Source organism: Leptonotus elevatus, chromosome 12, assembly GCF_054856555.1.
Source record: "Leptonotus elevatus isolate MCC_2025b chromosome 12, RoL_Lele_1.0, whole genome shotgun sequence".
Classification (NCBI taxonomy): Eukaryota; Metazoa; Chordata; class Actinopteri; order Syngnathiformes; family Syngnathidae; genus Leptonotus; species Leptonotus elevatus.
In genome coordinates, this window is record NC_141250.1 from 6,325,799 (window position 1) to 6,397,887 (window position 72,089).

Genomic DNA, 72,089 nt, shown 5'->3' on the forward strand with positions numbered 1-72,089 from the left:
ACCCATCATCCCTTGAGGCTCTCCTGATGCATCCCTCGGAATGTGGACAGTGGAGCATATGGGGACCTATCCAATCCAAGTCTATGTTCACAATTTTCTCAGCGGAGATGTTGAGTTTGTTATCGTTTGTCCAAAGAGTCTAAAAAAAAAAAAGTGACAAAATAAACAAGTGCTCTGCTCACTTGTCAATGCGTCAAGCCTTTAAAAATAATCCATTTCCCGAGAGGCTTTTGCATGAGAAATTAACTATATGGGATCAAGCATCTTTATGGTTTTCTGGCTTGAAATGGTAAAACTCATCCCTTAAAGCAACACTTAGGAACTTCCAGTTTATGTTGATTATGGCGGCGCCTTATGGCAGTAAAGTAAAGCAGTAATGTTATGCCTAAAGGGAGTCCCATGAGGACAAGGACAAGCACATTGCGTCGTTTTTTTTTTTATAGCTCAAATTGACTTCCATCTTTCTAATAAATGGTTAAAGGGAGAAGTGACGTATGCCAAAAAGCAGTCAGCACATTTGTAATTTTTGGTGTGGCAGTGTTCCTACCATCCTCCTCAAAATTGCCTAGTGCCAGTAAAAATGATGCAAAACCCCTCAGGCCATGGCAAAGGTACCATTTAACTAGTTTGAAGTTGTTTCATCAGAACAGTTGTGAAAATATTTTATTAAGGTTGAAAAGTTCCTTAGTCCTACTTTAATGGTTAGCTGGGTGTCAACCATAAACATTTCTTGACAATAATATGTTATATGTGACGTCACTAGTCTAAACATGACATTCTGATTAATATTACATTTGTAGAATATGAGTTACGCAACAAAATCTACCCAATTTGTATCCATCTCATGGGGCGGCCATTTTGCCATTTGCTGTTGACTGAAGATGACATCACAGTTGATGTTGTTGCTCAGTCAATGACCAATCACAGCTCATCTGTTTTTTTAAGCTGAGCTGTAATTGGTTGTTACCTGAGACCTGAGCAAATGTGATGTCATTTTTACTCGACAGCAAGTGGCAAAATGGCCGCCTTCTGATATTGATAAAAACGGCTGGATTTTGCTGCTGAATACCGTATCTAGAATAGTGGGGCTGCATAGAAGATATTGTTGTCAAGAATTTTTGGGGGGTTGACTTCTCTTTTAACCATCAACCCCAGTGCATCCCATAGAAAGTTGAGCATTTAATGGATGAAAGCACAGAATTTGCTCAAGTGTGATGCCATGAATTCTGAAAAACCAAATTAACACACAAGTAATCCAGTGTTTGGCAACATGAAGAACCTTCAAGTAGAAGAACTTTTTCTGATGTGGTCGCTGCAGAAGAACTGAGCAAAATGGGATAAAGAATATTCTTGTTTTTTTGTCGATTTAACAACTCCGGTATTACCCATCAACAGAGGTAAGCAATTTGTGCGTCATTCGCTAACGGTCAACCCACCAGTCCGTCATCAATAGTCCACCATAATTTCAGGCCGGCCCAGTTCGTCATTGTTATTTTCAGAGGTGGGTACTTCCGCATCTCCGTCGCACGTCGTAGACAGATGCCCACATTTTCGTACTGACCCAGAACAATGGACAAAAACCTGCTTCAGTCGGTGCTTAGTCCTCGTATTTTTTCAAGGCTTTGCGTTATAAAAGCTCTTACGGAAATTTGTGGATATTTGTCAATGTATGAAAGTCACCTCACTTCCATCATCACTAAATTACACTTTGCCATTGCTAATTTAGGACTGTCAGTAAAAAAAAAAAAAAAAACAGTTTACAAAGGTAACAGCAAACAATTGTATTCATTTAGAGATCGTCTGGACCAACTTACACAAAAATTATAAACTCTTTTAATTTTACTGTTCCTCCTCCTGCTTCTACTTCCCACACTGTCCCTCATCTTTGCTTTTCAGGTGTGTGACAGTTCAGGTTACAGGGTTAGGCTTAGGGTTACGTTAATTCGTCAGTGTTTCAAAGTTTACGTCAGTCGCCAGTCTGCCAGTGAAATGGATGTCCGTCAATGACAGACTGACGGACCTTCTGTCTGTTCTGACGGACTACCCACCACTGCCCATCAACCTCCTGATGCATCCCTCGCAATATGGACCGTGGAGCCAGACAGCCAACCAATGCAAGCGAAAATTCGGGATTCCCTCAGTTAAGACGTCACGTTTGAAATCATTTGTTCATAGAATTCTGAAAAAACAACAAATCAGCTCATCCCTCAACCTGCCCGTCTACTTCCTTTTCATAATATTTTGGGCTGGCGGGGGGGATGGAAAAGACAACAGCAGATGATGAACAACATTCATCACCTCTCGCAGCCCCGTGACTCGTGTTTGGGTTGCCGTTGCCCTCTTGAACCATGTTTGGAATTTCTGATTGCAACGTCAACATGAGCCTGTTTTCCTATTTTTGCTGCATCCTGAGTGGGGGGGAAACTTGTTGCTCGTCAGGTCCTGTAGAGTGTGACAAGCTCTCGCATTGTGCATAAATTCGGTGCATTTACAGGAAGTGGATTTATGGCGTTGGTGTCCCCCTTTTGAGGCTATAACAGCCTCCACTCTTCTGGGAAGACGTTCTACATGTTTTTTTAATTTGTTTTTTATTATTATTATTTTTCTGGTTCCAGGTTAAAGCCAAACATTTTTATTTTGTGTATTCTAAGTTACTAGGATTAATCAATTGAAAGGCTGACTAATAATAAAACAAAAAAACTAAAAAAAACTTTCTTTTATTGAAAAGGCTTTTCAGGGACGTCTGTTTTTATTTAAAAAAAAATTATAATCACAAAACAGAAATCGTCAACAAAAAAGAAGTCCAAAATCTTCACAAAATCATTAAGTTACTCTAATAGAACTACAATCTATTGAACTAACCCTTAACCTTTACTTAAATTGACCTAAATGAACCCTTTAATATTAACCCTTGGCCCTTTTGGCTCACAAGAGGAGCTTGAATTTTGTGTTGCTTTAAAAAGTTTAATTACAAATTATGTGTAAAATAAATTGCTAAATTAAAACTAGGTTATATTGAATATGCATGCTCATATAAAATACTCAGAATACAAAAAAAACAAAACTTTTAACTCAAATTTATCGATAAATCATTTTTTTTTTAAATGCATCTGTAAAAAACAGAATGAATATGCATTTTTGTACAGCATTTTTCTTTTCTAATGTGGTAGCATCCCACCACATATTCAGTTGGGCCAATGGCAGGTGGGAGTTTCGTTGAATCCGGGATGGATCTTGGCCGGCAAGTACACTCGCGTTCCATCCGGCGTTTGGCCATCTCTTGCAACGTAGCTCAGCGGCAGTGTGCGCTGCATCCGGCTGTTTTCATTTTCTTGCCTAAGCAGAGCCCAGAATGTGGAAAACAAGCATGCGCCAGGATGATTTTTGTGGCGCATGGACACATCGCCACAAACTTATTCTTAGGCTTTGACATGATAGGGCTCCGCCCACTGCTTCAAAGGGTTCTTTTGGTCTGGAAGTTTGTCCATCTTAATTGCTAAATTCTGGAGAAATTCTGTGTGGGGTGGTTATTAACTTATTACACATTTGATTGGCAAGCAGACGCTTTAGACATTTGGATTCAAACATCACTAATTATAAACTCAAGGAATGCGGTTAACTTCTATCACAATCAGATCAGTCAAATCAACTCCACATTGGGATTCAGCTGCTGTTCAGTGCAGGGGTGGATCTAGTTTAGTGCAATGCAGGCTGTGGGCCAGCCCAAATGGTCATATTTAGAGCAGGGGTGTCCAAACTATTTTGTTTGAGGGCAGCATACACAAAAATGGAAGGATAGAATATGTAACCAATATGTATAATGTATAATGTAATACATATAACCAAGATGATCATTGAATATGCTTGTGATAAAAACACTTATGAATAGGCTTTTTCATAATGTAACCAAAAAATAATGTATGACTCATTTTTCATTTCTACTAATTTGGTGGCTATTGCCAACTCATTTCTAATGCTAAAGAATTGAGTCTGCTGTTTTCAGTGTAATTGTATCGGGAAATATGACGGCAGAAAAATGTTGAGAAATAACAAGACATTTTAGCATACAGTTGTCACAACTGTAATGATAATCGTAAGCCTGTCGACTATGTGAATTTTAAAAGCATTTAGTGACTCACTGTAAAGTGCTTCATTTTCATATAGATTAAAATGTGGTGTAATACATCAGGGGAATTTGGTGAGTAATGGCGCATTACTTTTGCTTCCTGTAGATAGCTTGATAGTAGCAACTTCAGCTACACAAGAGGCTCAAAATATTAGATACAGCTGTCACTATGCTCTCTGAGATTGGGGATTCAAATCCAGGCTCTGGACTTCTTCTATGAAGTTCTTGTTTGGAGTTTCTCCCCAACCGAAAAACACATGCATTCTTAGGTTAATTGTTGACTTTAAATAGTTCCTAAGGGTGAGTGGTTGTTTGTCCTTATGTGCCTTGCAATTGGCTCGCCACCATTTCAGGTGGTACCTGCCTCTCAACCAAAGTCAGCTGGGATAAACTCGAGTGTCAATAAGTGTTGCAGAAAATGGGATGGATGGATGGATGGATGGATGCGTTCGAGGATCCTATTCAAATAGATTTATCCCTTTATAAGGGCCTGAGAACATGGTATAAAGACCTCTTGAAATTTGCAAACTATTTTGAGGGCTTCCTATTTAAAATACTTAAAGTCAATTCTCAATATAATGCATCCATCCATCCATCATTTTAACTGCTTATCCTCACGAGTGTCATGGACTTACAGGTGTGCCGGAGGTCGCAGGGAGAACATGAAAACTCACGCAGAAAGGCTGGAGCCCCGATTTAATCTCACAACCTCAACACTGCGTGCTAACCAGTCCGCCACCCTCATTATAATCCCTAAAGGGGACACTTACTCACTATCTGCTGTATATTTTGCACCAGAGAACAAGATGACACACATGCAGACAGAGTGAAAGCGGCTCGTAAATCCGTAGATGTTTTTTTTGCTCCAGGTCCATCTCGATTGTATCGCAGGAAGCAGACTAGAATCTCTCTAAAAAGTGCTTGCGGAAGCCCCACAAATATGTATCAAGAACACGATATCCACATCTACTGTTTTTCTCTGAATTGGCCATTTTCACTCCAGAGGTCCTTTGAAAAGAGATTTTGATAGATTGACAACCTTACAGGCTTCCGTAGCTAAGACGTAAAGAGGTCTTAAAGTGTGTTGGATTGCTATCAAGATTGAATCATATATGATAGAGATATGATATGATCATCTCTATATTGCAAGTATAGTTTGATCATAATGATCAATTGTAATGGTAGCATCTTATGTTGTCCAAAGTACTTTAACAAGCCTCTTTTCCACTTTTTTGAAAACATATCGAAGTGTACATATACGGCCAACGTACTAACACAGCAGTGCTAATTTTATCCGCCATTTTAAAAATGTGTCTCAGTTTTAGACCAGTTTCAATCATACTTATTAGTTTTTATCATAGTTAGTCAACCTTATCCCGTTTTTATTTAGTCAATTTTTAGTCGACTATAAATCTAACATTTAAGTCTTTATTTTAGTCCAAGAAAACATATTTTTATTCGTCTCGTTTTAGTAAACAAAACTGTCCACGTTTTAGTCTAGTTTTAGTCAGGACAATTATTTAATCCCTGAATATTGTTTTTGTCAGCAGATTATGTTGAAAATTTCGTATCTAAAACTATTTCACACAAAATTTTCTCTCATCTTTTTAGTGAAAAACAACTTCACACACAATTGACCTTAGCATTGTACGCCCCTCCCCGCCCACTACTGTAAAGGCGATGAGCAGCCCCCTCCGACATTTACCGGTCAAGATGCAGCCACAGTAATAGCAAAGTTGTCAGATCTTTCTTGTGATTTCTCCGTCAGGTATTTTCAGGACGCCGATATTTCTCTTCAAAGCAAGCAGAGGGTAACCTTGACAGCCAGATGAATTCTCACGGTATTTGTGAGTTTACAAACTCCGGAGAATACATCTTGTGCCGCTCCCGCTGATACGTTTGCAGCCCGCCTTTTTTAGGTCGGACCAATCAGGCGTTGTTTAGGCAGGACGAAACCAATAAGCGCCGATGGCGGGAAAAAACAAACAAACCTAACAGACGAATGGATGCTGCAATTAATTATGTACTTGCAGAATTACTCACCGTTTCCTGAACAGCGAGGCCTTTTTGTGCATTTTTGTCTAGTAAAGATGTTTGTGCTCTCTCTCTTTTTGGTTGGTTTATTGAACATATAAACATAGAAAAACATAAAACACATTACAAGTATAAAATACAAGTTGAAGTAAAAAAGAAAAACAAGAATAGGAAGAAAGAAGAGTTTACATGTTCAAAAAGGAGTAGGAAGAAATTAAAAACGTATCTAGTCAGTCCTACCCCTTATGTTTTGACTTATTTTAATAGATACAATAATAGGTTCATATATTGCTTTGTTTGTCCGCAGCAAAACTCACGTGCTGACGCAGACATAATATCTTGCGTCTTGATTGGTTTACTAGGTCATGCGGGCGTGGTTTACGGTAAGGTCAATTACAGTATATCAACAAGTGTATGGCTCCATGCTATGAGCTAGTAAATTAGCCAGCATTAGTTAGCGGTCGGATTAACATTATTGCTGGAACGTTACATCGGTTTATTTAATGTTACGTTGTAACTGTAATTTACTGTTGTTGTTGTTTTAAACATTTCACTGTGAATCCACCAGTCTGTCTGTCCCATGTTTGTGCATGTTGCATTCGCTAGGTGCAGATTTGAAAGGGGGTGTGTGTGTGATTTTACAAAATCATATAATTTTCATCTCGTTTTTGTTTATGAACTAAAATGTCCATGGATTTTAGTCCAGCTTTTATTAAGTGAAGTACATTTTCGTCTCGTCTTCATTAGTCGACGAAAATGCATACTGATTTAGTTTAGTTTTCGTTGACAAAATTAACACTATAACACAGCCGCGTCATCCTACAGAATGGTTAGCATTTTTAGTTCAAAATAACTTACTTTAAACTCCAGGATCGCTCGCTGTACTTATTTGTCCCCTGATGGGTTTTTTTTTTAGTTCTTCTTTGCCCTCTTTTGGTTCAATCAGGGTATGTCGTTAATATTTGTCAACTGTGGGCATGTAAAGCCCTTTGGGACTCTTTTGTGATTAAGGGCTATATAAATAAACTTGACTTAACAGTAGCCAATGAATGTTTTTCCGCTTCTGGTAAAGTTTAAAATCCATCCATGTCATGTCTGTCGTAACAGATAAGCTAACCCTTCTTAGGGTTAGCTGTCCGTCACCTATGGACGCCCATTTAGCTGACGAGAAATGAGAAACTTTGAAAAAATGATAGACTAAAGCACTGACTGTAATGTAATAGGTTTATGAACCTTACAGGCTTCTGTAGCTAAGACGTAAAGAGGTCCTAAAGTGTGTTGGTGTCGTTCTTATGCCATGACTGCCCTGAGACACATTTGCTAATAAAAAGCATGCTCAAGGAGCACTCGGTCATCACGCCTCGCTAATATAACATGATGTCAGAAGAAGAAGTGGAAGAAGAGTAACGTTTTGGCGCAGTTTCAACATCCACCGAGCCTGAGTCTGCAAGGCAATCTTGCTGAGAATTGGCGGAGTTGGATCCAGCGTTTTGAGCTCTTCTGCACTGCCAGCGGCATCAAGGAGAAAAGCCAGAAAAGGTGAAGTGCGCTACATTTCTTTCCGTCGCAGGAGAGGAAGCCATTAAAGTATGTAATACTTTCAATTTTGGAGAGGACGAGAAGGACAAAATAAATGTGCTAAAGGAAAAGTTTCAGGACGAGCTGTGACCCTCGAGAAAACGTACCATACATACGGCACATGTTCTTCACAAGAGCCCAAAAGCACGAGTCAATTGATTCGTATGTAACGGATTTAAAAAACTAGGCCAAGGACTGTGAATTTGGACTGTTGCGTGACTCCGTAGTACATGACAGAATAGTGTGTGGCATTACTAATGACCAAGTGAGAATCAGACTTTTGTATTCAAGGATCGTTTGTCGCTGTCTCTTCCGGGTGGATCATCTTAACGATTAGTTCCCTATCCCGTCAATTAATCTGCCGTAACGACATTGTGCGTGCTCATTCTTAGCTGCGCACGCATGCGCACTTCATGTTTGTAGCATGTGGGCTCTGAGCTTCTGACTCAGCCATTCATCGTTGTAGTTCCACCGATCCCACCGCATACTTTGAAAATGACTGAGAGCCGCAAGAGGACATATATAAATATATATATATATATATATATATATAAATGAAAATAAAAACAACACCCAAAAAAATATACATACATAAATAAATACATTTGTATTTCATTTTTTTATTATATTTTTTATTTTTATTTTCACTTTTAGCCATTTATTTATTCATTTAAACTGCATTTATTTTGGCAGTTTTGGTCCATACTGCCATGTCAAAATGTTATTTAAATGAGAGGGCGGTCCTAAGCGTGTCTTGGGTTGAACTACCTTTCAATGGTCGAGTGAGCGGCCGGCGAACAAGGAACTCTCGCCGGCTTGCATTGGAGAGCTCCAGCAATGGACGACTATCTGGTCTACTGTAACCTCGATTTGTTGTCGAGCAACTCAAGTCGCAAGTTGTTGTGACAAGCAAAAGCAAACTTGTTGCATTCTTTGGACAGAAGATGGCACCGCTAGGCACAAGGCCATTGACATGTGAACACAAGGGCCACAAGCATTGACTTTGAAATCAGCCAACAAGAAGTTCCAGCTATACTAGGAGGTGACACCTGTGTGGTATTTGGGTTGGTGAAAAGGATGCATCAAGTTGGAAAAGAGAATGTCATCTTGGAAGAATATGCTGATATTTTCAACGGATTAGGATGTTTACCAGGAAAGCATCACGTCCAGATAGGCCACAATGTTAGGGAATGAGAGTGGTAGCAAGGCAGTTAGAGACAACAGAATGGGTAAACAGCTAGGTGACTGTGGTCTCACCCAAGAAAATCTGTATCTGTATGGACCCAAAAGTTTTAAACAAAGCCATTAAATGGGAGTTGTGTCCCGTATGTTGAATGCAAAAAACGTCTCTGTGCTGGACACCAATCAAGGTTTTTGGCAGATTGAGCTTGATGAGGAGAGCTCAAAGTTCTATACATTCAATACCCCCATTGGGAGGTTTAGGTTCCTGTGTTTACCGTTTGGAATTTCATCAGCACCAGAGGTGTTCCGGAGGGCTATTGCACAGATGATCGAAGGTCTCAAGGGTGTGGTAAACATCATTGATGATCAGCTTGTATGGGGAGAGATCCTGGAAGAGCATGATCACAGCGTGAAGTTGTTGCTGGAGGGAGTAAGAAAGAATCATGTGAAACTGAACAAAAACAAATGTGTGTTCAGGACAACAGAAATGAAATACATTGGACACATACTCAGCGCTAATGGACTGAGACCTAATGAGGAAAAAGTGAGAGTGGTGACACAGATCCCAGCGCCACAGAACAAACAGGAACTTCAGAAATTCATGGGGATGATCCAATACCTCGCAAAGTTCATACCAAATCTGTCAGAAATCAGTGCACCTGTAAGGAAGTTGCTTGAACGCAAAATAGATAGGCACTGGGAGGAAACCCCAAAAAGGAATTTTGAGCATCTTAAACAGCTAGTCACCAACGCTCCAACTTTGAAGTTTTATGATGTGAACAAATTTGTGACTTTGTCAGTTGATGCTAGCTCAGAAGGCATAGTAGCAGTGATACTGCAAGATAGACAACCAGTAGCTTACAGGTCAAGATCACTTACTGAATGCCAGAGAGGATATGCTCAAATTGAAAAAGAGCTACTTGCCATTGTCTACGGCTGTGAAAAATTCCATCAATACATGCATGGAAAAGACATCCTGGTGGAGAGTGACCACAAGCCTCTGGAAAGCATTTTTAAGAAACCATTACACCAAGCCCCCATGAGGCTTCAGAGGATGCCGCTTAGGCTGCAAAGGTACAGTCTTAACGTCACCAATAGGCCTGGCAGAGAACTACATGTTGCAGATGCTTTGAGTCGAGCATTCCTCAATGAGCAGAAAAAAAGATCTGCTGGGAAAAGAATTGGAGGTGAATCTGATTACACAGTTGCCCCTGTCTAAGGAAAAGTTACACAAGTTCAAGGTGGCCACAGCAGAGGACCCGAAAATGCAGTTATTGAAAGACATAACTGTGCAAGGTTGGCCACATGAAAGAAGTGCAGTACCACAAGAAATTCAGCCGTATTGGACTAACCTCGCCAGCCAGATTGATAAATGTGATCCACTCGAGGGAGTTCTTTACATTATCAATCTGGTACTTCACTAGGCAGACCCGTTCGGGAAAGGCGGGGCTTGCAGTTTAATTCTTTGAGATGATTGGACGATCTTTGCACATATTGTTTTGACCAGTAAAGGCAACACATCTCGTCTTCCGTCTCATAAAAATGCACGAAACTCCTCTCGCTGTTCAAATTCAACAAGGAAACGGTGAGTAACATAATTAATTGCAGCATCCATTTGTCTGTTAGGTTTGTTTGCCCCCCCAGCGCCATCACGCGCTTATTGGTTTCGTCCTGCCTAAACAATGCCTAATTTGTCCAATTGAAAAAATATCGGCTGCAAACGTATCAGCAGGAGCAGTACAAGATGTATTCTCCAGAATTTGTGAACTCACAAATACCGCGAGAATTCATCTTGCTGGCAAGGTTAGTATTGGACATTCCGTGATGAAATCACTCATTCATCTGGGTTGATGCTCAAAGCAGCAAAGCTTATTGCGCCATGACAGCTGAGACAAGAGATGCTACAAACGATCCATGGGTCACAGTGGGGAATTGTCAAGTGCAAAGACAGAGCAAGCGATGTTTTGTATTGGCCGCTCATGTCTAAACACATTGAGGAGGTAGTGTCACGGTGTGCTAGCAACCCAAGAGAGCCACTACTGCCACATCCAGTACCAGGAAGACCCTGGGAGAAGGTAGGGACTGATCTGTTACACTTGTATGTGGATTTATTTTCCAAATTTCCCGAAATTGCAAAGCTGAGCAACACCACCAGTGGTAGCGTCCTCGTCGCACTCAAATCAATGTTTGCCAGGCATGGTGTTCCTGATGTTGTTGTCTCGGATAATGGACCGCAGTATGCAAGTGTTGAGTTCAAGGACTTTGCAGAAAAGTCGGAATTTAAGCACATCACATCCAGTCCTGGTCATGCCCAGTCAAATGGTCAAGTGGAAAGAACAGTAGACTATTAAAAACTTGCTGAAAAAGACGGTGAGCGATGGCGCCCCCTACATTTCGGTGCTGGAATATATATATTTTTAATGACATCGCAGTGGAGGGAGCCCCAAGCGATTTCAACCAACATTCAACAGTTTGCTAACCTGTGGACAGCCAACGTGCCATTTATGTTTCTTGTACGTCCTGGCTTGAAAGTGACGGATGAAATTCTTCCCCGTTTTCGTGATGACTACTTCAGGAGTAGGACGACTACTTGAAATTATATTCATCTTTTCCTCAAAAGTTCTCCGGGACAACGGCACTCATTGTGACTCGGCGATGAATTGAACCACTGACTGTTTACCACAGAACAAGCCAAGTACCGGTAAGCCAATTATGCGGATACGTCTTGTCAATGCTACTTTACTGCCAGCTTTTTTGCCATTCAAAAGACGCACGTACAGAAACAACCTCTCAGAAATAACACAACTTGATTTCTCATTGCGCATGCGCGAAACAAGCTGTCGGCTTTTCAGCTCTCCGAAAGAACTGGACAAATTACACAGGAATTTAAGACCAAAACAGTAGAACTAAGGTATTGTATAATAGAGGACACATTATTTGATTTAAGGGATTGGGCATGCACTGCATTAATAGTTTATCATGACCGCTCGCCACTGGGCTATAGGATTATCGCCAGCACAGCTGCTGATGGGACGACGGCTGAAAGGAAGACTGCCAACCTCGAATTCCCTGCTTACACCTGATGGAGCTGCCCAGATACAGAGTCAGTTGCAAAGGAGGCAAGAAAAGCAAAAACTGTATTTTGACAGGCAAACCGAGAGACTCTCTGAATTGCAGGCAGGTGCAAACGTCAGGATGCAAACAGGAGAGACCTGGCAGCTGGCAGTGGTGTTACACAAACATAAGCAACCGAGATCTTTCCAGATGGGAGGTTGTACAGGAGGAACAGGAAAGAAAAACTTTCATTTTACCAGTGACTTTGAGATCAAACACAGATTCAGAGGCACAAATTGGTTACACTTTGGTCTCACATAAGTTCACCAGAGCACACAACTGATACAGAGCAGCATGGTATGCTTACTGGACAATCAGATACGCCTTATCGCACCAGATATGGTAGACTAGTGAAATTACCTGCTTGATATAGGGATAAGTAGATGCATGAAAAAAATGTGTTTTCTTCTGGTAATTCGGATGTTATGATTACTATGTTGTTGATTTTCATGTTCTTTACAATGTGAATTATCTGTGTTAGTAGTTTGCAGCAATTGCATTTGATAAAAAATAAAGATTTTTTGTTGTGTGGTGAAAAATGTCATCCACAAAAAAAGGGGGGATTTAATGTAATAGGTTTGTGAACCTTACAGGCTTCCGTAGCTAAGACGTAAAGAGGTCGTAAAGTGTGTTGGTGTCGTTATTATGCCATGACTGCCCTGAGGCACGTTTGCTAATAAAAAGCATGTTCAAGGAACACTCGGTCGTCAGGCCTCGTCAATATAACACTGACGGAAGTGGGTTTTCGTCCATCAGTGTAATCGTCACTAACCCCGGCAAAATGCCAACGAATTTCTGTTAGTCACTGACGGATGTCCGTTTTGTTGACGAATGACAGACTGACGGAATGCCCACCATCTGCCGGTCCTAAAATAGTGGTGACAAAGGGATTACGAATGGTTACAATAAAATGACAAACTGACGATTACAGTTTGGTTCAGCTTGGAAAAATGATAGAGTGGCTATGATGGAAGGGCGCTGACGAATTATGAATGACGGACCACCAAAAGTTTATATATTGCCCACCTCTGATTATTGTGTGAATGCTGAACGGCCACATATGCTGTTTCTAACCTTTATTATTTCAGACACTTTTTTGCCATGCAATAACTCCCAGATAATATTTCTGATTTACAATGTTCAAATTTCAACTTGCTTAAAAAATTCACGCCCCGGGGTATATATCATCTGATTCCACATTACTTACAGTATTTGCATGATTTAAAGTTAAATATCAACTTTTCCCCATTCATTTTCAAACATACAACCGTTTATGATTACCACCTGTTTAATACTGCTCAGTGGCGCAGTTGGTAACGTGCATTGACCAGTACGTCGCAGGTTCAAATCCCACCTCTGACTGTACATTGCAAATGTACCCATGGGCATTGTTAAGTGATTGATTACATGTTAACCAGCTGGCTATCATGTCAGGAAATGAATTATAATTTCGCTGAAATTATCAAATGCATGTTAGCTTTTCAAAAATAAATACACCATGATTTCAAACTAGTCAAGTTAGCTCCATGGTTAGAGCAATTGCCTTCCACCACAGAGTGCCTGGGTTCAAACCCCACTTGGACCAGATTTGAGTATTTTAGTAATTTATCTTTCAATTTACTTCATAAGTACATCCATTCAAATCTTAGCATTCGGCTAATAGCATTCAGCTTTTCAGCATTCCAACGCAATTTCTGCAGAAATTGCACTTTGTCTAGTTATTATTGTTATTTCAATTCTTATTACCCAACAATTTTATCCTGCGCTAGTGGTGAGCAAATCCGGCTCACTCTTTCTTCGTATATGTTTGGGTTTTCTGCTGTTACTCTGGTTTTCTCCCACATTCTAAAGCATTGCATACTAAGCTCATTCAAGACTCTAAATTCTCCATAGTTGTGAACGTTAGTGTGAATGGTTGTTTGTCTATATGTGGCCGTGTGATTGACATTACCCCGCCTCTCATCCAAAGTCAGCTGGCATAGGCTCCAGTGAAACTCTCATGAGATCAAGCGCTATAGAAAATGAATGGGTGGATGTGTATCCGGGCAGAAATGTGCATATGTATTTTAGCGGCCCTGAACACGACCCTCTAAATCAGTGGTGTCCATCCTACGGCCCGGGGCCATTTGCGGCCCGCGGCATATACTTTATATAAAAATGACATCTGACACGGCCCGAAAGATTAGTTAAAAAAGTACAAATAAAATAAGGTGGAGGTAGGCAGAGTGACAAGGGAAGGTGTGAAAGAAAAAAAAAGGTGCCACAAATAATTAATTTGTGTAGAGATATTCTAAATATGCAAAGATAGAAATAAATAATTTACGACTAACACAATTACTCTTCAAAACACTGGTGGATAAATGTAATCCAATTTTACAGTAGAAGCTTACAACAGATTGCTCTTGCTTTGGTTCTGAATGTGGAGATGGGATTTGGCTGCTGTTCAGTGCAGAGGTGGACCTAGTTTAGTGTAATACAGGGCTGTGGGCCACCCAAAATTCCATTTTTGTGTATGCGGCCCTCAAACAACATCTGCTCTAAGTCAAGCCACAAGTGTGTCCAACTTACATAAAACTTAACATGCATGTTCATCACAGCAGTGCGCACAGAAAATGAACTTATACTCTGAGACTCAGAGGTAGTCGGCCATTTTGGTGTCCAAGTCCTACTCCAAGGGAATTCACCTGATCACCACCAAAATTGAGCCTGCTATGCTACTTAGCTACATATGGCCGACGGGCTGTCCGTTGAGCGTTTTCAAAATATAGAGCAATTTTTAACACACATTAGCCACATGCAGTTAGCATTAAGCTAAAATTTCCTCAAGTGAGCCGTGTTACTTCCTCAAAAGAGGAGGAGAGAGAGAGAGAGAGAGAGAGAGTGAAAAAGAGAGAGAGTGCGAGAGGGAGGGAGAGGGAGGGAGAGGGAGGGAGGACGGCATGAGGAGAGACTCTGAGAGACAGGCAGATGGAGAAGCATGCGAGCCGAGCAGCAGAGAGACAAAAGCGCGTGGAGGAAGTGCGACGCGGCGTGCCATGTGCTCAGGTAGCGCTCACTCTTTACACAATAACAACACAACATGCATTTCTTTTCACTGCTTTTCTTTCTGTCTAATTGCATTCCTTCTTCTGCGACAAAAAAATAACATCACAAGGTAGGACGGCCTCTTCTTGCTTGTCAAGCATTTGTAAGCGTTTGTGTTTAAGTTGCATGCTAAACTTTTACTGTTCATTCAAGATGAATGACACAAATGTGCTTTTATCCCACATGTTGTTCTTTTCTATCTATCGTTGTGAGCATGACCCTTAACATCCCACATTTTGTTGTGGGGACGTTTTGACTTTTCGCTGGTCCGTAAAACAAAAATGTGTGACTGTTAATGTGTTGGTTCTCTTGTTATATTTGTCTGGCACAATCCATGATATCGTCTTTTACGGTGAAGACATTTCTCACCATGGGAACATTTTGGCAGAAAAAGAGGTGTAGGCTTCTTTCACCCTGTGTGTGTGCGTGTGTGTGTGCGTGTGTGTGAGTTGCAGCAGCAGCGATGGTGCTTGGTAGAATATTGGCAAGCCTGAGGAATGTGTGAGACTTCGCCCCAGATCTCTTTGTTCCTTCGCACTCATTCTACCTCTTCTCTCTTCTTCTGGGTCCAGGGTTGCACAACATACCAACACACGCGCGCGCACACACACACACACACACACACGCACACACACACACGGCAAACAACTTTTGCAGAAAACCAGTCGCAACTTCCCACTGGCGGGAGAGATATGTACGGAATGTGATTATCATGTATTTGTGTTTATTTTATCGCTGGCAAAAAATACAAAATCGAGGAAACCAGATGAGGTGTAAGCCCGGTGTGAAAAGTGTGCATGTGTGCGTGTTTGAGTGGGTGTGTGTGTGGTGGGTGATGTGGGAAGGGGATGCGGTGGGTGGCTCAAGAGCGAGCGCTGTTTGGCAGTGCACGTGAGTGTGTGGGTGGCTGTGTGGATGAGTGGGTGCAGAGCTCTCGTTGAGCCAGAGCACATATTTAAAGTGTGTGTGAGTGTGTGTGTGCGCAAATGTGTAAGTGTTGAATTTGCACAAGGGCCAAAAGCATGCATGTGCAAAAAAAGTGAAAATTCACCTTTAATTTCTTAGCCTTCTTTTATCGTTGTTTGTTTTTAAAATGTTTATTGCATGCAGTTGAGGCGTCTGTCAAATCAAAAGTGCATTCCGGCGCGTTCACACACCCACAAACACACGCACACACACACACAGTCGGAATAGTGGTATGAATGCAGGGAAACTTCAGCTGAAACGTGAGGACAAAAGGCAAAGGGGGGCATTTAAGAGGCTTTAACTCAGAAGCCTGGGAATGAGGGAGGAAACACACACACACGCATATATGTACACACAGACCAATGTACAGCTGTGGCTCCAAGAGGGGAATTCCCAGTGAAGGAGACGGTGAAAACACCTTCCTGGGATTGGGAGCAAGTTGGCAATTCAGTCGTCAGTGGAAGACATTTCACCAATTTTGTTTTCGTACCTTCAAGGTTTGGGGCAAAAAAACATGTTCGCCCAGTTTTTTATTTGTTGTTGTCGGTAGCTTGAAAGGCGACTGCCATGTCAGGTTCGACGTTCACATGTTTGTCCGGGGTCGAGTTCAGTGCACACTGATGACCCGAGACTGCCCGCCACTCTTTGCTGATGATTTGTGTCAACCCGGAATCCATATGCATTACACTGCTGTGTATCAACAAAACTAAATAAAAACACTTTTTAAAAAAAAGTTGATTCTGACACTAAAACATCCCCGCATCCTCAGTTTGAGAGTTTTAATCACATCATAATCAATAAAAAAAAATTGTATGTATTCATTCTCATAGCGTTTTGCTGTGTAATTCTAACAACTCTAAAAAATTAACAATATATTATATTATCTAATATACTGTAAATATATAAAACCAACTTTGTTTGTTTTTTCCTGTTTGTATTTTTAGTAACACTCATGGCATTTGTTTTTGTTTTTTTGTTGTATTTTTCAATCAACGATCATATCATTCAAGCCTTACTTGTATTATTTTTTATTAAGTATCAAATAATTAGGTTCATCCTTTTATTTTGTTTTGTACTCATTATAAAATAATCATATCTATGTTTGTATTTGTTCCAATCCACTCTGTATCTCACATCATCCTTTCCTTTAGACTGTTTTCTTGCTAAAAGTTTCGTATCGCCACTTTTTTTCCTTTTTATATATTTAAATACGTCGGCATATGTGATGCTTTTATATTGTTTTATTAAGCAAAGTCTCATATGATTCAATCTCTTCATTTAGGTGTCAAACCGTCCTAACTCAGTTTTGATTTATTTTTGAAAAAAAAAATCACATCCATTCCATCTTTCCCGGTCCTTTTTTTTTTTTTGTCTTTGATTGTGTTGTGTTCTAACTTAATTCTCACAACCACCCATCTTCGTTTTTTTAATAAACGTGTCAGCCAGTGATGTCAGTCTTTAACCTAAAAGTATTATCTGAATGCTTTTTTTCATCCTGCCATCCAATGTATGCAATTTACATTTCCATTTTTGGCTTCATTCATTTGGCAGCATTTTCTACCTTTTTTTTCTCTCTCTGTCTTATCATTTCATACTTGTTTTAATTGTCTCATATCATCATCTGACGTTTTCCTATGGGATCTTGAGTTTTTGATGAGTCTTATTTGTTCTTATCTAATCCTACATGTACTTTATCCTTTTGATGTGTTATTTGCTGCATGCCTTATGACATCTTCCTTTCTCTGCATTTAACTATTGATTTCATTTGATTCCTCAATGTGAAACATGCATGAGGGCTGAATGACACCTTTTCCCACTTGATGGGATTTCTTCAGCAAATCAGATTCAATCTTCTTTACTGAGGGGAAACTAAGTGTGCATGTGGTTTTCAGTTAAAAATCATAACAAGGATGAGCTGAATTGAAACTCTCAGTGTAAGATTGAGAATAGTACATTAAGAATATGTTGCTCGGGTGGGAATGTTGTTGAGAAAACACCTAAAGCTCCCCTGCACTCATAGCCAGACAAGAGTGGGCTACCTCAAAACGTATTCAGGGAATTTCACATCCTGTGGCGACAGCGTTGCCTGGCTTTCTCCGCTGCTCTCCGGCTTCTGGCAGCCGCGCGGCGAGATGCATGCTAATGCTGGCCAATCATAGTGAAAATGACGAGGCGCTTGAAAGGGAAGTCACGACTTTTTGCTGTGGAGCGACGGTAAAGTCCCACAACAGGTGTATTTCCCCTTTTGACGACATCACCGCAGGCCACTATGATTGTTCACTTTCACTTTGAATGAACTACTACGCAGATGATGGTGTAACATATACGCCAGGCGTCATCCGTTTACAGTTAAACAGGTCCGCTCCAGGAAAATTTGAATATGAGAATGCATGTTAGTGTTGCCACTAAGAAAAGATAAAAGTCTGTAATAAAATTCCAACAACATACAGTATATTGTTGTTTTTCCACTCTAATTACACAAAATATTGTAAAAGTAGTAGCAAACAAATAAATAAAAGAGGTGCATCTTAAAAAAATTATATTAAAAAATAATAATACCTTACCCTAAATATTTATTATTATATATTTATATCCTGTTCTACTTTCAGGTCATTTAGCCTTTTTAACATAATGAGATTATTTATGGTCCCGTGCATGTACTTCAAAAGTATGTAGCCAAACAAGCAATGAGAACATGTTTTACATAACGCCTTTATAACATCTATTTATAGTCGCCGCTAGAAGCGTCAGTCAAAACATGTAAAGTTGAAAAATAAAGTGCTACGAATTAAGACATCCTAAAATGTCTGAAAATGGAGAAAATAAATCTTAAATTAACCTTTCAACAGTGTCTAATGAAAATTCTGTCCCTCCACTCTATAACAATTTGGAGTTTTTAATAGAGTGACATTCTTCAGCTTGTCTTAAGCGCACCGATCAAAACATGTTTTATACGGCAATGTGCATCAAAATCAAATTTTGGATTGGTTAATTGATAATATATAAATCCTCAAATATGTAAAGCAGGTTAAATAACAAACAGTCCTTAAAATAATAAATACTGGATCTGAACAGATACACGTCTGAGTTCAGGTAAGGACCAGAGTCCACCTCATGAGGACCTGTAAGGACCTTAAATGAGACCCAATACTGCAAATCCCTCCCTGGCTGGACTTTGGACACCCATTTTTCAAGTTCGGATCTTCCACGCAGAGCTCTGGGGATATTTTTTTTCCTTGCATGTCCTCACCCAGATGTGATAATGCGTGAGGAATGAGATTCACCTGCCAAGCCGACAGTGTGATGATGAAAGGAATTCTGCAAATGTCTCATGGACTTCGGAATGCTGCCGGGCCGACCCAGTAGTCAGACACTTTGGGAAATTATTTATTGTAATAATATCAATACAGAGCAAAGGATGGGACAAACTAATGTGACATATTGTCATGGCTCCAGATACAGTATCAGCAAATATTAAAATGTCGGTTTCTTTTTATACACATAGTTAAATCTTGCTAAAGAACAAGGGGAAGTCCGTTTTCTCCTATATATTTAAATACTGTGATGTGTTTCACTACAGTATATCGATGACTGCACAATTGCTCAACTCATAGTAAGTCCTAACGATGGCATATACAAGGGAATATAAACTTCTGTGAGATTTAAAGTGCAGCACAACTCTGCTAATATAAATTGGCATATTAAGGATCACCCTCACGCCATGTGTCCTAAACATCGTTTATGTTTTCTTCTGGAAGAGCGACAGGGCGCACACCAACTCTGTCAGGATGCAGAAGGTGAAAATGTTTTGGGTGCACCCTGACAGGCTGTTTTGTTTTGGTGGAGGAGAGAGGGCTGCACCCGCTGTATGATGTAAATGAGGTGCATGGCTTAATCATGCGCTTTGCATTGATGTTTTTTTATGTTTTGTTTTTTACAGAAGGGGTGCGCTAACGTTGTCGGGACACGGGCTACATGGCTTAAAAAGTTGGGGAAACGCTGTGATACAGTACATACTGCAGAAGCACCGTTGTAGGCTTTGCTTAGTTAGGAGAGGGGTGCCTTCATTAAAATGGCCAAGGCATAAAATATTTAGCAAAGGTGATACATTAAGTGCCCTTCCTGAATTTTGTATTGACACATTTGTTTTGTTTTGCGTGGGATGTTGAAGTGGGCGCACTGAAAAATGACCCTCACAAGCTGTGTTGTGACTTCCTTTCGTTTGTGTGTGTGTGTGTGCACCTCACAGATTCTGCAGTGACACATCCGCTGAAGGTGTATGAGTCAAGACCAAAGAGCTCAGGTACCGCCATTTTTTTCCTAACATGAGGGGTGCCCAGCATTTTGCCTGTCAGGCAGCATTTTTTAAGTAAGCTCACTGGGGGCCATTCGAAATTTTTATAACAAGGGTGTAACAAAAATTGGTTCAAACCGGAAAATATTTGTTTCATTTGAAAGATGCGATTGCATCAAATCAAACCGAATCGAATCATTCCACTTGGAAATATATCAAGATACGTATCGAATCATCTTTGACTAGAGAGATATATTTGAGAAAGAAATGGCACATTTACACTAATGACAACAAGTTCAATCCCATGTACGTAAAATGTCATTGCATCATACCCTCTAGAACTGAGCCTCAACATATTGAATTCAATCGAATTCCAGTGAGTCAAACTGAATCGAATCGTTCCACTTTGAAAGTGAATCAGTGTCAAAAACCGTATCAAATCTTGTTTGTGTGTGTGGGGGTGTATATATATATATATATATATATATATATATATATATATATATATATATATATATATATCATAACACAAAGTTGTCTTTTGTATTAGAATTTTTTGCGATGTTTGCGATTAAGTTGCCATCGTGTTGTGTACTTGTGTAACTTGGACTGGCTTGGTAGCGGACAGACTCAGCGGGTCAGGACCTCGCATGGCGTTGGACGGAGAACGAGTGTTCCTGGAGCCCGCGGAGAGGGGGCGGGCTCGCTAAACGCTCGCCCACGCGCAAATGTGAGATATTCTAATGAGCAATCTGGCCCATTTCACAGCACCGCCATCCCATAATGTGTGACACCCAGCCAATCTTAAGGATCGCGCCCGCCGCAGTGTCAGCACGGGGTGGGAGTGACGTGCCCCTCCTCCACCTGTTCTTCACGGATGACCCTCACAGACTCCCGTCCTTATGGTAAGTGCCACACAAATTATATTAATTTATTAGTCTGCTCTGACTGGCCACAATATTAAGGAGGATCTTGTGAGACGCAATAGAAGAGACACTGCCAGAGAGCTATATGTAACAATGTTTATTATTGTGCTTGTTGTGCATATTGGGGGAGTATATTTAAGGTGCCGGCAATTAGCAGTTCAGCATCAGAATTTCTTGGCTAAGTATGTAAAACACACAAAGAATTTGTCTTCGCAGTCTGAGACACGAAAAATAATAATGACCAACAGAGGGGGACAGAACGGGAAGCCTGGTGGTTCACTATTTAGCACCCCGAGTTTCTTCGATGTTAAAAGAAGAGAAAATATGAGGAACGAGTAGTGAGCAGCCTACTTGATCCGGCATCACAAAAAGAAAAGTGAAGCAGTGAACAAAAAATATTTTATTTTTTAAAACATAAAAGGTGTCTGTAGAATTTAAAGGTTAAAAATAAATAAATAAATAAAATAAAAATCGAAACATTAACACTATTAGAATAACATTTTCTGTCTTTTTAAAAGTCTATATGTTAAAGTTTTGCAAAAGTTGTATTCAGTGGTTCTTTATTAACTATAATGATGTGGTATTTGGAAGTTATTTTCTTTTATTATTATTCGAAATGCATGAATAGAAATGTAGCTGATTATTACATTAAAATTGGAAGTATTGAAAGGCATTTTTCAACAATATAGAAAATGATTAGGCCAGTGCGCCATATACTGACCACATGAGACACAATTCTATAAGAAAATAAGCTATTACTAAAACATTTAACCCATAAAAGTTCCTAATTTATCATAATTTTATCAAATTTCATTTTGTATTTATTCTTGCTTGATTGCACAGCATCATAATGCGATGCAGGATGAAGCACTGCAAGGACGATAACAAGCATTTTCTTGATGTATACCTCAAAATTGAATTTTGGACATGGCTCACTAGATTGTCAGGTGTACCTAATGTAGTGGCCCAGAAGTGTAGAACCGTTTGCAGTGTTTCCATAGCGTGTAGAATGTGTGTGAGTGTGCAAAATGTAACAGTAGCTACAGTACACATCTATTCAGTGTAGCGCCCCCACACTCCCACGTGTTTCCCCTGCATGATCCCTTCACATGTGCGCACATGACATCATTAAAGAGGTGCTTTAAAAATCAGCGTGGGTACCGCGTGTGGGCTGGAAGTGTGTGTTAATGTGTGCGTGGGTGCATGAAAAAAAATCGGCTCCAGAGTTGTGGGCCCGCACTGGCTGTGTGTGTGTGTGTGTGTGTGTGTGTGTGTGTGTGTGTGTGTGTGTGTGTGTGTGTGTGTGTGTGTGTGTGTGTGTGTGTGTGTGTGTGTGTGTGTGTGTGTGTGTGTGTTTGTGTGTGTGCCTCGCCCAAGGCTCTCTTCTGGTCCCGGGCCGGGCTGCCTCCCACGCTGGGGTACGGTCGGGGTTGAGCTAAAGAGTAGGAGGAGGAAGAGGAGGCGGCGCGCGGTTGTAGTGGTGCTGGTGGTGTTGTTGTTGTTGAGTGGGCCGACGCTCGTGAGTCAGTTTGCCGCGCACCCCAAAATGAGAGGACGCTGCTGGATAGCTATTTGGAGCAAGTGAAAATAACTTTTTTCTCCATCTGTCTGACCATGAAACTGTCCCCACTTTCCCCTAATGTTTCACATCATCATTGTTCTTGAAGCAGGAAGTCGTGTTTTTGTTGTTGAGTCACTTTGGAAGTCTTGCGTCATCCTGTGTGTGATTTCTGTTATTCGGTCCTTTATATGTTGACCATGATGTGTTTTCATGATAAAAATCTGATGTATATTTAGGGTTTCCCCCAGACAATTTGCTAGTCCTGGTGGTCAGAGACGAATTTAGAGCAAAATTCTGCCTATCATATTTGTCGACTTGCGTGACATCCAGCTCGTTCTTGTCGGACTGCGCTCATTTGATTGCAGAAACTTTCTTAATTAACCCTATAAAGCCTGAAACATGAAATGTATGAGAGACATTTCTGATTGTTTGTAAATAGAGTATTTATTAGTCCTTTTGAACAAACAAACAATTTTGGGGGGGGAAATCAACTTCCTCATATGACATTTGATTTGTGTCATATTTTATACATCCGGTCACAAAGCTTTAAATTTGTACATTTATAACTGTCAAAAGTATAACAATAAACAGACATATCAAACATATTAGTATTTACAAAAATCAGAAATAACTTTTCCCACTATTAATAAGTATATGTGTCCCTCCTTTCTCATTTGGGGCGATCATGCAAGAAAAAGCCATCAGCTGGGTGATACTGCCCTCTAATGGATTATCCGTGCAATGCATGTGTTAGATCATATACGTCAGGGTTTAAATGGGAAAAAAAATATACTCATGAAATAGAGGGCTCAAAATGTCTTGTATTTAATATGATACGTAGGGTTAAATAGGGACCACTACAATTTATTAATTGTAAAATCTTGGCAGAGACCTACACTGCAACTGGGCACTATTTTTTTGTGTGATGCCGGTTCTTTATCTTCTGTGTGAGCAGACATTTGCGGTCCATTCACAGCCTGTTTTTTAGACAGAGGAGGCCTCTGCTGGAACCGCTCGCTCTTTTTCTCACATTTAATTGCTCGTTGTTGGGGACAAAACCTCGAGCCAGTCTAATCCGCCGTGAGCAGCACGCTCACATGCCGCCCTTGAGCATGTATTTCTTCGCTAAGTCGTAAGCAATCAGGAGTGACATCGGGGGGACTGTGCCGGGTCGACACGCGCTAAGACGATTTCACAAGCGGTTCCTCGGCCTGCATGCCCTCAGATGTGACTTTCATGTGAGGTAGCAACAAGCATTTCTCTGTTAAGACGGCTGATGCGAGGTGACAATGCATTTTGGGAATTAATTTCAACATGGGAGCATAGACATGACACAGAATTTTGAAAAACAACAAAAATATATTTTCTTCTTGTTTTGTCCAAAAGGGTGAAAGTTGAAAAATTTGGGTGTACATGCTATTTAATGTATAGCAATAATTTGAAAGTTATTGTGACTTAATGGGTGGTGGCTATCTGCCTCAACTGATCAGTTTGTGATGACATTGTTTACTACTTTGATCAACACAGAGGTGTAGGAATTGTTGAACTATCAAAAATATTTTTGAGTTTTGAGTCCCACTTATTTATGTATTTTTGTCCCGTCTTCCATCACATGAGACCCTGGTGTTACAAAACAAAAATAAAGGCCTATTGTAAACAGCCCAAAATCGCATCTCCAAAATCAAATCTTATTATGTATGCGAATGTTTTAAAATTGTAAACTCAAACCAAATTTAAGTTGCAATAAATCGACTTTGCGCAATGTTGTAAATTTAATAATATAACTCCAGATAAGGCAATGCACAATTCTATATGACAGAATAAATGCCTAGACTGTACTACAAAGACAAATACAGGACCATAACAACACAATGACCTCATGACCTAACCCAACACAATCACAATAGAAAACGCTTTGGGAAAAAAACTCAAACTAACTGAAACTACATTTCACGTGTGTAAAATTAACAAAAAATAACTATAATTGTGAAAATGTCCCCTGATTATATTTTTTGTCAATTAATATGATCATACATGAATTGTCGGGGCTGATTTTAAATGTATTTTGGTAGCACTGTTGGGCTGTACAGAAGAAGGAAGGTCGAACAGTAATTTGGAAATTGTAGTTTACTTTATTACTCAATACTTAGTTACCTTTTTTATCTTGCACTTCACAAATACTCCATATGTTTAAAAAAAATACTAATACTAACATTAATTAAAACTAAACTAGAACAAAGCAATTAAAAAAATAAAAATAACAACAATAAACCTTGCTCTAAAAACTAACTAAAAATAAATTCAATAAAATAAGTTAAAAAAACTAAATAAACTAACTAATAATGAAAATTTTTAAACTATTGTAACCCTCAGTAAGCAGCACACCAGAAAGAACACTTTCGTCAAAAACATGTGTAACTGTTCTTTGCTTTTTCGACACACGAGTTTTACATTTCTGCGTACTTCAATCAAGCTTTCTCAGAAGTGGAAGTCGGGCTCAGGGCCAGCGCGACTCGGTGATCTCACTCGTTTGCTGCACTTCCTGGGTTGCGCCAGTCGTGAAGATAATGGAAGGTGGTTCTCCGGGAAAGTCGCAGGGAGTCCACCAGTCTGGGGCGGGGGTGTCGGCGCCAAGGGGGAGCGGCTCGGGAGGGAGTGGTGAGGAAGTGGTGGATGACAGCATGGGCGTGTACGGTAGGCCCAGGTGGAAGTGAGAGCAGGAAACGCCTTTAGAAGCGCTTCCGCTTAGCGTCATGCCACTCGCTCACCACCGGGGGAGCCGGAGAGCGACGCAGCGGTCCTCGGAGACCACGCATTCCTAGCGGCGTGACCCCTCACCGCCTTGGCAGAGCTCGCCGCTCTCGTGTCCTGCGAGGCAGCACAGTCGCTCATTCACTCACTAGAGATGTTTTCCCTCTCGCACCTCTGAGGGGAAGAGGAAGAGGAAAGGGGGAGGACGCAGGAGGCGGGGGTTGTGCCGTGATGACCAAGTGGAGCGTCGTTGCTTTAGACGAGTCACATTTCCGTCATGCCTCCGCTGACAGGGTGGACACTGTGTGTCTCTGTAAAAGAATAGCAACTTACTGTCAGGCTTAGATTCATACTGACTGACTTAGCGACTTAACTGTCTTATCAAATCTTACACGATTTGGTTCAGTCACATGCTGTGATTAACAGACCAAAAACACTTTTAAGCGTACTTCCTTTAAACATTTAGTTATGTGTTCCTCTCAAACTCCTGTACAGAAAAATCAAAGGATGCCATTGCCACTTTTATTTATCAAACACACTAAAACCAATCCATCAATAAATTATACATTGTTTGTACAGTATAAATTTGTTATTTTGAAAAACGAATACATCACAGCATTCTTTTTAACGCGGCAAATAGTTTAGGATTTTCCAGATTTTGGGGTGGTCCACTTCCCTGTAGCCGACTAGAATAGATGCACCCCTGCACACAGTTGACCTCCATGTTCAGATTCTAAAAAAGAACAACCTGTAGCAGGTTGAAAAACTTTATAGCACTGTTTACTTAAGGATCTTTACCGTAATGTGACATGTTCATAAATCTGACTTTTTTATTTCTGAAATGGAATTATCTTGATTCACTGTAATGGAGAGAAATGTTACTTTATTAGTTCTAAATAGTTTCATTGTGCCTTTACATGTTAAGAAAAGCTGAAGATAAAATAAATGCATTTGTCAAAGTACTTGTAGTAGTTGTCAGGGACCTTCTGCTTTCATGATGCCCCATCACACTTTTTTTTTAGACAGCGTTGCAGGCCAGTCAAATATTTTTAATACATGCCATGGCCACAAAAAAAAAGAAAAAAAAAAGGGGGACAGCAGGCTGTAGTTTGAACACCGACCCTGGGTTTACCCCAATAACATCAACTAATGGTGCGGAACCATGAATTTGTCACACTATTGTTTTGATGTTGGACTCTTCTGTTGTGACTGTTCTAGCATTGCCAAAGGATGCCTATAATTACCCCAGGGCATCAAGTACTGTAATGGTGCAGTTCCATTCATTTGTCACACTTTTGTTAATAGTGTTATGAGTTAGCATGATAGCATCATATCACGCAATGTTGTGTGCACAGTTTGTCAAATTTTCTCAAAAAAATCATGTTAATGTTCCAAAAAAGAAGCCTGTTACTTCATACTGACCTTAAAAAAAAACTACCTTGTACTCTTTTAAGTTTGGATTGTTTTAATAACAAGAATTTCATTAAATGTTGTTTGATGATATGATGCTTCATGGGTGTTCACATGTTCCTGGCCAAACAACTCATCAAACATGACTCATGCTGGAGAAATGTAACCTTTTCACCCCGTTTATCACCTGTCTTAAAAATGTGAGGGTGGGAACCACTCAAACATGCCTGTGAAGTGAAAGAGTGAGATGTCAATAGAATTTACTGGTTCAAATATCATACTAATTAACCGTGTGAGGAGCCTACTGCTTACTGCGAACACAACAGTGAACAGACAAACCGTTTGTGTCTGTGTGTGGCGTGTGTAACGTAGAGCTCACAATTTGAAAACGTTAAACTAATCAAATGTAGAAAAAGTCAGACTTCCGACTGGACTGAATTGCCAAGCAAGGCTTGTTCGTAAAGGCTACATTAGCAAGACGCTAACGTAGCTAAATACAAAACCCATCATGTGATTCTTTTTTCACTCTAACTCAAATGTCAGTTAGCAGGGTTAGTGAAAGGTATACAATGACATTTACCTAACGCAGTCAAATCATGCTGCGTATGACCATATTTTGGTTTCCAAAAAAAGAGGATACTCGGCCTAACCTCAAGATGCTTGAGTGAAACTCAAAGTTTACTCAAAGATGCCAAACATAACTATTTTGGCTCTGCTGTATGGGTAGAAAAACATAACTCTCATTTGAAATCTTACTTGAAAAAGGAGTAATGACATAAATGTCCCAAGCACAAACTTAAGATATTATCTACTTTTGAAGCAACAAATCATCTGCGATTGAACTTTTTTTTTGTTTATGTGGGGAAGGAGGGGGAAATCGACCCGTGTCAAGACCACCTTATTTAAATGCTCAGTAAGTGAGGTACCTAAAAAGTGTATGTGTGTGTGTGTATATATATATATATATATATATATATATATATATATATATATATATATGTATATAAACAGTCTGTGGTCTAGCAGTCATAAAAACAATGAAAACCGGACATGTTCAGGAATTTATAAATCCCTCCATGATGCCCACCCAGACAGAATGTTAAAAAAAAATGGACATGTCTGGGCAACACCCTAATTAAACACATGTGGCGGGGTTTATTTGCTGATTAAATGATGACCAAAAAAAGGTTGAAAAGCAAATATAAGAATATTATTTATGTTCTTGAGCAACAACAAAATCGAATAGAAAGTAAATTTTATAAAGAATAGTATTGCCCTTAAATCAGTGTTCAAGTGCTGGTTGTTGGATCATAAACCAAGTCCAATTACCGTAGTAGGAGTAATAGTAGTAGTAATAATAAAAATAATAATAATAATAATAATAATAATAATAATAATTAGACAATAGACTTGACTAACATTTATAGTAGTAATTAGAGATTATTGAATGTTCAGTCTTATTTGGTAATCTTCTGAAGGGGCCATATTGGTGACAGCATGCCTGGAAATGAATGCGAGTAACGTGACAAGCTTGTAGGTTGCTGGGCAGAGGAGGGTTGGGCCAGAGACAGATCTCAAAAAAGAGGCCCATGCAGGAAGCTTTGTTGGCCAATAATACCTGGACCCCAAATGGCGTTCGTTCGTTAGGCCTGCCTTAAATAGCTTCACAATTATTTTTTTTGTGGCATAAAATAGAAGTGTGGTGTCATTATTCCCATAATCATGGAAAATTCCTGTGTGACACAAACGCATCACGGGTGAAGCTGCAGAGGTTTACCTGTTTCAGCGGGGTTACTACCGGGTAATGCACTCATACACACACACACACTGGGGGAGTCAGGGTCAGGCAGACAGCAATGGAGCGCAAGCCCAGTGGGCACAGATAAGACATGCAGTCATGCCTCGCCAGCGTGACCATGACATCACAGTTGGATTGAGTGCTTGCTACAAACATACTGGCCTAATATAGTCAGTGTGGTTCCTTCGGGCATGCCCCCCTAAGCCCCTTGTGAAGTTAACACCGCTCAAATGGCACTCAGCGGAATACTGACCTTCTGCAATTGGTGGAACAATATCTTAAAATAAATCAATAAACTCGTAATGCTAGATGAGCAACTATTCTGCAAATGTAGCATGTGCATTACTAATTCGTTTCTAACACATGAAGAATCTGTGGTATATATGCATAGTCCACAATGATCAATAAACAAAAATAGTTTGGTAGTTTATAAGGTTCGATGTCCGTTATTTTGGAATATTTCAATGATGAATTTAACAAATGTATTCATGGCTCCGCAATTTTCATAACAATCAATATGTTTAAGGGAAAATAATGACAGCTAAAGTTATTTAATATTCTTATAATAAATACCGAACTATAACATTGTTCTATTCATTCAGCTGTTTGGAGCAATAATTAAATATTTTTTTAAATGGCAGTGTTTTTTTTTTCACTTCGCTCCTGTAGTTGCAGCTCCCTCTGCTGGATGGGGTTAGTTACTGCACCAGTTGGCCCCAATGAAAGTAGACAGGAACAACAAAACGTAGAAGTTATTACGGGTCCTAATCAAAATGAAATGCATCGTTTGGAAGATCCGGCAGCCGTCTCTGCAGTTTCATAGAAATCTGTCCTGCAAACAAGCAAACGTTGAAGCAAGTGCTGAATTTTTAATGAAAGCCATTTTACGTAGAAACACCACTTTTGTCACAAAAGTCTGCTTCGGTTGGGTGAACATAATTTTTGTTTTGGTTAAATATTTTCACATTCAATATTTCACTTTTCTCCGTGCAAGCATTAATAACGATTTTATTCAGAATAGGGGACGTCACATTGTCATTGGTCGATTGTGGCAAGCGATTTGATGATTGTTCCGTTTGAAGTTACCGACAGGGGTGTGTTTTGGAAAAATACAAGTCAGCAAGACTGAGAAGTGATTAGCAATATCTTAAAGCTCGCTTCCCAAACATCCCAAATATTTTAACGTTATCATTGTTATCTGTTGCATCCCACCCACCCCTCCTTTACTTTTTCTCTGTTGTTTGAATTCTTTGACCTTATCTGTGTAAGTCTTGTTTATCTGCGGCTGTGTCACCAGCACCTCCGTCCATTAAACTGCTACCCGAGCGCGCCGCAGCAGAATTCCCAGGCTGCTCACACCTTTTTGTCCACAGGAATCTCAGGAATCCCCAGCTTCCTTTCCATTGTGTGTGTGCGCATGTGTGTGTGTGTGTGTGTGCGTGTGGCAACATGAAGGAAGGGCCCCCGCCTGTTGAAATGCACATCTCCGCCCTTGTATCCACCCAGAGAAAGCCAGCAGGCAGTTAGTTCTATTCTCATAATAGGCTGAGTCACATTCTAAAATGGCAACAAAAAAAAAGCTCATTTATGATAGAACAACAAACAACAAACCTTTTTGCAACAAACCTCAGCATAATTTTAAATGTCACTTTTAATGGTGAGAGCCAAAGAGCTCCAGGTGATTCATGTTTCCCGCGCTTTAGATTAGAGCCCTTTAGTACAAATAACCCAAATATAAGATGTCATATTTTTGTTTTTCATTGAAATTTCAAAACAACAAACATTCATGCAAAAAAGTTTGGAAAAATTGATGAGCATTTTGCTCATAATTTGTCCTTCAACTTACATAGGCATCAATGTGGATGCACATTTTTTCCTGTTGAATGCAGTGCAGGCAATTTAGCGCTTTTACTTACTTATGTGTATATACACAGAGAGCTATACCCACCTGTTGTCTACTTTTTTTGTACTTGTATGTACCTGTATTTTGTACTATGAATGATATTTTCCCTCTTATATTGGGATATATTTTTCAGCCATATCCCCCAGCCCTATTTTCCTACTTCATAGTATCATGCTTAAAATTATGTAATTAGTTTAACAGAAATTTTATGTCAAAAGGACTAGTGGTGTTGGACACTTGGTACTGGTATCGGTCTGAAAAAAAATTGCTATTGAACATTCCAAATAAACGTTATTGTTTTTGTGCAAATGTTCATTCATTTCAAATTTGAGGCCCGCAACGTGTTCCAAATAAGGTCATGTTTACTAGCAACAAGAAAGTGTTGTCTGGACAGGCATCCATAGACAAAACAAGCCGGGCCAATCAAATTTGTCTATTTGCGTGACGTCGTCTTCGTAAGCAACGTCACTCTTCAAGTTTTTCCCGCAACAACGACGTCATTCACTACTGTCTCTCTTCGGCTAGTAAACATGTTGGATTTTTACTCTGTCTCCGCAAAAAAAAAAGACTTCAACGTCACGTCCGCTCTTTGCTCATTGGTTCATTCCTCTGTATGTCAGCTCAGGTTTGCCCCGCCTCAGAAATTCGACTGATAGGGCGGTTGACCAGACTCAGACTAAGCCGCGAGTGAGTCTGGATTTCCAGGCTATATGTTTACCACAATGTTAAATCGCCTATCCCTTTAACAACACTCATTAAGCGTTTGGAAACTGAGGACATTAACTCTTAAAGCTTTATATGTGGAATTCTTTCCCATTCTTGCTTGATGTACAACTTCAGTTGCTAAGCAGTCCAGGGTCTCCGTTTTCAATGGAAAACAGGTCTGGACCGCTGGCAAGTCGCACTCGTTTACTACGAAACCACGCTGTTGTGACAAGTGCAGAATGTTGCTTGGCTTTGTCTTGCTGAAATAAGCATGAAAAAGACGTTGCTTGGATGGCAGCATACGTTGCTCCAAAACCTGAATGAATGAATTGTGCCCTCACAAATGTGGAAGTTACTAAAACACCCTCACAAACTATCACAGATGCTGCCTTTCGAATTTTGCACTGATAACAATTCGTATGGTCCTTTTCATCTTTAACAAGGCAGTCAAGATTTCTAAACGCAATTTGAAATGTATACCCAATAATGACACTCAGCTGTTTCCAGCTTTATTTATTTTATCATATCACAGCACTTGACGTAAAGGCATCGGCACTTTACAGCAAGCACTTTTATCTTTTGCACACTCGTTCTGATGGTCTCTTACCAGTGAATGAATAAATTATGTGTGTAAATTGTGCAGACATGCTGACACTCCACAAACATGGCGGTCATTCTATGCTGAAACCACCAAATTTAACACTACTAAAATAGTTACTTTTTGTCATAATAAATAAAAATCAAAAAAAAAGTCTAACTTTTGGACTAGTAAGTGCTATTTTGGACAAAATTGGTGACAGAATGCTGACGAATGAGGGACCAAAGACGGCGTTTATGTGACTCCTGATGTTTTTTGGCAGCTACTGGAGTCATTCGAGCCACTGCGGTCTTGACTCATCTCTCGATCGAGCGTTGCCTGCTGCCACAGCTCACCAGCGCCTGTCGGACCCGACGCCGAGCAACATGCAAACACAAACCCGTTCATTCATCGCATGGACACGCGACAGGCCGTGATTCACGCACACCTACTCGCTCTGTCGTCACAACGAACCAGCGCCGCGCCGGAGGCTAAGGCTTTTTGCCAAAATCAGATCACCGCCGAGTCCCAACCACAGAGTCTTTGAAGTGCACATGACACCCCGCATTGGAGCCCTTTGTGCTTACTGCTCATAACAGTAAATGGTACCAAAACAGGACCATTGCACTTTTGAGCACTCTTCTTTTAGGGTGCAAACTGCATGTGTGCAAGAAGCTCACCTGAAGATACCTACGGGACATTATTGTGTTGTACATAACGTACATAATGTCAATTATCATATATATTCAAAGATATTGGAAGCACATTTATACTAAATTCACAAAACTGGAAATATTATATGGTAACTGCAATTTAGACCAAAATGATGACGAGGCCAAATGATGACTGTTGGTGTTAATCTCGAGAGGACGTTTTGAACAAGGCAACAAGAAATGTTTCTTTGCCACTCAATTTTTACCTGCTTCTTTCCTAAAAAGTAATACATTACTTTTTATGAGTGAGGCCAGTTTATACAACATTTCAATGAATTCATACCACATTTGAAAAGTGCCAAACTGATGTTTACACCCACAAAAAAATTATTTCACACCTGCATTGCCATATTATTAACTAGATCAAGATGAAAATGTTCCTTAAATTAAACTAAAACAAGGTTTTTTTAAAACTTTGACCACATTTGAACACTGACAGTACAATCAATTTGTTGTTTTCCATATAAAAATTATCTCATTAATGTTCTTGAAAAAAGTCATCTCATTTCAAGATGAAGAGAATGAATTTATAACAAAAACTGTTATTTATATACTTTTGATAAGTGTTAAATTTACATTTTTACATCTTATGAAATATTAGGCCACACTTTTCATTAGGAACCCTTGTTTAAGACCAAACTCGAACCAGACAAAAACTTAGACCGAAACCAAATTGAAAGACCAGAAGTTAGAAATCTTTTCTTTGACACACTCCTCATGTTACGGCACCCCTGTTAGGCATTTATGAAGTATGTAGCAATAATATGTCATATGAAGATTATGACACACCCCTGCAATGTTACCTTCCACCTTAGGTTAAGGAAACCCTGGATTAGACCAACCCAACCAGAACTAGGTTTAGACCAGCCGAAGTCTTTGTTTAGACTAAGCCAAGACTTTTAAATACGCTAACAGTGTTATATATCAGCAGTTACCCAACTTTTGTACACTGCACGCCGACAGAACATAAATTTCACCGCTTACAAAATTAAGCTGAAGATGAAAGGATTTCTTGCACCCCTTATACAACTTTAATGTCATTTATTAAAGATGACGCCTGAAATGTTACTGTACCTCCACTGCCAGTTAGGAAACCCTGGTTTAGACAACCCATAATTAAGTATAGACCAAGTCAAACTTTGCTTAGACCAAACCTGAACTAAGTTTAGACCAGCCGAAGCCAAGACCACATTTTGAACACAATAACAATATTATTGCCCAGCATTTGCCAAACCTATGTTCTGCACATCTTCAATATTTCCCCTCCTCCAAAAGTGAGATCACATAACTGATCATATAGACAAGTTTATGTTATCTCGCATCCTGGTTTAGAACAGCCTTTAACAAGATCTAGACCAACCCAACACTTTGCTTAGACCAAGCCAAAATGAGATTTAGACCAACCCGAGACTAAATTGGAGCAGATTCCTTCGGATCTGCTGAAGATGACACTAGTATTATTGGGAGATAGTGAGGGGTGTGTTTGTGAGGAGCATTATGTCACACTGTTGTTATTCTGGGCGACAACAATGGTATAAGATCATGGTGCTACACATTGGGTCGGGACCTCCACAGCCGCATGAGCTCATCATAGCCAGGGTGGGAAACAAGCGTAATTCTCTCTTTTTTTTATTTTTTATCTGTCTCAGTTGGGAGAGGTGTAAACATTCGGATGGAATTCATAGCTCGTGACTTGTTCTTTTAGCAGGAAAAAAACTGCGGCTATTTGGGTCAAATGTCCTGGGAAGTGAGTCAGGGAGTGTATTTAAAAGTTATGAATGAAGTGTGTATGTGTGGCAATGTGTGTGTAACATGGGTGCAGCAGCGTTGCCTTTGATGAGTCACACGACCTCCTGTGAGTAAGCAACCAGCTATGTCATTCCTGGAGGTTTGAAACTCCCACCCTCCGCCCTCAACCCCCATGAGCCAGCGAGTGGGTGGAGAAAGGTGGGTAAGGGTGTGGTGTGGGTCCGCACTATTCGATAGGCGTGGTTGGCAGCCACGGCGTGCGTGGCGGTAGAATGGCAGGAAGTAGGTGAAGGCTGGCGGAGGATGGGGGGGGCCATGCCAGAGGCGAGGACCAGGGTTGTTCTAAGGTCAACACATGGCAGGGACCTCCGCCCGTGTCGTTAGCGACTTCCTATTCAGACGCTGTGGTCACCTCGTGCGTCTTTTAATTATGTCACCACTTGTATCAAGTAAGAAGTATGGCTTGGAGGCCAGTTGTTCAGCACTATCTGCTTGTTTGCTTGTTTGCTTGTTTGTTGTTTAGCAACATTACAAAAAAAATATATTTAATATTTTTATATTAAATTATAAATAAAATTATTATTTGTGTTCTGCGCATGCTCTAGTCGCCAAGAATCTTGGTCTATTGAGTACAGGAACAACGGCGGCCATCTTACGTTGCCACTCTCTAAGCGAGCCCAACTTGGCTACATCAATTTCTCTGTGGCGTTTTCACGTTATTTTCTGTCTCTAAGGGGACAATTTTAAAGTGTGTGTATATACGCACATGTATATACATATGTGCATCTGGCACGCAACCCACAAAAAATACGTAAATACGTAATAAGTAAAGGTAAACAAACATGGCGAAGTAGGACAGAATGAAATTTTTGGAGCAATACAATGTGTTTGATAGAACTTTAAAAACAGAAATGTGTCCATTTGAATAATGATGTCCGTGTCTCAGGGTTTAGATCGGGATATGTGTATGTAAATTGTCCGCTCACACACGTAAACAGGTTGTTGTTTTTTTGTCCTACAATAGAACAATATACAATATACTTCACAAGTCCCTCAATAGGGAAATTCCAGTTTTACATCAGTAGATACATGTCACAAATGAATGTCGATTTTCACAACATCTGGCAGTGAGAACAGCAGCAGCAATAGTATCATTTATAGTATCATTTTATCTAGCAAAACTATATTAATACTTCATATACAAATCCATGGATTTGTGCTATATATCATTAATGCAAATGACAATTGTACATTTTGTACAATTTGGTGCTGATACAAATCACTGGATTATTTGGCCTTGGTGGAGGTCTCTAAGGGTTGTTCTAGTGGCTGAAGACCCCAACCTCTTATGTCGCTCTCCACCCTTCGGATCCATTTCCACAGGCGTCCCAGCTCTTTTGCCGGGGGTTTCCTGACGATACACACGCGCACTCACACAATATACCCCCTCCCCTCTCCTTCCTCGTCCTTCGTCTTCCCTTCTCTTTTTTTTTCTCTCAATGGATGTCCTCTCTCTAACCTCAATTGAGAGCCGTGTAACAAGACACTCCCCTTCGCTTGCTCGCAGAACCCCCCCCCCCCCCCCTCCCCCACCACCACCACCACCTTTTTTCTTCTTCATTTGAAGAGCCACGCTATAAAGAGAGTGCTGGAGCACTGATCCTGAGTATGTGTGTGAGAGAGACGGTGTGTGTGTGTTGGGGGGCCGAGCGAGGGAGATAGAGAGGAAACATGTGATAGCGCTACTTTGGCTCGTGGAGTTTTAACGGCTGTGATGACTCCAGAGCGCTGGGAAAGCACCTTTAGCCCAGAGCGACACACGGGACACACGAACGCGCGCATGCGCACACGCACACACACAACACGCGCGCACACACATGTATATATATATGCATGTGTGTGCGTGTGTCACTGGCCTGTTACTGATTACACTTAGAAGAATGCAACAGCAGGAATAAAAGGCGGACGAGTGAAGAATTTTCTTTTTTCTTTTTTTTTCGAAAGTGAGAGTGTGTGATTTGTCCAAGCGAGGATGTGGGTGAGAACTTGTTACCCAATCGCGTCTTTCCTCTCTCTCTCTCTCTTTCTCTCTCTCCTCCTCCTCCTCTCTCGCCCACTGATGGAGCAGGCAAAAGTTTAAAGAGTGACGCCGGAATCCCGATCGGAGGCAGACGAGCACGGGACAGCACCGGGACAGTATGAAATGGAGGACTCTCTGGAGGAGACTGGGGAAGAGGAGGAGGGGATGAGGGATGTGGGGAGGTACCCCCCTTCATTGCGAAAATGTCCAGGAGGCAGAAGCTTGGGTAAGTAAAAAAAAAAAAAAAAAAAAAAGAGGGGAGGGGGTTAAAAAGTTCCCAGACTTGAGTATGCATGCTGCTGTTGATGGCTATCATATGTTCTAAGTTAAGCTTTAAGGTTGGTCTCCAAATTGAGGGTTGGGGGGCCAGAAATGGTTCGGCGGTCATTTTTCTCTCGGGTCGGCACAAGTGCTTTTTGATTCTTGTCAATCATATGACCGGTGTACTGGTGTCATAAGAGCTGATTCCGACTTTCGACGCGCCACAGATGGAGGTGCCGCTTCCTCTCTCGGTCATGCTGAAACAGCCCCCGCCCTCCCCTCTCTCCTTCTTGACACACATAGCGTTCATTCTGTTCGCCGGCGGTGGCGGCATGAATGAAGCGGCTGGAGTATGAGGCGGGAGGGAGGAGGGGTTGTCATATCGCACAGCTCGGACTCTATGAATGGACGCGGCTCTTGATTGGCTGTGCCGAGGTTTGACGTGCTTGTGTTTTGGCTTTTTTTTGGGGGGGTGGTAGCAGGGGGCTTAGTCACCAGCTGACCACCACTGTGTGTCTATTTATGTATGCGTGCTCTCTGATGTTGTTCTTGCAAACGTCTCACACTCATCGTGACAATTGCAATTAATCACGAGTTCTCGCGCTCCCGCAAACTTTCAACGTGCAGATCTCTTCAATGGAGTCGGAATGTTAAGGTTTTGTCGATATCGCTTCACTTCAGGCTATCGTTGGAATTCCACAAATTGCATTGTCATGCGAGTGATCTGCTGTCCAAGCACTTTGATAAGAGTCCACATCGATGGAAATTGCCTGTGAGATGCTTGGCGGGAATTTCAATGAGATTAGTGTGGAATCCGTTCCCTCCATTAACCTCGCCCCTCCTCTTCTTTGCCTTATCAACACTGCCTTATGGAATGAACCCTGCCCTGTCCCACTTGGCAGGAAGCAGGCCTGACGCCTTCCTGCAGTCAGTCACACATTCAGGGAGGAGGGGTGAGAAAAATATCAATTTATGCTGTCGGATTATTTAGTGGTAATGGCTCTAAAATATGCACACACAAAAATAATAATTTTACAGAAAGAAATGAGACAATGGGAAATTTACTATTACATGTTAGGTTTTTGCTCATTTCATTATTTTGCACATTTTGACAAAAAGCTGTGCGAATGCTCTCGGTGAAAAGTGGGAAAGCCACAGCCACGCAACTCTAAAAACAAACGAAACCACAAAAAATCCCAAAACATGCATAATTATATGGTTACATCATATTATATTTCGTGAATTTATTATGGCCTTCCTAGGACATAAATAAAAAGCAGTTCCTCAAAAATTTTGATAAAATGGTAATGTAAATATAAAATATTGATCACAGTGAATTTCACTAAGCAATAAAAAAAAACTTACTTTAATTCAAAGTGTGATCACAGTGCGATAAATTTAGGCTTTGGCAATTCATTAATAGGCCTATGTATGTTTGTGTGGATGTTTATAGAACTTTTTTTCAGACCGATACCAGTACGAGTCCTCAACTCTTAAGTAGTCACCGATACCAAGTACCGATACCATTATATTTTGATACATACCCCAAAAAACAAAAAAACAATGACAGATAATTTTAATGAAAGACTTATGTATGCCAATATAGCATTTCTTTAAAATTGCATGAAATTAGTGGCAATTTTCTTTTCTGCTAATTTCTAGTTAGTGATTGTAAAACGGCCACAAGAGGGCACTGATACTAGGATTAATAATGTTATGGTTTATATTTTATTGTAATATTATGTTTCATTATTATTTGAACATTAAGGAATGTCAATATTAATCAGGCATTAAAAAAAGGACGCTCCATCCAGGAATTTAGTTCCTCAACTATAGATGGGTGGAGACTAGTGTGAGTAATACTGTATTTAATGTAGTAGAAAATTATAAAAAAATATATATGTATGTGTATCATATTTATGTATAACTAAAATAAAAATGACTATTATTGGGGGATTAAGGCATTCTAGATGGAACAAATAAGTGGCACACAACATTGTGGAGTGACCAAAAATCTGAGACTACTGGAACATATTTAATACTTTAATACTGTACAGGGACTCACAAGCATCCACACTTTAATTTGTCTGGGTGACACCTCAGTAGGTGTTGCTGTTTTGGAGCCACGGAGTTCAAATGCAATTTTAAGATTTAAGGGCAGACATTTTGACACCTTGGACCAAGTTGAAAAAGTAAAAAGGAAGTTTCCTGTAATTTTTTCTGAAGACATCTGAGCATTCCTGTTATGGTTTAATGGCTTCTTTGTTTTAACTACGGCGTTGTTAAACATACTCGCTTTGCTATGTTGACTTTGTTGAGTCATCGCATTTCAACAATCAAGCCATAATTTACCTGTGGCAGCCTTTCATTTGACCAGCATTTTTGCTCTCATTGACACACACGCATGGCACGCGCGTGCGCGCGTTGAAGGCTGCCATGGAGGTCATGTCTTCCAGACGTGCCAATTTTTTTCCCCCTGAAGTGTAGTTATGCAAGAAAAGTGTGCTCAGCAACAGAACAATGTCAACTATATGAGCGCTCATTCCTTCCTTCGTTACTTTTCCTTACTTCGCTGGCCGCGTGACGGCGCGCTTGTTTATACAGCAACAAGGCAGGCCACGGTTCTCAGGCTGGAGCTAAGAGCGCATCGGCGACGTCACGGTTACACTTTGTCTGTGTGCACACACACCTGGCCCGGTTCCTCCTATGCTCATATATGGGCATAGCTTCCCCTACCTGGGCCCCACTCTGAATTCCAATAAGCGGTGCGTTCAACTGTGTGTGTGTGTGTGTGTGTGTGTGTGTGTGTGTGTGTGTGTGTGTGTGTGTGTGTGTGTGTCCATGGCGGATGCACGTCATGGAAAAGTAGGATAAATGGGCGGCCTGTTCTTAAGGTGTTCCTTTTGTTTTCTGAAGGTAATCAGTGAACGGCATGACTCAGCCAGGTTGATTATTCAAAGTGGAAGCACGTCAGTCGGTATAGTGCACTCACCTAGATAGCATACAAGACGACCGGAACGTCGCAACCAAGCTGTGACGCCTGCTGATCAGGTTCACACTGGAATAAGGTGGCAACTGGACTGTTACACACTGAAAAACATGGATTATGCGATTAGAAAATGTGACAGTGATGCCTTGAGATAGACGTTTATTTGTTCTGTGACCACACTTGTATCTCAAATCATCTTTCCCCATTGAAAAAAATGGAAATACAATTAATCTGTTTTAGCTCCCTCCAAAAACACTCAATTTCCTTTTTTTTTTTAAATACGTATTTTCAAATGAAAAAATTACACTCAACAATCCGTTTGACACGGAAATGCGATCTGTCCGTTTGCAATGCACTCACATTGATAGAACTCCAAATCATATAAAATTTTTATTCACATATGATTGAGGCCTGATTCAGATCATTGGATATTCGATTCCGTATAAGTCCCAATTGGAGCACATGGCAAAAAAAATAAATCAATAAATTGACTCACGCGACCCAAGTGGTGTAAAACCATCTTAATGAATCAAAGTTGTCAGTCCAGTAGTTCAAATCCGATACCACCAACGGAAAAGGCCCATTACAAGGAAGCTAAAAAGGAACCTAGCTTCCCATTACACCTATTTTGTCTATTGGGGAGAGCACAAGAAGGCCAGTTGACACGGGTGTCATTTGTCACTCAAAACGACCCAAAAAGCTTGTGAGGCTAGTGCTCAGTCTAACAAAAGAACAATATGAGCAGTCATGGTGCAGGATTATTCTCCTCTTTCTCCCCAACAATTAACCAGGCATGAGCGAACATGCCGATATTTAGTGAGTTTAATGTTTTTCCTCAAGTCCCATTATGTTCTTAAAGATTGCTTCCAAAGATTTTTTTTTTCAATTTCTTTGCAAAAGTTAAAAGTTGTAGAACTGTTGACCTTGAATGACAGAAAATTAAATTGTCCGTAGCTCAGATTTGAACATAAAATAATTTTTATGTTAAGTTTTAAATGTATTCATGAGTATCATTGCCGCCATTCCGTCAAGATCAAAGAGGTTCAATTTGTCATAGCATGGCTGAGACATTTTGTTTTGTCGACATTTAAAGACACCTTAATTGGTGGAACTTGCCAAAAGCTTTTGTATTATGATATTTCAACTCAAGGGCTTTTCACACTGCGCTTAGTAATGCTCAGTTCACCATCGACTATTCATTGTTAAGGGCTGCAGAGGCACGAGGACAGAACGCAGTGTCGCGTCGCAGTACGCCATGCTAGGAGGGCGATTGCAGAGATGTGACGTGCACTCGAGCTGAAAAAAATGGTCAACAGTGATGTCATAAGTTCATCCAATAGGAGACGGGTTGGTGGAGTGATTTCAGAGTAAAGACCACCTGATGGGAAAAGCCTCCCAGTTAATTCCTGATAGGCTGCTATAAGCACTTCCAAATATGGGCAAGCTTGCCTTGGGCGCTTGGAGACCTTCCACGCTGCCCCACTGCGAACGCCAAGAAAGCCAAGTGCAGTTCGAAAAGGCCTCGTTCATGTTGTTGCACCTCAACCGAAATATTGTTATTTGTTGTTTAAGTCCATTATGTTGCCATAGTTTGCAGCTCAGCTTAGAAAATCATGTTGCCGTAGCTTGACTAGAATTAGGGTGACAAGACGTCCCAATTGACTGGGACAGTCGCGTATCTGAACCTTGGGTCCCGCTTGCTGGCGGAGATCACCAACCTCATTGTTTTTTGCCGATATTATACAGGTCCCGTCCCGGCATCCCGTTTTGTTTTTCTATAAATTTCCAATGTTACAATGCAAGGTAAATGGCATAGCCAGCTTCTAACAACTGTTGGGACAGAGCAAAAACACGTTGGATGATGGAGAGTGAATTATCTTGTTTAGCGCTGCTGAACTGTCAACCAAGATAACATTTAGCATTAGCGATATCTGTTGTTGAAGATCAGTAAGACAAACATGCTGTTGTAGTGTCATGTTTTTGTAACTCACTTAAGACATTAACGCGGTTGAAGCTCAACAAAGAAATTCACGGTTTGTCGCGTGAATTAAAAAAAAGTACATTCACTTTGTCGTAGCCCAGCAGAGAAACCCATGTGCTGAGATGTTTGTGTTGTCGTAGCTGCACTCATAGACATTCACGTTATCTCCGCTTGACTAAGATAATCAAGGTGTCGTAGTTCATCTAACACATTTATGTTGACGTAGATCAGCAAAGATTTATAAGCTTGACAGCGGCATTCTGCGACCACGGCGCTGTCGTAGCTCGACTAAAGTGTCCATGTAAACGGACCGACTGTCCGGGTCCTGTATGGTGCATTTATCAGTGTGGTGTTAGCATTCCAGGTGGGGGCAGGTCAGGCACGGGCAGCCGGGTTATGGCGCTGCAAACAGAGTGTGCATTATAGCATTATAGCCTCCACGCTGCCTTGTGTTGAGCCTAATGAAGCAGATTTATGGCCGCCGTGGTGCACTGCTGGTCCCAGCGTAAAATACCGTGACCCCCAAAAGGTGACAGGGGACACAGGAGTTTCTTGTGATTGTGGATCCGTCCATCGCTCGTCTCAGCATGTGTTTCTATCCCTGCTCCCGCCCTCACTCGGCTTCTTTTTGCGTTTGCCAGGCTTGAAGCAGCGAAAGGAAGAAGTTTGCTTTTCCTTGGTTTATGTGCCAGCTCCTTCCCATCAGTCCAGCCCCCTAAAAGGGCCCAGAAAGGGGTGTCGGCAGTCCGGGGTACGAGGAAGGGGCTCCCTCTGGAGACTCTCTTTGGCTCTGGCCTGATGTGAGAATCTCAAGACCACTACTTGGAAGCTTTCTGGGTTCAGTTTTACAGCGAGGCATTTAAAGGCAGTGTCACGAGAGAGAAGGAAAACAGACTTCACCAGCCTGTGTGGCAGCGACCATCTGCTTGATCGACTATACTAGAAAAAACTCTTTGGATGGGGAACAGAAAAGGACTCTGTAATACTTCTTCTACCAGCCAGTTTCTAGTGGACCTGAATATCAAATTGCTGATATATCTGATTGGCTACTGGCTTGATGGCAGTCCTTGAGAGCACTTTGCAGAATTGACTCTCAGTTTAACCAACATTATCGCTGACGTGGCATTATTGTGTCACACTAAGATACATTTTAATTTAGCATTTTTGTTAGCAAATATTCTGTGGCTGCGTTAATAATGTGACTCTGGGGGTGCATAAATTATGTAGTAAATGTTACGAAGCGTTGTAAACTCAAACGTGTCTCCACGCTGTGTTCAGTCATTACTGTGTCATTCAGACTCCACACTTAAAACTCGTACTTTACTAGCGTATAGACAGAAACTGTTCAAAAATATAAATCCTGAGACAAATTTGAATGTTTGTGTTTTCGAGGTCGCAAATAGGTCGTTGTCACGTCATTTAACTGTGAAAACTACATTTATATTTTGGACTCATTGTGCTTTTCTCCAAAACTAAATCTTGTGTTACAAATCCTTCGACGATACCGCCAATAACAAGCAATCCATTCAGGTAAAATGTTGTAAAGTGCACAATGGTACGTTACGCTGAGGTCTTCTTTATGAGGTTTGGTTAGCATTAGCCTATTGGCTAGCTGTTAGCCACCTTGCTAATAGAGCTGTCATATCGAGCTTATGTGAATGAACTGATGAAGACTGCTCAGATGACAGAAAAATGTCTTCTAAGACAACCAGAACTGTCCAGTTGGAATCAAATCAATACCCCAAGAACAATATGATAAGAATAATTGAGAATATTCTCAAGCTAACAACTTTGGCACTTTGTATTAATAAGTGGTTGATGGTGTGGAATTGCTCGTCAATTAATTGCGCCGTGAAACAGTTCTGTCACACACAATGCGCACAGGTAGCCTACTGTTTGAATTACTCTCATAGTTATGCAACACTAGCATGGAAATAGGAGTTAAGAACATTCCATAAAAATAATGAATGAATAAACAAATATTGAAACGAAATGTGGCCACATTCTCGTGTTTGCCATACAGTTGCGAACAGGGATCTCTAAGTAGATGTGTCATTATTCAATGACACGGTAGTATTATTGTAACTCCACCATCGTGTCTCCCCATTGTCGGTTACCTCCCATTAGATTAAACAGCAGAGTTCTGTGTACCGCACGCAGTAGAGAGAAAGGGAATGCATCCACACCCAGCTCACACATCCTACACACCCACCCACGCACACATGCCTACACTCACGCACGCACACACGCACACGTCGGTGTCGCTTGTAACAAAAATGCAGCGTACGTTTGCACACACCCATTCTTGTCCAGTGGTCACCCCCTACTTTGAGGCTTAGGCAGGGTAATGATTCACTTCCTCTTCGCTTCCCCCCACAACGTGCTGCTCGATCTTGTGTGTGCGCGCGTGCGTGCGCGAGTGCGTGTTCGCAGCAGTTGTCACTTTGTGAATGTGTGTGAGTCTGCGTGTGTGCGAATGTGGATGTGGTCAGGCCCAGTCATCTTCCAGGCAGCTCAGAGGAAACCCACATCAACTGCCATTCACCACACTCTAGGAATAGACTTGCCCAGTGCAGGCAGGAATGGAATGGCACGCCTGGCCCCGCCCCTCCACAGTCTGCAGCTTGCAGTGCATCACGAAAGATGTTCCTATTATTTTGACCGTCTCGTGTAGCTTATTGATGTTATCAAAAAAAAAAAAAAAAAAAGGAGCCTGGGATGGAATATGTCGCTGTCCAATGAAATCTCCAAGTTTTCGTAATTGTTTTTTTTACCTAGAAAAAAAAGTGATTTTGTTTCTCTTTGTTTCTAAAAATTGTTTGCAGGTTAGCCTGACGAAATTCTGGTCTCACAAAAAAACTTCTTTTTTTTTACTTGCTATCCAGGGAAAAATTATCCTTTTTTTTCTTTTTATCCACAATTTTTTCAGAAAATTTAGAATAAATAAATAATTTGAAATGATTGCTTCATTAAAAATAAGCATTTATTAAGCTCTTAGTTTTACAGCAGGAAAACAAAGTTGATATTAGAAGTAAAAAATAATATATATAATATAATATTTTAAAGAAATATCTGTGAACTGTTTTATATTTTATGTTTTGTTTTAGGGAAAAAAAGACTTCCTTTGTCTTATTTTTCAGTCATTTAAATTAATACAAATATTTTTGATGAAGCAGGAAAAAAAGTTTTTGAATAGAATAAGATTCTGTAATTTCTGTAGAAGAAGAATTTCTGGTTTTACAGCACTTGAAATTAAAAATATTCTGTATATTAAAAATCAACAATTACAGCTCTCAAATGATTTTTAAAAAATTTAATCAGATGAATCACATCTTAGAATTTGGATTTATCACGATTAATCACTTGATTAAAAATGCTTCCATTTTTTTTTAAATCTCCGCCAAATTTGAAGAGCACCTGTTATATGTTAATTCTTTTGACATTTAATATTATGAGGACGTCTTCAACCTTTTTGATCATCTTCCTCAGTTAATTACTTGCATAATTTAAAATAGGAAAAAAAAGACCCCAGTATTTTGACATGGACAAATATTCTGAATGTCATACGCAAACATTACAATTTTTACTTTAATGCATGAAGTTATGTTTATTGCTTAAACACAACCTGTGCTACCTTAAACGTAGCCATCCGCTGTCAAGATAAAGGATAATCTGTGGTCAAAATTAATAGTGTGATTAATTTGTGTTAATACATGATTAATGCGATAATTTTTTGTGATTAATGAATTAGTTAACGCTTTAATTTTGACAGCACTAATATATATATATATCCTAAAACTGTAACAATTATATATCTTTGCATTTCAGCTAAAAAATAAAAAAATCCTTGTTAATTAAGCCTTTATAAATATTTAGAAATACATGTTTGTATTAGTTCCCCTTTCCTCCCGTTGAACCTCGACCTCAGGCCATTATCACGACTCCACTCGGCACTTCCAGTGGAAAAAAACGGGATTGTTTCATGTGCCGGCACGGCAGAGGTGTCAGCATCACCAAAGCATGGAAAGAAAAGTCAGAGATAAGACGCAGCTAAGAGATTAGAAACTTATCTCTCTCATTCCTGAGGGCAAACTCAGCCGCGACGATCTGGTGGAGTTAGTATCACACCTGAACCTGTAACGCTGACAACATCTTTAATACAACAACATTGTAAAGCATACGTATCCATATTTTGTGACTTTTTTTTCTTTTTATTGAAAACATTGGCAAAAACATGTTTTTAGGAGAGAAAAGCAAAACATCAAATGTTTACAACAACTGTCAACAATAATTGCTTTGTAGACAAAAGGGAGATTGTTGCTATTCATTTGACAGTGATAATATGTAAACATTTAATGCTAACAAAGGAAACAGACAAGTTCAGTTAGATCCCATTCAGTATTCATTTTCTTCCAGTTCACTGGTGCCAGCAATACTTACTGAAGGACAAGTAGCCATGTCAGTCATGTTGGAAATTCCCGAATTGTCAACAGATTTCACTAGTTTTTTTCTTTGGCCCAAAGTAGTTTTGGTGCAATCCTGCTAACAAATGCTAGCACACTGGCCTCTATTTTCGTAGACGCGCATCCTGCAAGGCTAGCTGCGCATGTTTGCCAATTTGGCAGACCGGTCTGCGCCAAGTTGGGCGGGCTGGTGCAGTTAGCAATGGTGGGCAAACTGGGTCCTTGAGGGCTGGAGTCCTGCAGGCTTTGCATATTTCCCTTCTCCAACACAGCTGGTATATGATCAGCTCATCAGCAGTCTCTGCATAAGTCTGATAACAATCCTGTTGATTGGAATTAGCTTGTGTTGGAAGAGGGAAACCTCCAAAACCTGCCCAAGACCGGCCCTCGAGGACCCAGTTTGCCCACCCCTGATTTTGAGTGTGTCTTGCAGATGTGCCTGATAGAATGACAATTTTGTGGCAGAAAGTCAATGTAACACAACATATTTCCTTTAGAAATATGTGAACATAAAGAATCAAATATATTTCTTAAATCATTCCACTGGGTGGCACAGCTATGGGGTGGGACGGGCACACAAACAATTCGGGGTGGCGGGGTGGTCTCCAGGTGTCCACTTCATGGCGTACTGTAGATGGGCTTCCACTATGTCAAGACTCTCGTGCACAACTTGCGTGTCACATTTGAACGGAATGAATGGAGCCGCTTTAATTGGCCATGATTGAACTCGGCTGTAACCACTCCCGCAACGGTGCAGATTCCCTCTCGTAGATCCACCAACTTGCAAAAAAGAGTTACTGTGCAGGATTTATGCCGGTCAGGAAAATGGAGCTTATTGTGGCTGACCGATTTTTTGTTTGTTTGTTTCATTTCAGGTGAACACGGTGAAGCTTTCCCCCCGAAAGCCATTTGTTGGACACAGCCTTCAAGAGAGGTAAATATCCACCTCTGACCTCCTTTTGTCTCATTTTTCTTGTTTTATCCATTTCACATATTTAGAAATACAAAGAGGTTTTTGAAATACATTGTTGTTGAATAGGGACCACGTCTTCCAAATTTGTTTTTTTTTTTTTTCTTTTCATCCAAAACCTGTAGAAAAAAATCATTTGCTTTGCATGCACCTAAAATGCATGAATTGTTTTATTTCCCATACCATAAGGGTAAATGTTGTTTTAACCAAAAACACTTAGAGACCCACATTTTATTTTATTTTATTTCTATCCCACAGCGATGCAATAAATGCCAACTTTCATAGCATGACTGATCAGTAGGAAGAAGCAGGTATCTCCGAAGGTTATTTTTGTGTGTGTCTAAAACAATAAAATATATATATATTTTTTTTTAGCAACATGATTTTCGTTGTGTCACGTTGCAATAGATAGCTGCCCACCAGAAGTGGCAAGTCCATGTCCAGAAATCAAAAACCCTCCCACTGTTTGGCTTTAGCCATTGATGCTAGCTAGCTAGCTAGCTAGCTCCCTATCAGGTAAATGAGCACCATGGGAGCTAGCTAAGGAAATAACAAGCTAGCACCTGGGGCTAAAGCCAAACTGTTGCAGGGTTTTTACTTTCTGGATCTTCAATTTAAAAAAAAATATCTTCCAGATTTTAATATCTTTCCACAGAAGATTGACAATTATTTGTTTTAATGGTAATTTATATATATATATATATATATATATATATATTTTTTTTTTATGGAAGAGGGACACAATAAATAATTGCTAATTTCCTTAGAATTGCTGTCCAAGAAAAATGAATGTCCTAATTTTGCGGGTTTCTTTTTATCCAGAAAATGCCGAAAAATAGTTTTTGGATTAAAAATAAAGCTTTTTTTGAGTGACATGAAAATAAATCCTAGCTTATCAATAAGAAGCATTTGCAATGAAACCCCATGTATGTTTTTAAAAGTATTACTTAGCACCTCATGTCACTGTCACGCATTCAAGAAACTTCAAATATCACTTTGAAGGAACAAAAAGACACTCTCAGTGCCGCAGTTGTCCAAATAAGAGGCAAAGCGTGCGTGCTTCTTGCCAAAATGTTCCACCATTAACAAACGTTTTGCTAGCTTAATGCCGTCATAGAAAGGCAAACGGATATGTTGGGGTAATTATAAAACCTCAGTGCCGCCCGGCATCTCTGATCTGATCTCCAAATTCGTACTTGCATGTATACTGTAAAAGACGGTAAAATAAATAAATAAGTAAACTTTTGCTTACAAATCTGTGATTTAGCGGGAGTTTATTGTATATCTCAGCACAATTATTTGAAAATCAACAAAAAAATAACTTATCAGAATTCCTATAGGGTCTAATGTTGAAGGCATTAGCTTAGCCTCTTATAGCATTCCATTATAAGCCTTGAAAGTTTTCGGACATTTGGCATTAGTGTGGCGCAAAAGTGCAGCATGACAATGACAACGTGACGGAGGAAGAGCCTTAATAGCTGGAATGTGTGACGTTTGGGAAGAAGGCCAGCACATTTAGTCCTTGATAAAAGCAACATTGGAGTCAAGTGAGCGTCAGCTGGCCGCCATCTATTTGATCAACGTGGCGGTCACGAGCTCTCAGGTATGCGGCGTTGGGCTGTTCACCTACGTGATATTTTATTAAGACCGCCTCAGTGCCTCCATTATGCGCCGTAGCTAGAGCCGGCATGGCCTCGGGGCTAATGGAAAAGAATGACAGGAATCTGCGACTGATAATGCCATGCTTGGAGATGTTCGTCAGCGGATAATCTCCCATATCCTTCCCCGCCCTCGGGCTGCGCTCCATGAGTTGTATTAAAGGGATGTTCCGTGCTCTTCCCCTGCAGACGGACTCGCCCCCGGATCCGGTTGCGCACGGCGGCCGTCACTTGCTCAGTAGGCAGTGTAGATCCTGTGTAGCAATCAGCAGCTACATCTGGCTACTGGGTCTCTGGCGGCTCGGCCTACTTCCCGCTACGTTCCACTCGCATTGGTGGCGTTCCGAGCGTCCCGATTGGCCGCGCCATCGGAGAGGTGGTGGCGAGGGGCGCTCCATCCTGTGACCCCCGCAGACAGGATGTTCTCTGTCACAACTCCACAAGGGGCCCTTGTCAAGGCTTTTGTCCTTATCCACCGTCCTTCTTTAAAGGCTTCCTGTTTGGCCTCCAGAAGCTCATCGATTTGCTTTGTCCTGAACCTGGCATACAATGTAGATTTCTGTGTGCTACAATTCTACAGCTACATTGTCTGCTGGGTTTCTGGCTAGCAATATAATCGGCAACCGATTCATCAAACTCAATGAGAAGAAGGTAAGCTAGCTGTGATGTAGCAAAACGAAAACATTCCTACAATAAAAATAACATTTTGCACATTCGTTGTTGCTGCTTTCATTTGTTCGAGTGAATGTCTTGCTTGAAGAATTAATTCCTGTGGAATTGAGGAATTTAATTGAGTTGTTTTATTTTTTAAATATTTCATGTATTATGGTTTTAGTTAAAGTGATATTGTTGGGTAATATCAGAATTAGCATATGCTTATTCATTTTGCATATGTACTGTATATATTTTTCAGCATGATAGGAACACATATCGCTGGCTTGGGACCGAAACCTCATAAGACACCATTTGGTAAAATTCATATTTAAAAAAAAAAAATCTATCTATACAATTGGTGAGGCCACATGTATGTGGTATTTTTTTGATTGAGTAATATGAAGTGTTGGGAATGGCTGAGCAAACATGCCGTTTTTGAGGTCTTTTGAAAAATGACTATTTGTACTTTCTTTGTTCTTATACAAAATATTGTGTCAAAACGTGATGCGCAGAACAAATGTTGTATATATATATATATATATATATATATATATATATATATATATATATATATATATATATATATATATATATATTACTATACAGTGTTTTATACATTTATTAGACCACCATTCATAAAAACAAGGAGAGAGAGTGAGCTCTTGGAATTTTACCATTTTGAACAGGAATAAAGGTTTCAAAATGAATAATGATGAATAATTAATATTTTTTTCTATTCAGGAAAATCAAAATAAAAAACTAGTGTAAGGGTGTCAGGCGATTACAATTTTGAATCGTAATTAATCGCATGACTTCAATAGTTAACTCAAGATTAATCACACATTTTATATCTGTTCTAAATGTACAATACTATGTACAAAAAAATATTTTTTCCCCAAGTTTTCATGCTCTTGTTTTAGAAATATGGCTGTATATTTTAGTCATTGATACAGTCATTTCATAGTAATTGATCAAATTAATTAATTAAAAAGATGTACTGTAAAAAACGATTGTGATATTGATTTGTGTTGGTCATTTTTCTGCCACTAGATGGCATAGTTGCATTTGTAAGACATTTGAACTATCTTTAACTTGTGAAATTCTGCACATTTTTAAAGTTTTAAACTTGACCCCAGTCTCTACAAACATATGCATTATTAATAAATTTATTACTGCAAAATTTTGTCATGGACGAGTCTGCTGCGTTGCGACCAAAATTCCCCTAGTACAGGCTTTCCAAGTAAGGCCGGTCATTAATTAAACAATAAAAAATAAAATTAAATTAACGCACTAGTTTTGACAATTTTTTTGTAAATTTTTAGATAATGATATTTTTTTTGCATTGAAAAATAATTATGTTTAAAGGAGCTTCTACATAATGTTGTATTAACAATTCACAAGCTATTTTGGTAATCCAAATGCTTTTCATTCAAGAGAGCTGTAGCACAAACCATACTTAGGTTTTGATTTCCTGAATATCATGGTTGCCACACATATGGCCGACACTCCATAGGCCACGTGCAGACAAAGACTGCAGACGGAATAGAAAGAAGTGTGGCAAGCAAGGAGCACAAAGGCGGTTGCCAGACTGCTGTCACGTTGGCTACTTATTAGCACCGTGACAAAGTCTTGCCTGCACGCACACACTCACACACACATACATAATAAATCACTAGCTTTTGTCACATACTTCCTGACATGAAACTTATGGAAGTCTGCCTTTTCTCCTCAAAAATAGAAACCTTCAATTTCACTTCCATGCCAATATAATCTGCTGTTTGTTTCATTGTATTACATTGATGTTGACAACCGACGACGCCGGATTTAATTTTCTCCATCACCCCCGAAAAAACACAAGACAACAAGCCCAGACCACGTGCGCTGTTGGCCACGGAGCAATAAAAGCCAGCGAAGGAAAAGCAGAGGATGAAAATGAGTCAAATCAGCAGGGGGTTGTGTCAGCGCTCTGCCAGCAACAAAATATATACTGTATATATTGCGACACGGACAAGAAAACAAAATAACAATTTTGAGATGTGGAAGATTGGAAGGCTTTTATTTAGAAAATGGAGACTGCAATTATTTGGGGGGAACAAAAGGTTAGAAAGGTTATAAGACCTTCATTTCCCCAAATAGAACCCACCTGAAAATGTTGTTTCATTGAAACATTGTTTTTAATATGAATGATTCGGGAATCATGTTACCGCAACAGAAAAGATGAATTTGAGGGCAGCTTGTGGCATTAAAAAGGTGCTTATGGAGTTAACATGTTCTCTCCGGCTTCCTCTCACATTCCAAAAACATGCATGGTAGCTTCATTGAATTTGCAATTGTCCATTGTATATAGTGTGAATGGTTGGTTGTCAAAATGAGCCTGGAACAGTCCAGGATGTCCACCGCCTCTCCCCGAAAATCATCTGGCCTCGGCTCCGGCTCAGCCGACACCCTGATCAGGAGGGACGGATAAACACGTGTGTTGCACACAATGCACACTATATAAAAGGTAGACATGATTGCATGCACAAGCTTGTAAACTTCACTCCTCCTCATGATGACCTGAGATTATTACTCAGTACAGCTAGATGGACCAGTGTAAGTGAAAAGGTCAAATCTTTGCACGCCTCTCAGAGAAATCTGATTTACAAATGTATCTAACGGCTGAATGACTCAAATAATGAAATCATTGCACACTTATCAAATATCATCTTAACGATACCCGATAAACTACCTCTTGTATGATGCTTCTTAATTAATATAATGTCTTGCTGTGTGTATATTTGTATATAAGTATGGAGCGTCTTGTATGTCTGTGCCATCATACATTCATTTGCAAAGAATTATTTTACAATAAATTATTTTGAAAAAGATTCACTTAGTTGTTTTTTATTCATCAATAAAGTATTGACATTTAATGCTGATTCATACTGGGCCAATGACGATAAGGTGTAAATGGTATACTGTAGTCTGGTGTAGGACCCCCCTCCCCCCCCCCAAAAAAAATCACAGCTTAAGATCAGGGTTTAAAATTAGTATTTTAAGGCAAGACAAGGTTATGGTTTTAACCCAAGATGCTAATGAGTGAATAAGCAATGAGTGTTTTTGTACCAGGACACTCACAAACCGAGATTTTTTTAAATTTTCAACAGTAAAACGTTAATATTTTGTCTGTAATTAATTTGATCACTGCATTATTTTTCATGTAGGCCTACAATTAACACCTTTAAAAACGCATTTTTTGTCACTCGCTTTTGACTGAAAATGACATCACAGTTGCTCAGAGATCAGGTAACGACTAATCATGGCTCACCTGTTTTTCTGGGTTTGGTCATGAGCTGTGATTGGTCATTACATGAGCCCTACGCACGTGATGGCATTTTAACTAAGTGGAAATATTGTGTTCTTAAAGGTATTAATTGGTCATGAAAAGTTATCAAATTAATTACAGACAAAATATTTTCAAAATGTATTGCTGGAAAAGGCTAAATAGGTAAAGCCTCCCTTTAAAATAGGGATTTAATTGTTGAATTACAGAAATAATTTCTTACATTTAATTCTCATAAACATATGAATAAATATATAATATATATAAATATGAATAGAAGGACCGTTACGGTGACAGCTCAAGTGCAAATTGTACGACTGTTGGGGTGTTTCACTTTAGATTTTCATTGTCATCTCTACTTTGCGAGCCCTCAAAGCGTCCTCAAGAATTGAAAAAAAAAAAAAAGGGAGAGAGAGAAATTCATATCAATGTGTTTGAGAAGCAGATTCTCTTGTGATGACATACAATCTGCGAGCATTGCGTGCATGCGACGTTACATAAATGCAACAAGAAAAGCAGGCGCTCAGGTGCCAAAAATTTAATTGACCTCTCAATTAACCAAAAAACTCTCACCCTCACCTAAAATTCTCTCACATACGCTTAAAAAAACTCTCACATTCACACTTACTAAACTCACAAATACACACCAATCAAGCTCTTACATCCACCAAATACCTCTCACATTGACAGAAAAAAAAATTCTCACGTTAAAACAGAAAAACTCTCACTCACAACCTAAAAAAAAACTTGGTAAGTTCCTCTCAGAAATCTCTCAAACTCACCTAAAAAATATTCACTAACCGATAAAACTCTCATGCTTCTGTGCTACATTTCAGGCCATTTTCACACACCACTTGCACCGTAAACATCTCTCACATGCACTAAAAAAATGAAATTAAAAATATCTCACACCAATTCTCGTGCACACACAAAAAAAACCTTAACCAAAAAATATTTTACACTCACCAAAAAGAAAAGAAAAAAAAGACTCACTCACCAATAAAACTCTCACCCTTATTGTTTTATACACACCCCCAAAAAAATCTCTCACATTCACCATAAAAACTCATCTTGGCCAATAAACAATTAAATACACAAAACAATTATCTGAAACTCACACCAAAAAAGACATATTCAAAAACTCACACTTACACAAAAAAACTCACATGATCACCCCCCAAAAAAAGAAGAAGAAAACAAACTGACATGTCCTTGTCTTTCTCCACATTACCTCCGTTTGATGATGATGATGTGATGATTAAAATGGTCGGTGAAGGCTTTCTGGTAGGTGGTTTGTCTTTGTGACGCGTGTGTGAACTGTGCCTGTGTTTGGAGGCCATTTTGTTTCAGATGTACTCCGCCGTCAAGGCCTCACGTTGAAACAGCACAAGCATGTTACTGCTGTTTGTACACTCAAGGTCCTTTGACAAAAGGTCACTTTTACATTGATGTTGTTGCTATGGTTATGTAGCATTTTTCCCCCCTAGCATCTATGATGGATGATTTCTAAATAATAATAATTCTTGGTTATCTAAAAATAAATCAATGCATATAATGGAATTATAGCAGTAAAGACGTTAACTAATAAATAACTCTACCTTTGCACTTCCCGTATATACTGTACATGATGAAATAGTGAAGAAAACTTGATTGTTTGAATGATATGTATAATTAAGTGTGCTTTCCTTTCAATAAAAACTCATTACATGCCAAGCTCCTTCAGACACAATGGGAAGAGAAATATATAAATAAAAAAGTACAAATAAATGAATACTTCTCTGTCAGTGCTAATCACAACTGTGCATTATTGTTTTTGTCAAGGCCAAAGTTGTATTGTATTGTCTTGGATCACAACAATAACGTTATATAACGGAATACATGTACTGCCGTTACGTAATCAGATTATTACAAAACAAATGTAACTGTATTCCGCTACAATTACAGGAAAAAACATGTAATTAGATTACAAGTACATTTGTTAAAAATGGGGATTACTTCGGGGATTACAATTTCTACAATGAGAGAGAGTTTGAGAGAGAGTTTGAGAGAGAGCGAGGGTGAGAAAGAGAGAGAGAGAAAGAGAGAGAGAGACAGAGCGAGAGAACGCGCATGCACCTGAGCATACTCGGTATTGCAGTCATCCAAAAGTAATCCAAAGTAATCAGGTTACAGTAACAGTAATGACATGATCAAATAGAATTCGAAAGAATGAAACCGTTTTTGCTGCACTTTGCATCATTTGAATGGCTAATATAGTGCTAGTGTTGCTCGCCTTGGCCAACTGGAGGCAGTATAAGTCAGACAGATTGATATACTATAAGATGTACAGTGTAGACGTCTCAGCTTCTCTCAGCTCGTCTCTGCTCCTTACCGAAGATAAAGAATATTTGACTGAATACCGTTATGTTGGATTTCTAAATGTGTTGCTACACTGTTTGTGTTCAAATATATGCATTTCTCATTATGTGCTAGCATTAGCATTAAGCTAGTAGACAAAAGGAAAAGTTGTCCGTTTGAAACACACAACAGGACATTTTCTTTGTTTCATGCTTAATTTGGCAGAAAACTTGGATTGGCATTAAACAGCTTGAAATCTGTTTTTGAAGAATTGTTTACATTTGCCAAAATGCTGCTTGTTGTGGCTTAAATTGAATTAGCCGCCACCACACATAGATCGTATCTTAAGTTTGTGTGCGTAAGTCAAAACAAAAAACTGTTAACTCGTATCTCAAGGCACCAGTCCACTTATTTTTACATGATTTTGTGATACATTTACGTTCCTTTTTATTTGATTTGATTTTGTATACATATAAGTCAGTAAGTCACATTGTTTTAGGGGGTGATGATGGTTCATTTTGTATGATTCATACAGATGCTCTGTAATGTTATTAATATCTATATTATATTTATGCTAACCTTGCCTATAATAATACTCTTTATTTCAAATATAGTCATGGCTTATGTAATTTCTATATATTGTATACAAACTGTATGATTGCTGAGCAAATAGTTGTGTGCGAATACAGGCTTAAGAAGTTCCTGTCCTTAAAATGATTCAGCAAATAAAGGGGGAAAAGGTGTGTGCTAAAAATAATAAACATGGCTGACCACATCCTTATCTAAACAATCATCCCTTTCACTTAGTGAGTGTGGTACATTGCTGACGCGCAATGACTCATCAAACGTTGCGGTGACTAAACATCACTTTGGCAGAAATGTTCCAGATAATCAGCTCGTGCCTGCGCATAGGCAGACGTAACGAATGTGCCATATTAGCTTTATTGAAACAATCATTCATACTTTTTTTTTCACAAGTATTCAAGTAATTTTGAACAAAAAGTTAACTATTTAAACACGATTATCACAACACTTTAATTTAGGCTTGCGCTCTGCTGAGGAATGTGTTGCAAACATGCGGTCTCTTTGTTAGCAGCTAACAAGCTAAGATAGCTTGAAGGCTTCGATATACAGCAAGATGAGTATATCCGGACACAAACGATTTAATGAATGACAATTTACAGCATGAAAGAAGTGATCGACGTACTGTTTGAAATCTATCTATTTATCTATCTATGCTTTCAGTGACAGTTCGAAAACAGCATTTGGACATCAATCAATCAATCAATCAATCAATCTATAGCCTACATGCTTTTTGAATACACAAAGATTTTTGCTATTTGTAGGCTGCCCGGGTCCCTATCACCCCCGCAAATAGCAAGGGCACATTGTATAGAATATATATTGTGGTGATATTTATTTTTATTTTGTCTTCATGAGCATACTTGGTATTGGAGTAATCCAAAAGTAGTAGTAAGTAATCAAGTAAGTAATCAACTTACATTACTTTAATATTATGGTACTTGGATTACGGTACTAATTACATTTTTTAGCAGGTAACTTGTAACTGTAACGGAATACATTTTAAAAGTAACTCTCAACCCTGATACTAGGGGTGCTCAAGTTTGGTCCTCGAGAGCCCCTATCCAGCCTGTTTTCCATGATTCTCTCCACTAACACACCTGATTCGTGATCAGGATCGTTACTAGGTTTCTGCAAAGCTTGCTGATTAGCAGATCATTAGATTCAGCTGTGCTGCAGGAGGGAAACATGGAAAACCGGCTGGATAGGGGCTCTCGAGGACCGAACTTGAGCACCCCTGGTCTATACTGTAGGTTGGCAGGTCCGTCAGATTTCTTTTCAAAGGCGGTTTAACAGGCGGAAAAAAATGCACACTTTAATGCTGACTGCCTGACACAGCTGTCGTTCCTAATGATCACACTTCTTTAATTCTGACATCACTTCATCCCATAACCCAAAATCTCACTCCCTAATACAATTAAATGTATTACATGTTCATCATTAAGTGAAATATCTTTGCGCTTTCAAAATATATACTTTTTTATTTTATCCTAATACTCGATTACTCTATATAATTTTCAGGATACCCAATACCAAAACATTCGAACCCTAGAAATGTCAGGTCGCCATGCCTTCTGCGACCGAACATAGCAGACTTCATCACCGTGTGAAACCAACCAGGTGACCTCGGGGTATTTCTGCAGAGGTTAAGCGTCACTGCTTTATGTCAGCCCCCCCCCCCCCCCTTAAGGTTCCCAGCGGGAACACGACCCTCCCGACCGCTGAGGTCAACACCACGCTCCTTGGCTCACGTCGAGGCTGAGGCCGTGCGGGAAAGTGCTGATGCCGCGGGAAGAGAGAGAGAGAAAGAGAAGCAGGCTGCACGTCAGCTGTCAATGTTAGACAGATGGACGGACAGCCATGACCTCATGTCATGTGACATGTGACACCATCAGGTCGTCACGGGGGCGCATTGATGGAAAGAGGAGAGATGGAAATGGAGAGCACATGATACTGTAAAGTATGTGTGTGTGTGGGGGGGGGGGGGCATACTTATGTGCCGATGTATGCAACATTAGCTTTATAAACACCTGTTAGCTACTATGACTATGACGTTAGATTGTTTCATTTATGATGATGATTCATAATTCATGAGAAAAATATAAGTCTTCTGTAATTTTGGGATTTTACTTTAGTTTTTCTTTTCAGCGTTGCCTTACTCTTTCATAGCATTTAGCTAATGTTGGTATGCTAATTACGTGATTTGCTTAAGATTACAATTTTCTTTCACTTTGAGACTTTTTTTCATATACTTCAAATGTTATGACTTTTTTTGGTAATATTAATATTTTATTCCCCTTTTACGTTTAGGCCAAACATTGCATAGTTCAGCATAAAGTGAATATTAGATGGGTTTTTTTGTTTGTTTTTATGATTGCTTAAACACAAATTAGAAAACGGTGCTCGGATTTTGCAATTTTGCAATTAGCACAACCACACACAGGAGATGCAGAACATCTCACAACCTGTGCAAAACGAAACACTTGTAAAAAATAGTAAATACACAATAAACCATCTTACATTACCATATGAAACACTCACACTTCATAAGGCAGTTACACACCGCTGTGTCAAACTAAAAACACATCTAGTAAAACCTTATTAGATTACTGTAAAAAAATAAAAGTACATCGAGAAAGTGCAAAATATACAGCATGGAAAATTAACCAAGCACAAGATCAATACTCCAGACTATTGAACTCTGTCCTGGAGGGCCGGAGTCCCGCAGGTTTTGGAGGTTTCCCTCTTCCAACACAAGCTGATTCCAATCAACAGGATCGTTATCAGGCTCATGCAGAGCTTGCTGATGAGCTGATCGTATACCAGCTGTGTTGGACAAGGAAAACATCCAAAACCTGCAGGACTCCGACCCTGGAGGACCGAGTTTGCCCACCCCTGCTTGCCTCGCCTTTGTATGTGTGTGTCTTTGGTTTGGAATTGGTCGCCTAGCAACAAGGCGCACAATTCAACATGCTTTTGTGCAGACACCGAAAAAATTAGTGATGTATACAAGTGTATGTGTTTGCGTCGGTGTGTGTGTGTGTGTGTGTGTCCACTAATAAGCTGAGCACACTTTTTTCCACTGTTGTACATTTGCTTTACTTTCATGTGGAAACCTGTCACACACAGCACAAATACACACATACACACACACGTGGTGTAAATTCTTCATTCACGGAGGACAGCACTTCCTGCCGTTGCATAAGACGACGAAGAAGCTGAATGGAAAGTGATGATAAGCAGTTGGCAGTTGTGTCACACGGACACATTTCGGTGACCGTGAAAGTGTTCAAACGGGGAAAACGCATCCTGTTAGCACAGCAGCCACACTCGGAGGCTGGCGTCTTCATTGGCGAGTGGTCAGGGCCAGCAAGGGTTTCTCTGCTGACCTAAACATGATCAGAAGCGCTGACCTACATTTACAACCTACATTCAAATATTTGCTCCTTGAAAGTGAAATATTCGTTTATTCCCAATAGTCTGTTTTCTTCAGTTCACAGTAGTCCACACAGTATTATGATTAATATGAACTCATTCACTGCCATTGACGCCTATAAACGTCAAACATACATTTTAACAATTTCTCTTAGTTTAGGCGATTACATTTTTCAAATTGTAATTAATCGCATGACTTCAATAGTTAACTCACTTTTTTTTTAATATCTGTTCTAAATGTACAATAATTTTTTTCTAGGTTTTCATACTCTTGTTAACAAAAGTGGAAAAAAAATAAATAAATAAAAAAACCTAATATGAATAGTTCAAATAAATTTTTGACGTCTATAGCCGTCAATGGCAGTGCATGAGTTATTATTGATTAATATTTGTGGAACATAAATTAAGCAGCAAAATCCAGCCGTTTTTACCCATCTCGGGGGTCGGCCATTTTGCCACCACAGCTGCTCAGGGCTCAAATAACGACCAATCGCGGCTCAGCTTGCGAATGTCACATGACCAAACTCTCCCAGGTGAATTTTTTTGTATAAAGTATTCAATTCACATAGCGTGTTCGTAATCATAGGGTCTTAGGGGCGTCTTTTTTCTGTGATCTAAACTGCCCATGGCCTTCAGAATCGGTCATACTGCCTGGTACAATACACTGCCTCAAATGACTCAAAAGTAGCCTATAATTATAGAAATTTGAGAATTTTTGTGGTATTGGAGGCAGACAAAACAATATCGATCTCAGGCCACACAAGCTGGCGTAATGGCCGTCTCATCAAAACACACTCGGTGCTGTGTGTGCGTTTGTTTGTTGTCTTTGTGTATTTGCTTGAATATAGTCGTCAAGATTTGGATTGAGCTTCCAAAATATTTCAGGAGTGAACTGGCCAGAAACACGTTGACAGTTGTTTATTTCGGAAACGTAATCGAACGCTAACTGTACAGATTGCAATACTTAGTACCCAACTGATATTCGTGAGTGTGTCGATATGCTTGGTGGTATTTAAGCGGTAAGTCCCGCTTGATGTCCAATTACCAAATGCACGCCAGCGGCTTTGTATTTTTTTGCACGCGACTGATTTTACGGTTACACCGCTACCGCTTCAGACGAGCTTCTTTCCCCGGCGCTGTTAAAGCCCAGGAGTAAGCGTTTCCCACTTCCTGCACTGCGCTGAATCAGCCACCAAGAATGTACGAGCACTGACTCACACTTCCTCCTGGACATGACAGCGCTTCCTCTCGCCTGCCAACTGATTTAGTTTCTCTCTCTCTCTCTCTCTCAATCGCTCTCTCGTCTCCCTTTCACTCCCCCGCCTTCCTCAAACAGTTCACGAGGCGACCCGGAGTGGAACAAGTGACTGCCGCTTGTTTGCTGACGGACCGAAAGGCCGACGGAGCGGAGCGTCGCGGTTAAGAGGGGGAATCAGTCACTCGTCGCGGTCATTGAGCGACTGAGTCATTTGAATTAAATTTGTGTCGACTATATTTAGCTTCCGTCTGAGCTGATGATCATTCATTGGGCGGCAACAGATGGCTCTCTGTTGCGTCGCACCGGCAAACAAGCGACACGCCGTCCACGTCCAGCGGGTGAACTTGAGTGCGGCCTTCATTGGAAAGCGCACAAACAGAACACTCAAATAGTCAATGTACAATGAGGGCATTGATACATTGATTGGGATACTTTAAGGTTGCCTGGAAACGATTCTAAATTGAAAGTTGTGTTTATGGATAACTGTTTTTGATGTTTACGAAAGCACGCATTTGTTTCATTGGGTTCAAGAAAAGACTACCACATTGTCTTTTATGTTTACTAAAACATGTATTAGGCTAGGGGTGTGAATTGCCTAGTATCTGGCGATTCGATTCGTATCACGATTCATAAGTCACGATACGATTCGATACCGATTAATTCTCTTTTTTTGTTTTTCTTCTTGAGAGCTCAGTATTGTTCATTCGGTAATTTTACCGATTCGACATGTCATCATCATTGCTCTACCGATTAATCCTGATGCGAATCTCTAAATTGATTATTGCAATTTTTTTTCTTCTCAAATTTAGAAAATACTAATCAGTAAACTTGTACATATAGACTGTAAGATTTGTATGAAAATGTATTTATTTATCTGAAAATTTAGGCTTATAACTGAGCCACTGCATTTAACAAACAGGTTGCAGTCTGTTTCATGTTTGAACAGCACTGAAATAAAATATTAAGGCTTAATGTTCCATTAATATAACATTCTTCCATGCTTACTGTGTGAATCTTAACTCTAAGTAAGACGTTTTGTTGAATATTCCCATAAAAAGTGATGTTTAAAAATCGATTCGGCCGCATATTGAATCGCTGTAATATCGCGATATATTGCCGAATCGATTTTTTTTCTAACACCCCTATATTAGGCTATTCCTTGAAGACCAAGATTGTCTGTGTTTTTTGCTAACACGTGTATCTTAGGTTTGCTGAATTCAAAATTGTCTTTGATGTTTAAACTGTCATTGTTGAAGAAAATACACGTTTGGTTTACTGAAGTAGTCTTTAAAGAAACGATTGTTTATGAATTGGGAATTCCAAATGAACTAAGCAAGCACAAACCTCAAATGATATTTACAAAAATATAATATGAGTTAAGTTCATCAGACCCTAAAATGGTGTTTACGAAAACATAAGCTATACCAGGGGCAGGGAACCCCGGTCCTCGAGAACCGCTGTCCCGCCTGTTTTCCATGTCTCCCTCCTCCAACACAACTGACTCATATTACCAGCTCATGAGCAATCGCTATAGAAGCATGATAACGATCCTGTTCATCAAATCAGCTGTGTTGGTGGAGAGAGACATGAAAGACCGGGGGTTCCCTACCCCCGAGCTACGCAATAGGGTGCCCCACGAGTCCTATTTTTAGACCACGAGGTCGTGTGATGTCAGCAGTGTGAACCGGAAGGGGGTCAACATAGAAGTGCACTCGCATACGACCCCTGCTAGCTGACCTACTGCTTATTTTTGCTCTCTCAGGTTATCGCACGATGTTTTGAGGAAAAAAACAAAAAACTTTACCTCTGGATCAGGTCGGCTCTTTCTCCCCCGTCTTTTTCGCCCCTCTACACTCAAACCATCTCTTCAATTAACTCATTCACTGCCATAAATTCATGTTAAAAAAGATCATCAAAAATTAGTGGTGACAGGCGATTAACATTTTTAATCGTAATTAATCGTATGACTTCACTAGTTAACTCACGATTAATCAAAAATGTTATGTCTGTTATAAATGTACAATAAAAAATTCTATGTTTTCATACTCTTGTTAACAAAAGTGGAAAAAAATTGAACTAATAGAAATAGTTCAAATGAATTTTTAACGTTTATAGCCGTCAATGGCAGTGAATGAATAATAAAAAATAAAACGATTATTACAAATTTGGGGCGTCGGGTGATTACATTTTTTAATTGTAATTAACTGCATGACTTCACTAGTTAACTCAGGATTAATCACAAATTTTATATTTTTTCTAAATGTACAATAAAAAAAATCTAGGTTTTAATACTCTTGTTAACAAAAGTGGGGGGAAAAGCTAAACTAATAGAAATAGTTCAAAATAATTTTTGACGTTTATGGCCGTCAATGGCAGTGAATGAGTTAAACATTAGTATGTTCTTCGACGTATATACCAGTGAATTTGGCACCTGCAACATCATTCTTGGACAGAATTAGTAGGTTTAGCTCAGTAGACATCTCGCTCGTAGATTGTTTACATGCATCGACATAAGTTGAATACATGAAAGATGAAATCACAAAAACCTTCCATCCATCCATCCATTTTCTGTACCGCTTGTCCTCACAAGGGTTGCGGGGTTGCTGGAGCCTATCCCAGCTGGCTTCGGGCAGTAGGCGGGGTACACCCTGAACTGGTTGCCAGCCAATCGCAGACAAAAACCTTTATTATAGTTTTATTGACGACTGGTCTTTGATGTTCAAAAACAAACATCTGACATTTACAAACATGCATATGTTCATTGATAACGAAAAATGTCCTTTAACTCATTCACTGCCATTGACGGCTATAAACGTCAAAAATTAATTTGAACTATTTATATTAGTTTAACATTTTTTCCACTTTTGTTAACAAGAGTATGAAAACCTAAAAAAAATGTATTGCCCATTAGAACAGATATAAAATTTGTGATTAATCGTGAGTTAACTAGTGAAGTCATGCGATTAATTACAACTAAAAAATGTAATTGCCTGACACCCTGAATTTTTAATTATCTTTTTTTTTATTCATTCACTGCCATTGACGGCTATAAACGTCAAAAATTCATTTGAACTATTTATATTAGTTTAACATTTTTTCCACTTTTGTTAACAAGAGTATGAAAACCAAAAAAAAATGTATTGTACATTTAGAACAGATATAAAATTTGTGATTAATCGTGAGTTAACTAGTGAAGTCATGCGATTAATTACAATTAAAAAATGTAATTGCCTGACACCCTGAATTTTTAATTATCTTTTTTTGTATTCATTCACTGCCATTGACGGCTATAAACGTCAAAAATTCATTTGAACTATTTCTATTAGTTTAACATTTTTCCACTTTTATTAACAAGAGTGTTGTTGTTTTTTATTGTACATTTAGAACAGACATACAATTTGTGATGAATTGTTAGTTAACTAGTGAAGTCATGCGATTAATTACAATTAAAAAAACAATAATTGCCTGTTTTAAATTTTTTATGTAATTTTTTATATATATATAAATAAATAAAAAAGAATTTATGGCAGTGAATGAGTTAATAATTCTGCACCACAAACACGAATAAAAATAAACGCTCTCTCCTGTCTCAAATGAAAAGTGGGCCATGTTCCGGACAAGCTTTTACGTGTAAGGTCAGTGGAAAGTTTACTTTGTGACAAAGGTGTGCTGCTGTGCTGATTATGCAAACAGCTCACAGCCAGCGCATACACACGCACACACCCACACACGCATGCATGCACCTGACTCTCATGTGACGTCACATGTGACAGGTGCCGGTGGAGATAGAGCGAGCCATGAGCTAAACAGGATTCATGTGTGTGTATGTGTGTTGTTTATTTACACAAAACAGTGTAGTTGTCGGAGAGTGCATCACGGGTCGCCCCTGATGATGTCACGCCACCATGAGCGAGGAAAATGTTGTGCAACACGTGCGTCACAGAAGACAACAACAGGTCAACGGCAATGGTTTGGCTCAACCCCAATGACCAAACAACATCTGTCAGAAGTAGACCACTCAAGGGTTAGCCATTCGGTGAAAGGTGGGGGAAGGGGGCCGGCATTTATTATTGCGACCTTGCAGACAGGGCTTAATTTGCTCGTCTTTACTCCATACGCAGCAGCACTGACACACAGTCAGTAAGCAGTCTTGAATGGTGTCCTGTGTCTAGCAATTATGACCGGTTGACAACATTAACAGTGCATATAGGGGAGACCGGGGCTAGTTGTATTACTTTTTATACTTCTATATATTTCTTGGAATCAATACATCATATGTAAACAAAATGAATACCAGATGAAAGACAACGTCTTAGGTCTATGTTTTTTTATTCATGTCATTTTCATACTTTGTGTAAGTGCAGAGTTATAAGCCATCAAATAGAGGGAGTGAACATGTGACATGTTGCCCCACCAATGGGTAAGTTGTCACACTATATGGGGTAAGATGTCACATTGGATTTCGCAATAAAACAAGTACAAAATTGTCCTTGTTCTCCTGTTTTTTTGTTTGTTTGTTTGTTTTTACAGCCAGAGAAATTGTTTATCATTGATCTTGAAAATTTACCATAGTCATTGAGCAAACTTTAACAAAAAAAATATTGTGAAATAAAGTCTTTAGGAACTGCTGACCCTAGGTGAGGGTATGAACGTAGAGCGACCGGTAAATCGAGAGCTTCAATTCCTTCTTTACCACAACGGACCGATACAGAGCCCGCATCGCTGCAGACGCTGCACCGATCCGCCTGTCGATCTCCCGCTCCAACCTACCCTCACTCGTGAACAAGACCCCAAAATACTTGAACTCCTCCACTTGGGACAGGATCTCAACCCCGACCCGGAGAGGGCACTCTGACACGACTGAGGACCATGGTCTCAGATTTGGAGGTGCTGATTTTCATCCCAACCGCTTCACACTCGGCCGCGAACCGCTTCAGTGAGAATTGGAGATCACGGCTTGATGAAGCCAACAGCACCACATCATCTGCAAAAAGCAGAGGGGCAATGCTGAGGCCACTAAACCGGACCCCCTCAATGCCTTGGCTGCGCCTAGGAATTCTGTCCATAAAAGTTATGAACAGAATCAGTGACAAAGGGCAACCTTGGCCCTGTAAATATCAGAAAATCAAACAATGTCCAGGCTATTTAGGGTATTTTTGAATATTGATGTCACACAAATGCCTCACTCCATAATCAAAGACATCATAATGTTATATTCCTGCCAATTACTACAGAAATCATAATAACAAAAAAATACTTGATATATTGACGCCTTATTAAAATAATCAGTGAAGTCATTTTTTTTTCAGATTTTTCAGGAAACACACACAAAAAAAAAACATTTGCATCATGAGGAGATGATTTAGGCAAAAAGATTATTTAGACAATTATTTCAAGAGGGTGACGATATGGTGATTTGTGGCACAAATGTCACCCGGAGATAGTCCTAACACAAACATTTAAGAGAAATGCAATTGTTCTCGTAACGGTTCTTGGTGGAACAGAATTGTCAACAAATTGCTCCTCTTGGCGGCTGCTTTTTTGGACATCTCTTACAATGTTATTTTGACCAACGTCAGTCTTGTCGAACCCCGAATCAGTTCCAGGATAGGGACATGGACACGTGCTCAATGATAACAGGTTTATTTTAAAGGAAGACACATCATGACGCTTCCCGCGGCACCTACAAAATAAAAGTCGCTACACATTCCATCTGTCTAGACACCTTTATTGTGACAAGATGTGATAACAGTGCATCTAACTGTGCGAATGTGCGCAAATGACATTCTGACTATGAATTGTCTTTGATGTTAATGAGAATACGCTAGAATGAGAAACTTGTTAGTTATTAGGTTCATTGTACATTATGAATTGTCTTGGATATTTATAAAAACTTCATAGCTACAGTGCAAAATCATACTTCATGTTCATTGAAGTCTCTTAAATAAATGTAAATGTAGTGACATTTATTTGGGGATACATTTCGTTTTAGTCTAGTTTTTCTTAGTATTTTTTGTTTTTAATATATGGAGTATTTGTCGAGTGCAACCCTGAAAGCTCATGCATGAGATTGACGAAGACGAAGGACATTTTCACTGCAATTATAGTAAACGATTTATAAATGTAAAATGCCGTTTCAATTAGCTTTTTTAATTAACTTTTTTCTTTTCAGACCAGCCACCCCCACCCCCCAACCCCCTCCCCGCCAATGTTGTTAGTTTTCATTAACCAACAACCCTTTGCACATTCTAATCATCTTGAAAGTTTTATGAAAACCTGTACGTATTTTTGCATGAGAGGTGCATTGACAGATGTGTCTGGTCCGAGTTGGACGTCTGAAAGTGGGCGATTTGTAGAAAACAAAAAAAACGAAACACAAATCTGAAAATGTTGTAAGAATGAAACCGTTTTGCTTGAGAAGCAGGTTAAGTTATGCTTCATTACTACAATGTGTCAGAGAGTCGTTAGAATAGCGGAGTTTCCCTGGCAGTCCCACCACAGCAGCACCTGCCCGGCACGTTTCCGTTACTGGCTCATGTCAACAATGTGTATTTTTCAATTTAAATATACTTGTGAGTCATCATCTTCATTATCCCTCATGGTGAACTTTCCCCTACTTTGGTGCCGTTACTGCTGGTGCCACGTTCTGAACTCCACAGACATGTTGGCAAAAGCAAAGAAAAGAAAGCCGCAGTGGGCTCATTTCCCTGGTTCAAATGAGCAACATGAGGTTGATGAATGAGTAAGTCAGGAAGCCTTTTAGAAGAACATGGCGGATTTGGAACACTTGGAAACGTGCATTTGTTAGTCATGTGAGCACACAGCATGTCACTGCCACCATGTGGCTCTCCTCCAGGAGGCTGTCGCACCCTCATGCATTCATGTCAACGTGCTGTACTGTGTTTTTAGCATTATTATGAATTATATGAAACCGCGACCGTGGATGGCATGATAATCAATGACTGCTCAGCTGTGTCAGCTATGTACGCATGTAATAATAATAATAATAATAATAATCATTTATTCTACTAATAATAATAATAATAATACGTTATTATTATTATTATTAATTATTAGTATTAGTATTATTATGGATGTTCGATACCACTTTTTTAAAACCGATACAATACTCAAAATCTTCAGTACTCACCGATACCGATACGAAGTGCTGATACCATTAGTACTTATGATACAGAAAATGTAAAAAAAAATTTTTATAATAATAACAATGACAGATTAAAGCAAACTTCCTTAAAATGTAATGAAATTGATAAGATGGAAACTGAAGTAGTGTGTTGGATGTGTGCTTAAATAAGATAAATAAGATGAAAGAAAATAATCCAATGGCCAGGGGGGAAAAAAAATATGTGGTTGTACGACTTATTTTTAAGGAATGAAGTGAAGTGCAAAGAATTCAATTCAATACAATAGTGCTTCAAGTAATTCAGTAATATCAACCATGTTAAGAATTCCTCAAGCTGTTTAGTATGTGACGCTCAATTATATCTTGTTTTGAAATCCATGCTTTTAATTTGGAAGGCTGTATTTCCGTTTCCTGTTTCACATTCTAGGTTCCTCATTCATCTCTTTTAGTACACATAAAACCCAAAGGGAAATGAAAAAGCCACATTACAAATATAATGTAGTGTGTATAAGAGCTATAATTAGCGTCTGTCTGTAAGGCTTGTTGTGTGTGTGCGTGCGTACGTACGTGGTCTTGTTTTTGTTACATAGTGGGGCCAATATTTTGGGATTTCACAGAGTTGTGGGGCCCACCCGTCCATGTGGGGCCATTTTGCTGGACCCGACAAGTTTAGACCTCTTTTTGAGGGTCAAGACTTGGTGTTAAGAGTTTAGGTTTGAATTGGGTTATGGTTGAGGTTAGAGTAAGGAATAGGGGTAGGCAATCATTTTTGATGGGTGGGGTTAGGGGAAGGGGCTCGGAAATGCATTATGTCAATGAGATGGCTCCACAAAGATAGGAAAACAAACCTGCATGAAGGCGTGTGTGTGTGCGTGTGTGTGTGCGTGCGTAAGAAGATCACAAGATGTTCATCAAGTTAACTCCATGCTTCCTGTGACTCACAGCTCCAACAGCTCTTGGACTCATCCGTAAGGAATTTGGGGGACTTTTACCGATGTCCACGCTTCATTGGCACACACACACACACACACACACTAACAATGAGGATGGCTGAGAGGGACACTTTGAAGCCATATTGGCAGTCAGGCCGGTGACACATGCTGCTGCTTGGCTTCTGCAAATCCCCCGTGACACTTGAGCTCAGTGAACAACTAAAGGACAAACTCCACAAGTGTCTTTTTTATATTCTGCGGTGCCACCACGGAAAGGTAAGAGAAAAAAAAAGTGTGCTGATAACCAAAGATTGGATAGATGGTTGTTGAACTTGTCATGAGTATGTCATAACATAACCAGTAGTGATTAACAATCTGGTGCTAGGTGCTATGATAAATAGACTGTGAGCTGAGACGTTCCAAAATACAGCGAAAATTGTAGCATGAGCAGGCTGTCATAATAATGATCTCAAGAATATGTAAGAGCGGTGGATCCAGACGCGCATTCCTGCGCGATCCATCACTTCCACAACTTCGACTGTGGTTTCCTCGGATGAAAAAAAAATACAAATAAATGAAAAGAAGCACTTGACGCCGTGCGACTGAAGAATGATAACTTTGTATTTCCTCTTCTAAAATCAAACCGCATGTTTTTTTTGTGTCAAATCCTGCCTGACTCATACACTTTGAATGAAAACAAATTGAAGAGGAAGAAATGCCACATGAGTCAAATGAGTGACTAACACAACTGGAATACACACCTTTAGATGGATGTGCGTGTGTGTGTGGCATCTCCTTAATAACTACAGTGACATCTGCTGGTTCCACGGCCCACTATGTGTACACTATGTTATCAATTAGGGCATGTTTGCATTGGCGGTCATCACTTCCTGCTTTCTGTGGTATTCCACATGTGGCCTTCCTTCACCTGTCAAGACACACCTTCACAATCTGTTTCCTGGAAGAAAAACTCCCACCTTTGCATTAAAAACATGTTTGTCTCACATTTCTCTCATTGGGAAACAGATAAATATCATGTGCAACACTATTTCTATAAATCTTTGCCAATGTTTACATTTTCTAATGATCACTTCTGCAACATTCCTAGAAAATCACACTGGTAAGCTATTTTTAGAGCAAGCCGGGCTACTCAATAAAGGTTTATAATTGCCTATAGATGCGTCAAGATGGTAGAAGAGCTTTTCGTTCAATTACACATAGCTGTGGCCTGACTAAAAGCTCCTACCTTCAATTCAACATAGTTCCTTGGAACCAAAATGCTAGAAGATGGTGCAAAAGCAGTATTTTTGTTATACAGGGCTTTGGCCTGAGCACAAAAACAGCAAATGTTTCAGTTTTTCCGCAAATAAAGGTGGATAGGTTCACCAAAAAGATGTTAATAGGTGGGGGAACACTATAGCGCAAGACAAATCAAGATTGAAGCTAACGCTTAAGCGTAGCATGAAGGTGGACAACACAAGAGCTGGCTAGCGCATTACTAATTTATTTATTATTACAATCATATAGACGCCTTCTTAAAATAATCACCCAAGTCATTTTTTCAGAAAACACACAAAAAAAGAACATTTTGCATTATGAGATGATTTAGGCAAAAATAATAATAATTTTTGCAAAAAAAAAGACATTTTAAGAGGGTGATGATATATATATATATAAAAAAATAATAATAATAAAGTAAAAGGCCTTCATCAAGATTTTAGCAAATAGCATGTTGCTGGTCTTGTAATTAGAGCCAGAAACTAGACCGCACAGTCAAGACCATTATAATAGCATTTTATTTAGCAAGCTAACAACGACCTGCGTTCATAGTAGGTGAGTTACTTTAGATATTGGGGACAAATAAATGCAGCATTTCCCTTTATTTTAAGAAGCAACAAACAAAACAATAAGCCGAGAATAATGTTGTCGCCAAGAGCACGTAGCTAGCTTTGTTAGCTTGTGTGACCACAAGTAGTATACTAGTAACTCTGCCTCACACTAGTAGCATTACATTGACCAGCTAGCACAAGCATACGTTAGCATTATTGTCATTATTATTATTATTATTATTATTATATGGACAGCAGGAAGAGCTTGGTAAGGTGCCACTTTAAGAAAAAAATGAATATCAACTGTAGGGGTAATTAAAACACATAAGACTACAACTTTGTTTTTATAAAACTAAATCTTGATAAAACGGCCTGGGCAAGGTCATGTATTAGTCACCCCAAGACTCCCATCTTAAAGGTAGTTTGTCACTTTTTTTACTCACGACTGCCACCTCTGGCCTAAAGCGTAACTGCAGCCTCTGTTGTGTCAAGCTTTTCTTGTTTTTGTTTTTCCTTCAGTTTTCTTGGAATCCTAGCTGGAGTTTGGGCTGTGCTCGAAGCCAGAATCTTGTTGCTTTTTCTTTCTTCCAGTTTCCATCCCAATTGTGGCGTACGCTATCACTAAATGTCCACGGGACGAGCATGACATCACTCTCCACCACTCTCCGCCCCCAAGTAATTGAAGGATCGTTTCAGTCAATTTTAAGGAAAAATGCTATATTGGAATATAGACTATATACTGTAGGTCTTTCTTTAAAATGACATGTCATTGTTTTTTGGAGGGGGGAAATTAGTTTTATCAAAATGACTAGTAGTATCGGTACTTGGTATCAGTGACTACTCAACTCAACAGTTGAGTACTGTTACATGTTAAATGTTTATATTTGATTTGTTTTTGCGGTCACCTTATGGGCTGTATGCGGCCCAGTGGCTGCTCATTCTAAACCCTCAAGCTTCTGGGCTGATACATATTAAAATGTCAGTCTTCTTTCTAGCGTTTAACGGGAAAATGCTTAAAAGAAAAAATTGTAACATTCAAAAGGGATCATACATCCATTAACGTCAAGGTGCTTGTCAGTCTGTCAGCTCACCTATTAGCAGGCGTGCTAATAAATTAACTGTCAAGTACGGGACACCCGCCCACCGTGCTCGCCGAACAGCCAACCATCCCACGCGTTTCGTTTTTTTAAGCCGCAGCACAATGAACGCGAGAACAATGCATGTCCACCAAAATCACACCTCAAGTTTCCAGAGAAAGGAAAAGGAAGCGTGGGATGTAGCGCTTAACGCTCCCGTGAAGAAATTACAATAAGTCAGTCAATCAATCGAAACATCATTATGCATGCAGATTTGCACTCAGGTGCTCATATAAAAGACGTGTCAAACATAACATGTACTTTTCTTGTTGGATGAAATGGTGGAGTGATTTAAACAATGCAATGTAAACGTTACAAAAAGAAGTGGCTGTTGTGGTGGTTTGGGATCATTAATGGAATGCAGCCTGAATGGAAAATGAAATGTTGAAGTGATAAAGCCACACATTTCTTTGCATTATTGTTGATTTACTGATTTTAGGTTTATGCCACACTTGTTTGGTAGAGTTTTGTGAACTTGTCGATGTGAATACTTGACTGCAAGCTAAAATCAGTTTAATGGCTAAGTATTAAAAAAAAAAAAAGAGAGAATTTCGTCTCGAGTCACAATTAGGGTTATTAAAGTTTTC

The 72,089-nt window shown here is 39.7% G+C and overlaps 1 protein-coding gene across 3 annotated transcripts; it reads left to right on the forward strand.

Moving 5' to 3' along the window:
* The first annotated feature begins 14,964 nt into the window (after positions 1-14,964).
* On the forward strand, positions 14,965-49,584 carry LOC147164371 (uncharacterized). Of its 3 annotated transcripts, XM_086091577.1 has the most exons (7): positions 14,997-15,079; positions 15,193-15,221; positions 20,334-20,387; positions 21,147-21,283; positions 32,293-36,777; positions 47,121-47,179; positions 49,063-49,584. In XM_086091577.1, exons 5-7 carry the CDS (start codon positions 36,675-36,677, stop codon positions 49,276-49,278), a joined length of 378 nt encoding a protein of 125 aa, XP_085947703.1. In that variant the 5' UTR covers positions 14,997-15,079; positions 15,193-15,221; positions 20,334-20,387; positions 21,147-21,283; positions 32,293-36,674; the 3' UTR covers positions 49,279-49,584. The 3 variants fall into 3 exon arrangements, 2 of the variants coding, with proteins under 2 accessions (XP_085947702.1, XP_085947703.1); XM_086091576.1 differs by lacking the exon at positions 15,193-15,221 and having other exon boundaries at positions 14,965-15,079; XR_015096709.1 differs by lacking the exons at positions 15,193-15,221; positions 47,121-47,179; positions 49,063-49,584 and adding an exon at positions 42,424-44,646 and having other exon boundaries at positions 14,965-15,079.
* The last annotated feature ends 22,505 nt before the right edge of the window (positions 49,585-72,089 follow it).

Bases quoted from the DNA above. Each gene is read 5' to 3' on its own strand.
- LOC147164371 (XM_086091576.1), top strand. From the start codon at position 36,675: ATGGAGGACTCTCTGGAGGAGACTGGGGAAGAGGAGGAGGGGATGAGG. The intron at 36,778-47,120 runs GTAAGTAAAAAA...GTTTCATTTCAG, and splicing joins TCCAGGAGGCAGAAGCTTGG to GTGAACACGGTGAAGCTTTC. The intron at 47,180-49,062 runs GTAAATATCCAC...CTTCCCCTGCAG, and splicing joins GGACACAGCCTTCAAGAGAG to ACGGACTCGCCCCCGGATCC.